We start from the raw sequence: 69,370 nt of genomic DNA, 5'->3' as shown, positions 1-69,370 counted from the left end.
ACAAAACGAACCTGTTCTCTGACTTCATAAAAACCTCACATGTTTGCTCCTCAAGCTATCCAGGTCACAAATGCAGTGAGGCTGAGTGAAGCCTGGAAAATGGACTGTGGGAGGCTCAGCAGATCCTCCTCCATCTACTGGCTGTTCATGCTTAGCTGAGCCTCAACTTCCTCATCTGTAAAATGGGTGGAGAACAGTGCCTGGTGTGGACAAATGTCGGCTTTACTCACTCAGCAGAGGGTGACTGGGTGCTTAGGTGGGCCTCTTACGATGTTTGAAGTGTTAGTTGCTCAGTTGTGTCTGACTCTGTGACCCCATGGACTGTAGTAGCCTGTCAGCTTGCTTTGTCCATGGAATTCTCCAGGCAAGAATACTGGAGTGGGTAGCCACCTGATGCGAAGAACTGACTCACTGGAAAATACCCTGATGCTGGGAAAGATTGAAGGCAGGAGGAGAAGGGGATGATGGAGGATGAGATGGTTTGATGGCATCACTGACTCGATAGACGTGAGTTTGAGCAAGCTCTGGGAGTTGGTAATGGACAGGGAAGCCTGGTGTGCTGCAGTCCATGGGGTTGCAAAGAATTGGACATGACTGAGCGACTGAACTGAACTGAACTGGGTCATTCCCTTCTCCAGGGGATCTTCCCGACCCAAGGATTGAACCCGGGTCTCCTGCATTGTAGGCAGATCCTTTACCATCTGAGCCGCCAGGAAAGCTTTGTTAAAGTCTGTGAAGGCCATTTCACTGGGCCCTTCTCACTGCACCAGCAAGTGGTCCCACCTTCTAAACCATCCTTCACACTGATGACATGCCCAAGGCGCTCAGAATCGACCCCTGCCATTTGCACATCAGGGCTTCCCTGGTGGCTCAGCTGGTAAAGAATCCGCCTGCAGTGCGGGAGACCTGGGTTTGATCCCTGGATTGGGAAGATCCCCTGGAGAAGGGAACAGCTCCCCACTCCAGTATCGTGGCCAGGGGAATTCCATGCACTGTGTAGTCCATGCAGTTGCAAAGAGTCGGACGTGCCTGAGCGACTTTCACTTTCATTTGCACGTCAGGAGGGCCTTTCCCTCCTTAATGCCCCGTCATCCTGGGCAGACAGAACTGCGTACCAACGCTTGCTGATGCATTATCCTCTAGCCCTGTTTGATAGACGAGGGAGTACGGGACCAGAGAGCGGAAGGCACACATCCAAAGTTGCACAGCCCAGAGGCGGAATGATGGAAGGGCTCTGGGGTCAGGCCAGCCTGGCAAGAAATCCTCAGGCCGTTGACCTGCTGTGAGACTTTGAGTCAGTGCCCTCACCTTTCTGAGTCTGCCCCTTGTGAGAGGGGTGAGATTAACAATGTCTGCCTTGCAGGACTGTTGGAGGAAATTGAGTAGTTTTTTTTTTTTTTTTTAAACCTAGTTGTTTAGTCACTGAGTCATGTCTGACTCTTTGCAACCCCATCGATGGTAGCCCACCAGGTTCCTCTGTCCATGGGATTTCCCAGGCAAGAATACTGGAGAGGTTGCGTTTCCTACTCCAGGGGATCTTCCCGACCCAGGGATCAAACCCATGTCTCCTGCCTTGGCAGGTAGATTCTTTACCTCTGAGACACCAGGGAAGCCCCTGCAGCTGAGTATTATTATGTGTGAAAGATTCTGATACCGCGTAGGCTGCCAGCAACAGCAGCCCTCGCCAAGGCTAGAACACTCCACCCTGAACCATTACTTCTCAGATTTGGCTATGGATAAAAAATGTCACCTGTCACAGTCAACAAAGGGTGTTGCAGCCATCAAGCCCTCAGTCACGGCGCCCACCCCAGACTGTGCACCCCAAGGGGTTTCAGGATGGAGAAAAGCAGGATGCTGGCCCCAGAGAGCTGAGATTCAATCAAAGGAGTGATTTCAATAAGCCTAGACTCCTGCATCTGCCCGTACAGAGAAAACTGCTAAATTCATTAACTGGAGATGTCTGGTTTTTCTGTAGCGGTAATCTTTTGATGTCTAAGGTTTTGATGTGTACCTGGTTTTGTTTGTTTGTCTTTTGGGTCTTCTTAAAGCACTCCCTCAGAGCTGTCTGAGAGGCTCAAGTCCTCAAAAAGTCTTGGAGTAGAACATAATTCTCACCTTCTGGGCGGTGTATCTTTTCAGTCGACAGGTTGCACACTGGAATCCCCTGGGGTGGGACGGTTAGCCCCACCCCTGGAGATCCTGCTTTAATTGGAATAAGTGTGGTCTGGACACAGGGATTTTTAAACAATTGAAGTATAGTTGGCTTACAGGATTGTGTTAACTTCTGCTGTATAGCAGTAATTCAATCGTACACACACACACACACACACACATATATACATATATGTACATTGCTCTTTAATGTCCTTTCCCATTATGGTTTATAATAGGATATGGAACATAGTTTTCTGTGTTATACGGTAGGCCCTTGTTGTTTATCCATCCTATATATAATAGCTTACATCTGCTAACCCCAGCCTCCCGCCGCACTCCTCTCCCAAACCCCTCCCCCTTAGCAACCACAAAGCTCTTTTCAAGGCCAGAGGGACTTTTTAAATCTTCCGCCTTGGTTCTCCTCTGCAGCCGAGGTTAAGAACCAGAGAAAGAGTCTACACCCCGTCCTTTGTACTCTAGAAACAGACCCTCTAGGAGAAAAGTGATGTGCCTCCCTCCCTGGAGCCTCTTCCCTACAGCATAGCTGACGATGAGTAAATCCACACCTTCCTTATCTAACTTATACTAAAGTGCTGATGGTTGGTGTGCTTTCTCTTCAGGTCACATTGCCACTTGACCCAGAGGCCAAAGGGTCGTGATGACTGTCTCCATGGATGATGTGGGTTCTCTGGCAGGAACTGGGGAAGATTATTTTTTTGAGACTGCCTCTCGGCACCCATCCCCCTGCCCTGCAGTGTGGGAGACCTAGGCTCAGTCCCTGGGTAGGGTAGGTCCCCAGCAGTAATTCAGTCATGCACACACACGTATATTTAAAAACATGTACATTGCTTTTTAATGTTCTTTCCCATCATGGTTTATCACAGGATGTGGAACACAGCTCTTTGTGCTATACAGTAGAACCTTGTTGTGAATCCAAGGTGACGGCTACCCACTCCATTATTTTGGCCTGGAGAGTTCCATGGGCAGAGGAGCTTGGCAGGCTACAGTCCATGTGGTCGCAAAGAGTCAGACACGACTGAGTGACTTTCTGTTTTGATTTTCACTCACCACCCCCCCCCCCCCCCCTGCCCTGCCTCCTCCTAGAAAGGTGGATTGCTTTCTTGCTGTCTTTCCCCTCCCTGCTTTAGATAGTGTTGTCAAATTTAGCAAAGAAAGATCAGCATGCCTAGTTAAATTTGAATCTCAGTTAAGCAAAGCTTTGTCTCTCTCTTTTTTTTTAGTATAAGTATGTCTCACGCAATATTTGAGACATTCTAAAAAATTATTTTAGAAGGCTGAGCACTGAAGTATTGATGCGTTTGGATTGTGGTGCTGAAGACTCTTGAGAGTCCCTTGGACTGCAAGGCGATCAAACCAGTCCATCCTAAAGGAAATCAACCCTGAATATACATTGGAAGAACTGATGCTGAAGCTGAAGCTCCAATACTTTGGCCAGCTGATGTGAAGAGCCGACTCATTGGAAAAGAGCCTGATGCTGGGAAAGATTGAGGACAGGAGGAGAAGGGGACGACAGAGGATGAGATTGGATGGCATCGCTGACTCAATGGACATGAGTTTGCGTGAACTCCAGATGGTGAAGGACAGAGAAGCCTGGCATGCTTCAGGCCATGGGAATCACAGAGTCAGACCCAACTTAGCGACTAAACAACAATGACAAATTATCGATTGTTCATCTGAAATTCATGTAAAACTGATGTCCAGGATTTCATCTGGCCATCCTAGCTTCAGCTCCTCACCACTGACATGGGGTGAAGTGATGAGGGAGGCCAGGGGCAGAAAGTGGCTCATTTGGACAAGCCTGTCCAGGAATCAGAGCCCAGATGCAGAATCTGGAAGACCCATGGGCAGGGCACCCTCGTAGAATTCCATTCTTTGTCTGGGCCGGCTCCTGTCTGTAACGTGGGAGTCTTGACAGCCCGGCAAGGCCTGTGCACGCTGGGTCTGGGCCCAGCCAGCATCCAGGGTCAGGGTCTCGTCTCTACTCCCAGGCGTTTCCTTCCTCCGTGATGATGAGGCCGTCCTCCGTGGTTCCGGCTTCTCTTCCATCCTCCTGCCGCAGCAGTAGGGGTGACGCACAAGTCTCTCCTATCAATGGCTCCTGCAGGCGTCCCAGGTCTGGTGGACCCTTATCATGTCCCATCTTCTTTCCGCACCAGATCTCTATGGCCAGGAGCCAGGATGCTCTGGCTGGCCAGCGCTGTGTCACTTCCTCCAGCCCCCGGAGGATTCGTCCCCATGAAGCTCTGGGATGGAGGCGGGGTTGGTTGCCTAGAGGGAAACCCAGGGGGACAGAAATTCCCTCTAAATGCCTACAACCACCATCTAGGGCTGAGGGTTCCCTGGAGGCTCAGATGGTAAAGAATCCGCCTGCAATGCAGGAGAACCGGGTTGCATCCCTGTGTCGTGAAGATCCCCTGGAGAAGGGAATGGGCACCCACTCCAGTATTCTCGTCTGGAAGTTTCCATGGACAGAGGAGCCCGGAGGGCTATAGTCCATGGGGTCCCAAAGAGTCGGACATGATTCAACAACACATACTCCACTTAGTGCTTGATTGGCTGGGCATCTCACTTCTGGGTCAGGACGTGCCATTTACGAAGGATCCAGAGCCCTGGGAGATCTAAAGTGTGGGTGAATATGGCACCCCCCGCCCCCCCCCCCACTGCCAGGATGCAGAAACTGCTCACCCGGTCGCAAAGGGCAGGGCAACCTCCCAGCCCTGCTCTTAGACTCCCCTCCGGCGTTATCGGGGCACCAGAAAGCAGGCTCGGCTACAGGAATGAGGCAAGGAGGAGTGTGTTTTGCAATGAGGGGGAAAGACAGAGAAGGACAGAGAGATTCTGGGTGTCACAAGACACACATATGACTCCCGTCACTGTGGGGGTCCCTGCTGGCTGGGGACTGCCTCATCACGGAGAAAGGAGTTTCCAGGCTTTTCATGACGTGAGTGAAGGGGAGGAAGCGTCTTTTTATTTAGGTCTTCTGCTCCCTGACCCACCTTCTAAGTACGGTTGCCCTAAGTATTTCCTCTGCATATGTTGAGTCCCACATCGGAGGCTGTCATTTTTGATTCACCTGTCAAACAGGATTTTAAGAAGCACCTGAGAAGGATGGTCTCATGTCTTAATATTTGCCCTGGTGTGACAGACATCTGGTCAGTCTGATGCTCGCCTTTCCTCTCTGAAGTTCCAGGCCTTCTTCTAATTTCTTTGCATCTTCAGAGAACCTCTTCTAGCTGTTCTTCACTGGTAGGGTTGCTGGCAACAAATCCTTCTGGTTTTGCTTCGTCTGAGAATGTCTATTCTCCTTTCGTTCGGAGCCACCTGGTCTTTGGAATTCTGTTATTGGGGTGGCCTCGCTGAACCAAGATAGAACTCAACCTCTTCCTTCTTCCTCTCCCATCCATCCTCCATCCATCCATCCATCTGTCCAACCAACCATCTATCCTCGACCCATCCATCCATCCATCTAAACCAATCCTTCATCCATCCATCCATCATTGTCTGTCCAACCAACCCTCCATCCATCCATCCATCCATCCATCCAACCATCCATCACCCACCCAGCCATCCCCCCATCCATAGCATCTATATAAGCTTCCTTCCTTCCAGCCTCTCCTTTAACTTCCTTGATAACTTTAAGCTTCCTGCTTGCTTTCTCTTCCTCCCATCTAGGATTTAAGGCAAATGTCACCAACTGCCATCCTTCCTAGAGGCTTTGGTGTGCAGGGGACTTCTCCGGAAGGAAGTACAGAGAGCATAGAACTGTAGGATATAGCCTGTATATATATCTATATTATGGACTGAATTGCATTCCCCCAAATTCATATGTTGACACTGTAACCCCCAACATATTTCTGGGTGTGACTGTATGAGGGGATAAGGCCTTTAAAGAGGCTAAAAGGAGGTCCTTAGGGTGGGTTGCCCATCCAACATGACTGGTGTCCTTATAAGGAGAAGAGACACCAGACATGGACCCAGAGAAAAATCACAAGAGGACACGGGGCCAGGCGGGCTGCCAGCCACGGAGAGAGGCCTCAGGAGGGGCAGAACCTCCACCCTACAGCCTCAGGAACAGAGACAACACGTTTCTGCTGTTTAAGGCCCTCGTCTGTGGTTTCATAAACTTTATTGAAATAGTTGATTTACAACGTCGTATTAGTGTCAGGTGTACAGCAAGGCGATTCAGTTATACGTACATACATATACATGTATGTGTGTATACATATTAGTGGCTATTAAAAGATATTGAATATAGTTTCCTGTGCTAGACAGCAAGTTCTGGTTGTTCACCTACTTTAGATTTAGTGATGTGTATATATCAATCCCAAACTCCTAATTCATTGCTCTCTCTTTTTCCCTTTGGTAACCATAAGTTCATTTTCAAGTGTGAGACTATTTCTGGTTTGTAAAGGCCATTTGCATCATACTTTAGACTCCACATATAAGTGATGTCATGTGGTATCTGTCTTTCTCTTTCTAACTTGCCTCGCTCAGGATGGAAATCTCTAGGTCCATTCACGTTGCTGAAAGGGGCGTCATTTCCTTTTTATGGCTGAATATGATAATGCTCCAGGCTGTACATAAATGCCGTGTCTTCTGTATCCATTCCTCTTCAGTGGGCATTTAAGTTGCTTCCCTGTCTTGTAAATAGTGCTGCTGTGAACACTGGGGTACATATGTCTTTTTGAATTAGAGTTTTCTTCGGATATATGCCCAGGAGTGGGACTCCAGGATAATCTTCTTATGGGACGCTTATTATTTAGTCGCTAAGTCGTGTCTGACTCTTTGTGACCCCATGGACTGCAGCCTACCAGGCTCCTCTGCCCATGAGATTTCCCAGGCAAGAATACTGGAGTGGGTTGCCATTTCCTTCTCCAGGGGATCTTCCCGACCCAGGGATTGAACCCACGTCTCCTGCATTGGAGGTGGATTCTTTACCACTGAACCACCAGGGAAGCCCATGACATACTTAGCAAATTAATAAATATCTCCACTTATTTTTGCCGAGAATGCAGTCCAGATGAGAGAATTTAACCTGCACATAGCGCATCTTTCCTAGAACGTACACCCCTTGAGGCAGGTTTTAATGTTCCCTCCCTGTTGTACCCCCAGCCCCTGGACACCTCCAGGCTCCCTGCACGTGAGCCCACGGAACCTGTACCCCCTCCAGGCCTGGAGGGTGTAGTTCCTCTTCTGGTGGGAGGCTGATGGACAACTAGGGGGAGTTGAGCAGCCTGGCGAAGAGTCCTTCCAGTCACAGCTCGGACATCAGCTGCAGAGCTTGGTTCTTTCTGGGCCTCCACCTTCCCATCTGTAAAATGGGGGCTCGAACCTAGGTCTTTGGATTCAATGTGATTGTCCTTTTAGAAAGGAGTGTATTTAATTACACCGACAAAGATGCATGAGTTATTTTTGTGAAAGAGCAAATTCTATGAGCAGAGAAGAAGTCGGTCCCCGCCTCACCCGCTGTTGCCCACCGTCTCACCATTCTGGACTGCTGAGTGAGTGGTTACCTACGTGGTGGGCACCACTGTCGTCCCAGGCCCATCACCCCTGCTTCATTCCTCTCCTCTCCCTGCCCTACCTCCCACTGCCTGCCCCCCACCTCTCTGCCAGCCTCTCTAACCTCTGCACGGCTCCTCCGCGCTGACCCCTCACCCTTAGGCTCTGCCTGGAGTCATCTCGCCCCCGCACTTCAGTGCAGACCACACTGACTAACCCAGGCCGCCTTTTGTCTACACCGGATTCCATCCCACGCACAGACCACTCTCAGCACCGTGGAGGCCCATGGATGCTGCGATGCTTCACCCTTATCAGCAGAGATGTCCTGGAACACATCTCCATGGGTGCTGGGCAGCTCCATAGAGCTGCCGTAACAAGGGGCCACACACCAGGAGACTGGAACAGCACGGATTTGTCCTTCCCAGTTCTGGGGGCCAGTTCTGATGCTGAAGCTGAAGCTCCAATCCTTTGGCCACCTGATGTGAAGAGCTGACTCACTGGAAAAGACCCTGATGCTGGGAAAGGTTGAAGGCGGGAGGAGAAGGGCACCACAGAGGATGGGGTGGTTGGATGGCATCACCAACTCAATGGACATGAGTTTGAGCAAGCTCTGGGAGTTGGTGATGGACAGGGAAGCCTGGCGTGCTGCAGTCCATGGGGTGGCAGAGACAGACATGACTGGGCGACTGAACAACAGGCTCTGGAGGCCAGCAGTCTGAGATGGAGGTGTGGGCAGAGCTCTGCTCCAGCTTCTGGGGGCTCCAGGAGTCCCTGGGCTTGTAGCCACGTCTGTCTAGCCTCTGCTTCCATCTTCACATGGGGTCATTTTCTCCCCTGTGTGTCTGCTCTCTCTGTCACGATATAACACTGGACCTTGGATTTAGGGCCTTGTGGGTAATAAACAGGGTGATCTCACCATCAGAGCCTTATTCCTGCAAAAACACTTTTCCAACTGAGGTCACATTCACAGGTTCTGGGGTTTGGACTTAATCATATCTTTCGGGGGCCATCCAACCCACGACAGATGGACAGACATTCGTAAAATTGCTATGTTGGAAACTGTTAGTCATTCAGCTGTATCCGACTCTTTGGGACCCATGCACTGTAGCCCGCAAAGCTCCTCCGTCCATAGCATTCTCCAGGCAAGATTACTGGAGTGGGTAGCCATTCGCTTCTCCAAGGGATGTTCCTGACCCAGGGATCGAAGCCAGGTCTCCTGCATTGCAGGCAGATTCTTAACCACGTGAGCCACCAGGGAAGCCCTGTGTTGGAAAGGGCGTGCACATTGAAAACATTGCCAGAGGCTGTCAGACTGCATCCTCAGTTTATCCAGGGGCGCTGTTAACACGCGCTTGGGCACAGAGACAGACTTAGAAGCCCCGACCTCCATTTACTTTGGGGAGACTGAGAACAGGTGGTGATGATGCCTCATTCGGAGTTTCACCCACCACCCACCCCAGCCCGGGCTGGGAGCCCTGCCTTCCCCGTAGGCAAGGGCTGGCGGGGCCTGAGGCAGGCTGGGGGCTATGGGGGTCACCTCCTTCCTTGCCAGCTCTTCTTTCACGGCCCGGGGTCCCGGGTGGAGTGACTGAGGCTGAAGCCTGGACCCCAACGCCAGCCCACAATGAATCTGAGACCTGGGATTGAAGCGGGACTGATTCAAACCACCTGGCTGGACCAGGCTCCAGGACACCCCTGGGGGACTTGGGAGGTGGGGCTCCATAACCCGGCTTCTCCCATCAGAACCGGGTGACCTGTCCCCTGGCCCACGTTTTCTTCTCCCCATGCGTGATCTGAGGGCCCTGAGCCGACAGGGACAGTGGACTGGGGCTCCGTGGTCAGTCCCAAGTAGGGGCCGGGCAGTCAGGGGGCTGAGTCGAGCTGCAACCGAGGTGGCTGCCCCCGGGCCCCCGGCTTGGACATTTGCCTTTTCAAAGCCCAGTAGCTGTCCGGAGCCTCTGTGAGTAATGCTGATAAACTCCGTCTCCACGCCTGCTTTCAAGATGACAGTGATAACCTGAGAAGGGGGTCTGACACACAGTGGGTCCTTATCGTGGTTACGGTTCCGGGCTGGAGGAGTGGAAGCTGGGGAGTAGAAGGTTCCAGCACCCGTAGGCCGGCAACGATTGAGGGGTACATGAGCCCCGGCGCAGGGCGGCGGCAGCTCGGGTGGGGCGGGAGCCCATCCGAAGCGCAATGGTGCCCCCAAGTGGCGGCCCCGGATCCGGAGGCTCGCGTTGCCAGCTCCCGCTCCATCCTCTCCATCCATCCTCGAGCTCAGATTTCATCCTGGGGTTGATCAGCGGCAGCCCACCCGTCCTCTTTCGCAGACAACCCTCTCCCCGGAGGCGGGAGAGTCTCCTATCATGGACTCCGGGAGAGTGTGAAAGGAGAGGAACGCTTCATCCCTTCTGCAACCTGACATTAAAAATGTATTTATAATATTTATGAATTCATCCTATATTTCCCACGTGCCAGGTACTCATCCTTTTATCAGCCCTCTGAGGTGGATATCAATATCCCTCCCATTTTACAGATGGGCAAACTGAGGCATCGGCCGGGGAATTCTACTAATGCCCAGTGGGTGAGACTCCATTTCAGATGCTGCCAAAGCTGGTTTCCTGCAGCAGAGCAGAGGAGGGAAGGGCAGGCTGTTGAGGACCGTTCCCCCCGCCCTGCAACTGTCATTGCCGGAGACTCCACTCTGGGCCTGACTGGGGGCTTCTGGATGCCATCTTCCAGCTGGGGAAGAAAGGGGAAGGGGCAGGGGCTGCCTGGAGGGGGAAGGGCTGTGGCGCCGGGAAAACCCATAGAGGGGTCCCAGGCCAGAGGGGCTACAGAGCTGGGAGGCAGATACTGGAGGCCCAGAGCTGAGGCCCCTCTGAGGAAAGGAAGGGGTATCAGCCACGTGGAGACACTGGAGGGCCCCCGCTCTGGGGTCATGAGTCGTGTGTGCCCTGCGGGACGGATGGGTTGTGCCTTTGCCCATCATCTGACCTCGGCAGGCCCCTTCCGTCTCTGGAACACCATGCCTGGCTGGACCGGTCACTGCCTGGTCTGGGGCTCTGCCTCTCCAGACGCAGTACATTCCTAGAGGGCTGCCTCCCCTCCTGGTGAAAGATCTTTGAGCTCTGGAAAGAAAACCCTTTCTCTGATCACCTTCTCTTTCGGGAAGGCTCTGGGGGCAAACACAGCTATGGTGGCCTCTGGCCCCTCCTCCCTCCAAGGAGCTGGGGGTTTGCTTCTCAGCCACCTGGGTCCCCTCACTTATTCATTCAACAGCCTCTCACTTACTTGTTCAACAACCATCTGTTGGGCATCCACGGTGCTTGAGCCTGCACAAAATGAGCTCTGCAGTTTTGGTGTCTATTAATACTAACACTCAAGGATGTTCATCTCGTCTTTTCCACCTTTGTGCCGTGCTGTGCTCAGACGCTCAGTCGTGCCTGACTCTGCAACCCCATGGATTGTAGCCCACCAGGCTCCTCTGTCCGTGGGATTTCCCAGGCAAGAATACTGGAGTGGGTAGCCATTTCCTGCTCCAGGGGAGTCTTCTGACCCAGGGATTGAACTCGCATCTCTTGTATCTCCTGCACTGACCGGCGCGGTGGGTTCTTTACCACTGCACCATCTGGGAAACTCCTGGGTTTGGAGAAACCGCTGCTGGGCCCGTAATGGATTCTGTTTAAGTGGGAAATAGCCCTTCCCAGGTTAAGCCCCTGAGACAGCAGAGTTTCTCTGTTCCTGCAGCCCAGCCTAGCTCAGCCTAACACAAGGTGAGCAGTCTCCCCTCTGACTTCCCTGCCCCCCTGCCGCAGAGGGCTTATTGCCCTGTCTTTGGGCTACTCTCCCCAAGTCCTCTCTGCTTCTCTATCAGCGCATTACTCCCGGGGACCAGCCTGGGTTTAAGGAAGCAAGGAGTCTGGCCCTTGCTTCCTTCAAGAAAGGAAGTGGTGGTCAACCCTGCTTCTCCTTCCAGAACTTGGAATCGAAGGCTCTGCCTCTGTGGATCCCGGAGCAGAGGCAGAAAGACGAATGGCCGGGAGCTGGGGGGCTGGGCTCACACAGTCTGGTCCTCATCTCAGAGCTTGTCCTGCACAGCGCTGGCCTGTGCCGTTCAACCACCCAGGGGTCCCTGCTGCCTCGGGGGCAGAGACTGACCCCTGCTGGCCAGGGCCCTTCTCTAGGGCAGTGATCCCCAAGCTTTTAGGAAGCAGGGAAGATAATTTTTCCACTGTCTGGGAGGGGGGCGGGGTTTGGGAGGTAATGCTCGCAATGGGGACCAGTGGGGAGCTGCAGGTGAAGCTCGGATGGCTCACTGGCCACCACTCACCGCCTGCTGTGCACTGCCTTCCTAACAGGTCTCCGCGGGGGACCCATGCTTTAACGTGCTGGGGGGACCCCTGGTGGTGGTCACGAGTCACAACTCAGGCTCCCCAGGTCTGCTTTGTGGCTGCGGGGGATTCCTGTGGAGGCAGGTGGAAAATGGCCCTCGCAGGCAGGCTCCAGAGCGCCTCTGGCAGGCAAGGAGCAGAAGAGATTCCACCAGAAAGGCTGGAAGGGACTCGACCCCTGGATTCTCGGTTCCCTGCCCCAGCGGGTCACACTTGGATGAAAGCCTCAAGAATACCTCTTTTTCCAGTTGTGTGTTCACTTATGTTGGTAAAGAAACTGGCTGCGATGCAGGAGAGCCATGTTTGATCCCTGGGTTGGGAAGAGCCCCTGGAGAAGAAGAATACTACCCACTCCAGCATTCTTGCCTGGAGAATTCCGTGGACGGAGGATACAGTCTATGGAGTCTCAAAGAGTCGGACCCGACTGAGTGACTGACACTTTCACTTCATGAAGCATATAGTACAAGACGGAGATTTGTTTCCTGGAAATGAGTTGTCATTTAATGACTTCCGTTTAAGACATTGAAATCCGTTTTTTCCCCCTGATTATGAAAGACTACGTTACTTTGTGATTAAAAAAAAAAAATCAAACTCATAAAAACATAGAAAATAAATATTATTTACGATCTCATCAGTCCTGTCCCCCAGAGAGGAAGCTCTGTAACTCAAGGACTTAGATAGGATTAATCTACACTAGGAAAGGGACCCCAAGTCTGCAAATTAATTTTGAACATATATTAAAAACAGTCAGTATGCTTGCAGATTCCGTCTTCAACCACCACAGGAGCAAATGACACATTTTGTTTTTAACTTGGTTTGTCTCTTTCATTCTAATAAAATGGTCGTGTTTCCAGGTCAGCCACTATAGAGCTCAGATCAGGTTTGGTTTGGTTCATTTTGGAGGTTGCCTACTATTTCACTGTGAATATAAAAATTAAAAAAATATAATTTCCAATAAGACAACACTTTCCAATCAACTTTGATGAAGTTTTTCATTTCACTTATATCCACCTGGTTCTCTTTGAGAGAAGAATATGCAAAACATTTCTATTTTTAAAACTGTGTTTTATTTGTTACTATGGTAGCTCCCTAGCTTCTCTTGTGGCTCAGCTGGAAAAGAATCTGCCTGTAATGTGGGAGACCTGCCTGGGTTCGATCCCTAGGTTAGGAAAAATCCCCTGGAGAAGGGAAAGACTACCCACTCCAGTATTCTGGCCTGGAGAATTCCGTGGACTGTATACTCCGTGGGGTCACAAAGAGTCAGACACAACTGAGCGACTTTCACTTCCCTGGGAGTTGATTATACCAGCTCCTTTATATTTTTATAAATTATTTAATATTAATGTTTTGAAACCATTGGAAGAAGTGCAATTAAGGCAGCTTTCAGAGGAAACTAAAAATGGAAGCTTAGAAAGTTCTATACCCTTGAAAACCTTTTTAGATAGTTTTCATTGCACCCATATAAACCATCCCTTGTCTTTAAAATTAAGTTAGTTATTTTGGGCTGTGTTGGGTCTTCACTGCTGCTCACGGGCTTTCTCTAGTTGGGGTGAACGGGCTTCTCACCGTGGCGGCCTCTCCAGCTGCAGACCACGGGCTCTAGAGCACAGGCTCAGCTGTCGTGGTGCTTGGGTTTAGTTGCCCCGTGGCAGGTGGGATCTTAGTTCCTCAACCAGGGATCGAACCCATGCCCCCTGCATTAACCACTGGACCACCAGGGAATCCCCCAAACCATTTTTTATTCCATTCAGTTAGACGGAGAAATTTCACTTCCTGAGATAAATACAAGCAAATATCACAGCATTTTCTCAGAAACTAGTTTAACAAGGAGAGAGATCAATTCTGATTTTTCCTGCTTGCTTCTTATGGGTTCAGTTGCTAACTTGGGCACCAAATTTGAAATTTAGCTAAAAATTTTGCAATAAATTATATTTGAACTTAAACTTAAAAACTTAGCCTTTTTCTACCTTCAAGGCCCTAGCTTTAAAGTCTGGTCCTTGTTAGAAAAGAAAGCAATTTGTGAAAACAATATTAAAAAGCCAAAATAATGTAATCAAACTCTTAGCCTTCAACGTCAAGACAATCTGTATTCAAAACAATATTTTGGGAACACAATCAGAGAAATAAATGCAGTGGTTGGGGGGAGTCCCTGTAAAGCTTTAATTTTCAGACTAGTAATGTTGATTTTTGTAGCACATGTAATCTTTCAAAGCTGTTGCACACTTCTTTAACGCTTGAAATTAACTCGTGCTCTTCTGTATAAGTCTTTATACTCGTGAGTTTTACCGTATAGCTATGTGAGTGCTCAGCTGTGTCCGACTCTTTGTGGCTCCGTGGACTGTAGCCCCCCAGGTTCCTCTGTCCGCCCACCAGGTTCCTCCGTCCGTGGAATTTTCCAGGCAAGCATACTGGAGTGGGATGCCATTTCCTACTCCAGGGAATCTTCCCAATACAATATAATCAGTCTCTTTCTTTCTCATCACATATCAGTTTCCCTGTGCCAAAAGATAGAGCTTTTACTTTCAGCAGATGATGGTTTATGCTCATGACATGTGTTTTCTCTATGGAATAATAAGAGAACAGCTCCCTTACTTGGGATGTGTTTCAAAACAATGTGAAATGTTTTGGGGCGGGGGGGGGGGGGTTGGATGTAAAGTTGTACATATATGAAGATTATTTTTCTGTGGAAATTTAAAGGGGAAAATGTGACAAAATTAGCAAAAATGAATCGGTGACCAGAGTGGATTTGCTTGCTTGCATATTTTGCCCTTTTTCTTACATCCCAAATGTTTTGTGATTTCATTTGTTTATGAAAATTGGACAAAAAAGCTAACAAAGAGAAGATAACAAAATAATACAAAGTCTACTTCACTTCATCTTCACAAAGATATTTTTGTTGGACTTTTTATTTAAGTCACTCATGTTCACTGTGTGAACATGGAATATTCAGAAAAAAATATAAAAGAGGAAATTTAAAATTACTGTAATTCCAAAATCTAGATATAATCACTGTTAACATTTGGGTATACTTACTTTAGTTTTTTAAAAGCAGAGTTATTTAATGTCATTGGTATCAGAGTATATGTAGACCTTTTTCTTTATTTTTTACCCTTCGTTTCTATTTTTTTATTTGTATTTTTTTATTTAGGTATCATTGATTTGCCACATCACGTTTTAGGTGTACTGGCTTTTTCTTTTCTCTTTTTCTTTAAACATCAGGAGCCTTCTCTGTGACATTACTCTTATTTCAAATACTATTTTTGGCAGGCGCTTAAAAGTCTTCACTGCAAACATCCTACCATATATGTACCTTCCTCCTCACCTTGTCATCATAAGCTGCTTTCTCTTTCTGGCTTTTGTAGCTCATGCTATAATACTGCATTGAACATCATTGTACAAAAAATTTTCACTTTTCTCTGTTTATTTCCTTGAGCTGAAGTCCTAGACAGGAAATTGCTAGGTAGAAGTGTAAAAACATTTAAAATGTCCTTCTTATCTTTTTGAACTGCTACACCAAAAGGTAGCTTTAACTTAGGCATCTGTGGGCATTGAGAGTATTTTCCTTCTAAAAATGATGATTCTTTTTTCCATTTTGAAAAGGTAAAAAATGAGGCTTATTCTTTTGATCCTTTTTTTTTTTTTTTTTTACTACTAGTACGTCTGTCTTTGCTATACTTTTGTTTGCCAGCAAACTGTATTTTTCTTTTCTGTGAATTGTATACTCAAGTCCTTGGACCATGCTTTGCCCTGTTAAGATGCATTAACTTCTTATCCATTTTAATAGATTCTTCATAAACCAGAACAATTGCTCCTTTGGTTATAATATTTATGACCAGTGTTTCCCCAGATTATTCTTCGGTTTTTCATTTGGTTCATTACCACGTTTGCATGTGTGTGCTCAGGCTCTTCAGTCGCGCCCGACTCTGTGCGACCCTGTGGATTATAGGCTCCTCTGTCCATGGGATTCTCCAGGTAAGAACACTAGAGCAGTTGCCATGCCCTTCTCCAGCGGACCTTCCCCACCCAGTGATCAAACCCATGTCTCCTGCCCCTTCGGTATGGCAGGTAGATTCTTTACTCCTGAGCCACCTGGGAAGTCCTATTGCCTAGCTTGGACTTGCATAAATTTGCATTGATTTTCCCTTTGTGATTTCCCCTGTGCCTTTTCACGTAGTAAAAACGAATCTCCATACTTACCTGAATGTTCCACCTACATTTTTAATGTCTTGCTTTTTTCTTAAAATAAAAAAAAAGGCTTTAATTCATTTAGAACTATTTTAATGAATGGTATGAGATATAAAGGCTTTCCGGATGGCATACTGATAAAGACTCCACCTGCCAACACAGAAGACGCAGGAGACACAAGAGATACCAGTTTGATCCGTGGGTTGGGAAGATTCTCTGGAGAAGGAAATGGCAACCCATTCCAACAGTCTTGCTTGGGAAATTCATGGACAGAGGAGCCTAGCGGGCTACAGTCTATGGAGTCACAAAGAATCAGACAGGGCTGAGTGACTGAGTACATGAGAGATACTGAAGAACCTAAGCTACTCCATTTTGTGAAAGAAGACTCCATTTTGTAAAAATTCCCGGAAAAGAGCTTTTTGGAAATTCCTTAACCTCACCTCACCACCCTGGGACCAATCAGAACCCTTGGCCAGCCCGGGGAAACGGGAACCAATCAGAACCCAACACCCAACCCTTCCACAGAAGGTAACCAGTTAGGCGTCTCCCAACCCTAAAACTCCCGGTTTTCAAATTTTTCGCGCGAGAATACCTTGTATAAACAATGAAACCCAGAGCTCAGGGCTCGTCCCTATAGCTGCTGCGTTGGTATCAGTGGGAGCCCCAGCTCGAGCTTGGTAATAAAAACTCTCTTGCTTTTGCATCGGATATCGGCTCCCTGGTGGTCTTTGGGAGATTTTACGACTTGGGCATAACAATACATGGAACTTGACTTTTCCCAGACAACAAGTTTTCCCATTTTAGTGATTGATGAATATCCCTTTCCCCCATTAATTCATGGTGCTTTTTATCCTGTGGGAAGGTTTTACATTTCCCGAGTCCCCTTCCAGGCCATTCCATCCCTATTTCATCCGTCTGGCTATTTCTGAACAAACATGCTACAGTATTATTCTGGATACTCTTGTTCAGTCACTGAGTTGTGCCTGGCTCTTTGCAACCCTATGGACTGTAGCCCTCCAGGCCCCTCTGTCCATGGGACTGATTTCCCAGGCAAGAATACTGGAGTGAGTTGCCATTTCCTTCTCCAGGGGATCTTCCTGACTCAGGGACAGAACCCACGTCTCCTGCATTGGCAGATGGGTTCTTTACCACCGAGCCACACGGGAAGCCATATTTTTATGGAGACTTTCTTTTTACACATCTGGTATAGCAAGTCCTCTATATCATTGTCTCTTTCAAAAGCATCTTAGTTATTCTTACCAACTTATTCATCCTGATGAAATTTATTTATTATTTTAATTTTCTATTGCTTTGGCTGCACTGGGTCTTTATTGTGGCTCAAGGGTTTAGTTGCTCCATAGCATATGGGATTTTGCTTCCCTGACCATGGATGGAACCTGTATCCTCTGCACTGGAAGGTGGATTCTTAACTGCTGGATCACCAGAGGAGTTCCCAGATAGAATTTAGAGTTTGACACATTTCCCCCAGATCCTGTGGAAACTGGGGTTGCATGTCTTCCTGTCTTGGGCGGGGCGGTAGTTATTCTTGTATAGGTTCTGCTCAACCTTATTTCTAAGAAACTATTGTGACCATGGTGAAGTGGATTTCCCTGAGTATCCCTGCTCAGACCACTACTAATCATTGTTCGAATAACGAAAAGCAAGTGATTTTTTTGGCGATTCAACTGCATAGGTACTTACTGAACTGTATTACAAATTCTGAGAGGGTCTTAAGTGCTTATTTTGGAATTTTTAGATGGACCACCGCACCTACATATAATGGCACTTTGTTTTCTTTTTTCCCCAAAGATAGTTAAGACTTCTTGCTCAATTTTATTGCATTGATTAGGTCTACTGGATGTGTTCAAAGCATTCTCGCTTTACTCCTGATTTTAACAGGAAAACTTTTGGTAATTCATATCTATGTTCCACTGTGGCTGACAGTTTGACATACCTTTTAAAAATCGTGTCCAGGAAGTACCTGCCATGGAAATGACAAATGGGAGGACTAACACTAGAAGCTTTTTTTTTTTTTTTTAAGGGGGGATGCCTTCAGCTGGACAGAGGGCTCTGGGGGTTGTTAATTACAAATCCTTTTGTGCTGATTCTTGACTCTCTGCCTGAATTATGAATAGGTCTACTTTTACTTGTGGCTCAGCTGGTAAAGAATCCACCTGCAAAGTGGGAGATGGGGGTTCGATCCCTGAGTTGATCGTCTCCAGTATTCTGGCCTGAAGAACGCCATGGTCTGTGTCGTCAGTGGGGTTGCACAGAGTCGGACGTGACTGAGCCACTTTCACTCACTACTTTTACTGGGGCTTCCCTCCTGGCTCAGATGGTCAAGAACCTGCCGGCAATGCAGGAGATCTGGGTTCGGTCCCTAGATTGGGAAGATTCCCCTGGAGAAGGGAATACCAACCCACTCCAATATGCTTGCCCTGGAGAATCCCATGGACAGAGGAGCCTGGCAGTCTATGGTCCATGGGGTGGCAAAGAATCAAACACGACTGAGCGACCAACACTTCCCCTTTCTGCTTTTGCTTTAAAAACAACCGCAAGAATAAAAACACAAACACTTTTATTGACAGTTTTCAAAGAACTCTAAAGTTTTAAGAACGGATGCCAACAGTTACTCATTGAGTGTTAAGAGGACCTCGGCTGTTCCTGTCACCCACTGCTGTTTCAGATTCCCGGGGCGTCGGGTCAGCCCTGCGTTGTTTCTCGAACAAAAGCCCAAATGCCCTGGAATACTGTTATCGCGGATTCAGTGGCCTTTTAGGTGGGGCGTCTCAAGTCTGACTTGGTCCTGGAAGGTGGCCCCTGGCTGTGGGTCGGGGTCGGCGGGGGACCCGGCCACTCTTGTCTGGGTACTGTCCCCACTCCGCGAATTGCGTTTCCTGGGACATTTTTCCCCCAAACCCCAAGGGCCCAGAGCTCCGGGAGGCGTTTGGTTCTTTGATAAATTTTCCAAGTTTCTTTCCCTGGTCCTTTCTGAGCCGCTGTTGGCAGTTCGGTGGCCTCTGCCTGGTTTTGGGAAAGTGAGATCATGGGTCAGCCCCGCGTGGCCAAGTGGATGCTCCAGGTGGGGACCGACCAACAGGCTGGCGGCCCGAGCCGGGGGGCGGGGCAAGGGGCCTCGGGGAGGGGCCGCGTCCCGGCCTAGCCCCGCCCAGCGCCGCCGCCGCCGCGCAAGCGCCCTGGGCCTGCCCCGGCGAGTGCTGAGCGCCCCGGCGAGTGCTGAGCCCTCCGGCGTGCCGTCGTTACCCGGCCTGCCCCGCGCGGTCGCCGCCGGAAGTGAACTTGGCGTCGCGAGTGGCCGGGGTTTCCGTGAGTTGTGGCCTCGCGTGTCCGCGGCTCCATCGCGGGGCGGCGGAGCCCGACGGGCGGAGGCTGGTCGGTGGCCGCCATGGCCGGGGATCAGGACATGTTCGACGCTGTCGTGATGGCAGATGAGAGGTGGGTGGGTCGGGGCCCCCAGCCCTCGCGTGTCGGCTCTCAGCCTTGGGCTGCGGCCCTGGGGGAGCGCACTGGGGCCCTGGGGGCATCCGGCGCGGGAGGGCCCAGGATGCTGTTACTTCCCCTTCTCGGGCGAGCGCCAGGCGCCCAGCTGCTCCTCAGGACCCGCCTCCCTCCTCTGGGGCTGCCCCCATGCATCTGCTCGGCCTGGTGACTGCCTCCCTCCAGGGACGCCCCGTCCTCGGGTGGCGCGGACCTCTGCCATCTGGGCGCTGCCCACCTCTTTCTCGTTCCTCAGTAATAGGACAGACGGCCGCATTCACGGACAGGCTCATCAAGGTGTCAGGCGTCATCCTTTTCCCTCCTGAGCCCCTGGGCAGCGCCTAGGGGCTGTGGCAAGGCAGGGGTGGCGGCGGGTGGGGGTGGTGAAGCTCTTGGCTGCTTTGATGGCTTTCTTCCAGTGCCCAGCCCGCTTGAGACATCGATAGACGTCCCTGAGAAAGAGGGAGCAGGAAGCGATCAGTCGCTGACAGTTCATTTGGAACTTGCTGTGAGCTGCAGGCTGAACTAAGCCTTGTACCCCCGTTATCTGTTTTATCCCAACTTGTGGACTAGATCCCGTCTTTGAGATGGGGAGGCAAGGTCGCTCCGGGGGCGGGAGCCAGTATAAGTGGGAATGACGCAGTTGGTCTCGCCGGGTGCTCCAGCCAGCCCCTTTCACTTCGGTGGCCCGTGGGTTGTGACAGTTCCGCTGCCGGCCCCTGTAAGTCAGAGCCTTTATTCTACCACAGGCCCTGCCGTCATGGTACACTTTGCAGCCAGTGTTGTTGCCTGGAGAATCCCAGGGACGGGGGAGCCTGGTGGGCTGCCGTCTGTGGGGTCACACAGAGTCGGACACGACTGAAGCGACTTAGCAGCAGCAGCAGCAGATGGCGCTTCTCCTTGCCTGGCTCCTGAGGTGTAATGGAAAAGCCTGGTGCAGACGGCAGAGTTTCGTTTGTCTGTTTTGAAGCTCTTGCCCAAACAGTCTAGCTTACAGACTCACAGAACTGGGGCTGCTGACTAAGTCACTGGGGAAATTTCAAAAAGCGGATTCCTGAACTTTAGTGAGATAAGGGCAAGGCTCCTGAATTTGTATCTTTGGGATTTTCCTGTGTGTTTCCAGTATTCTCCCCGGTTTGGGAATCCCTGATTTAGCCCAGCTTTCTCATTGTAGAAGCGCTGAGTTTGGCTTCAAGAAGTACAGCGACTTGCCACAGCAGAGGCTCGGGGAGGGGTGGAGCTGACGTTGGACCTAAGTTTTATGGTTTAGGTTCTCTTATTTTTCTTTAATGCTGCTAGGTCTCGTCTTGCAGTCTGGGTCTAGGTCTGGGTCACGTGGAGGAATGAGTTTTTCCAGGAAGAATCGTCTTTCTCCTGTTTATTCACTCAGACTTGCTGCTTCTCCGTTGCAGGTTTCACGGGGAAGGGTACCGGGAAGGCTATGAAGAAGGAAGCAGTTTGGGTATGATCGAAGGGAGACGGCACGGCACGCTCCATGGAGCTAAAGTCGGATCTGAAGTGAGTGGGGACCTCCCCCTGCCCCACCACCACCTAGAAAGGAGTCCTGTTCTTTTACTGTTGACAGTTTACCTTGACGGTCAGTATGATCAAGCCACAATTTCAGGCCTCTTAAAGTGGCAGTAGGCTAGATAGACTGTGGATGGAGGCGTATTCCTAGGGCAGAGCCTGCAGAGCCTATGGCTGTGTGGCGATGACGCAGGTGGATGGGCTGGAGGAAAAACAAGCCCCTCGTCACCTCAGTGGATGTCGAGTGTCGTGGTGCCGAGTCCTCTTGCAGAGAGTGAGCACCCCGGTGTCGTGTGAGAGCGTGCCGTGGATATTTACACAGGAATCCCGTAAACTCCCCGGTTTTCCTTTTCTCCTGCCTTTTGTCCTGGATGGGCCCTCACTTACAGGTGATTGGCTGTAAACAGCGAAGTCTGAGACCACTGGAACTGTATTAGGCATCTGTGGCTTCAAAACGAAATCAGTACAAGGCACGTGGCCTTAAAGACAACCAGTGTTACTTATCTCGCAGAGGTCCTGGGGGTCCGTGGTCCAGGAGCAGTTGAGCCGGGTGGTTCTGGCTCAGGGCCTCTTGATGCTGGAGTTAAAAGTCAGCCACTCGAAGGCTTGCCTGGGGCCAGAAGAGGTACTTCTCAGATGGCTTGCTCCCTCCGCATCTTCTGCATGTGGACTTCTCCTTAGAGCCGCCCAAGCGTCCTCCTAACCCTGTGTGGGTGGCCTGGGTGGGCAGGGCAGAGGTGACATTGCCCGTTAACACCTAAATCCGGAGGTCACGTGCCACCTCTTCTGTGTTCTGCTCATCACGGCCACCCGATACAGCTGGGAGACCCCACAGGCACAAGTACCAGTGGAGTGGGAGGCGGGGCCAGTGGGCCGCCTTGGAGGCCAGCTGTCCCGCTGATAACTCGACCTCCGACCTCCATTTCCTGCTCCAGCACAAGAAGACACGCCCTGCGCCCCCTCCCGTCCTCCCCCACTTTAGTTTTGAGAGCTTGATAATTAGATCAAATACAGCGCTCGGTTATTCATTGTGCTCTTAAATGTCTTGTCAATTCACAGATTGGGTGCTACCAAGGCTTCGCGTTTGCTTGGAGAGGTCTCCTGCACAGTTGCGCCACTGAGAGAGACAGGTAAGGCGGAACCTCCTTTCTTCTTTGGCGTCTGGACCAGAGTTGCGGTTCCGTGGTGCACCCTGATCGCGGGGGGTTAGAGTCTCAGTCTCCTCATCTGTAAACCGGAGAAAACAGTCGGGCTGAAATAAGCTTGTGCAGTTGTTACAAGGTTTACAGGAAATAGTGCCTAGCAGGTACGGGCCCGTTTGGGGTGTTGGATGAACACCTACTGTTTTCTCAAGGGTCCTCTGATCTCCCCCGCCTTTTCCCTGGAGGCCTTCAAGCACTCCCTGCCAGTGAAGGCAGGTTGAAAACGATTTTATCTTCTCGTTTCCCCTGAGCTTCTGATAAACAGAGCACAGTAGTCTGGGTGTGATCCAGGTTCAGAAATGGTGACCCCACTGTCACTGGGACTTTTTACGTAGCCAGGAGGTCTAACAAGGTGATCGGGCCCGTGTGTTTTGCCCGTGTCAGGAAGCGCTAAGGAGCCGTTAGCTGTCCTCTGTAGCGTGTAGCCTTCTGAACCTGTCAGAAGTTACAGGTGCCACTTCCTGAAGCCCCAGGACCCTGTCCCCACCTGCGGTCTTCACTCTTCACCCGTCCGTGAAAGGCTGTGCTGCCGCTCAGGGGATCCTACGCGGGGCTTCAGCGGCTGCCCCATGTCCTTCGGATGCCCGGTGGCTTTGCCTGGCCAGGGAGGGGCTCCAGGAATGTGAGTGACAGAGCGCAGAAGCCGCATTCCCCCGTCCACGTGACTTGTCATCTTATTTGGAATGTTTTGAATTTCTAGAATTTGTGCCACCGCCATATTCATGTGTCAGAGCAGGGATGCTCGAGACAGGGTCTGGGTGATTCTGGGGTCGCTGCTTTCTGACCTGTCCCATCACTGATCAAGTGGGATCTGACCAGACTCGTCCACCGCGCAGGGCCACCTTGAGGAGGTTTTCCTCTAAAGACCCAGCGGGCGGCGGCGTGGCCGGTGATCTGGCTGGGACGGTGGGTGGCAGCGCGTGGCAGCACTGGGTGCCGGTCAGGGCTACAGGTGCCTCTGCACTTCTGGCCCGTGAAGGTGGGGGTGGCGCGCCTGGTCTTGGAATTCTCCAGCAGCCTCCCCTTGTCCCTTTGCTGGCGTCTGCAGCGCATGGAGGGTGTGAAGGCTCCTGTACCTGGGGGCTGCCAACTCACACCCCAGGGCAGGGTCCCCCCCCACCCCGCCGCCATCCTAAAGCCGTGCCCCCAGGCTCCATCGGGGGAGGGGCACGTGGGTTGTGTCAGGGCTGGTCGGAGCCCCTCTGCCCCGACCCCACCAGCAGAGCCTGGTGGTCTCTGAACCACAGCCTAAATCCCTTCATCTTAGAGGAGTGACTTTTGGATTTTCTAAGCCTCTACAGTTTAAAAAAAAACGGTAGAAGGCGGACAGAGAACCTCCCACTGCCTTAGGTTCCAAGTAAGGATGTTAGAGGAGAAGTGCCCGCCCTGTGCGGCCTCACTCAGTGAAGCCAGGGGCTTCTCACCCGGAGAGGGCGTGTGGGGGCCCGTCTCAGCCTGCAGGACGGGGTGTCCAGCGGGTGACCATGGCTTTTGGACCCTCCCCAAGATGCCCTGCCCTCCTGCAGGCCGGTGGAGCCCCATTTTCCTGACCTGACAATGAGCGGGCCATACCCCCACCGTGCACCGGCCTTGACCATGCGCCAGGCCGTGCGTCTGGAGCAGCTGCAGTGACCAGCCATCGGGCGGGGCTGCTCGCGGCCTTGGGAGTGGGCGGTGGTCCCCGCGTCCGGCACGCACAGCAGTTCCACGTGTGGGCATCTGCCTTCTGTCTGCTGGAACCTAGCGCCTCGCTGCTTTCCTTCACTCACTTCGCCGGTTTGTGTTTCCCCCGAGAGGCAGCTGTCGTAATTCTTGTAAACTGGTTTCAGAACAGCAAACGTGAGCGGGTCCTGGTCGCTTTGAATGGCTGTCGCTTCATGAGGACAAGTCCTTCGAGATTCCCTGGGAACAGATAGCTAGTATGCTCCTGATGCCCAGTGACCGGAGGTGGGCAGGGTCGCTTGCCCGTGACCCAGAAGGGCGCCTGCCCTCCCCAGTGCGAGTCCTGGCCTCCAGGGTGTGGTGGAGACTGACGGTTACTCAGCGCTGTTCTGTGGCAGGCCCTGGGCTTTCTCTGGATTACTGATCCTCCTGAGCCTGGCAGGTGGCCATCAGGGCCCCATTTTACAGATGAGGACGCCGAGGCCCAGAGCCGTGAAGTCCCTGAGTGCCTCAGGGCAGTCCTGCTCCAGGCTGAGGCCCTCGTCTTCCTGGGGAAGGGGGCTGAACTCAGGCAGCAGACACTGTGGACGGAGCAGGCCTGGTGTTTACCTGCTGTTAAACTCCCTGAGGCCCTGGGTGGGAAGGTTCTGGAGCCGAGAAACCCCCCAGATGGGAGCAGGCGTGGCCATGCCCAGCGCTGTTTCCTTCTGGCTCTGTCTGCTCCGGGCTCAGGCCTGGGGACCAGTGGTCTGGGTGCTCGTCGCGTCGCCTCGGCCGCCGGTCCAGGTTGCAGCCGGCCGGCGAGGTCGGTTCTCACCTGATGTTGGGCACAGGGGGGCAGGCGCCCGTTGCCAGGCGGGGGCAGGTTGTTTAGTGTGATGACTGCGTTAGCCGCCAGCTCCTGAACCCCGGCGAGCTCAGCGCCGCTGCCTTAAGGGCCGCGCCTGGCACCTGTTGCACAGGCCGAGCCTGCCGTGCCGGGGACTGAAGGTCTGTCTTTCTGTGTTTTACAGCAAAAAGATGAAGGTCTTAGAGGCATTGATTGGGATGATTCAGAAGTTCCCTTACGATGACCCTACTTACGATAAACTTCATGAAGACTTAGACAGAATTAGAGGGAAGTTTAAGCAGGTTTGTGTCCCGCGTGTTTCTCTTTGATCAGGGTGCCCGTCTTAGGCGTGGCTGGGCGCCCCGGGGGCTCCCTTTGCTAACAGTTTTGGGGCCACCAGTGGTCCATAAAGCAAGTCCTTGTGACCTCGCTGTGAGGAAACCGAGGCCATCCAGGGAGCAGGCTCGAGGACCTCGTGGAGGGTGGTGGCCTCGAGAGAGGTCTGCGCTCATTTAAAAAGCCACCTTTTCCTCTTGTGTTTCCAGCTTTGTTCATTATTGAACGTTCAGCCCGACTTTAAAATCAGCGCGGAAGGTTCTGGACTTTCATTCTGAGGACAACAGATGAACAAAGACGGGACATCGAGGAGCAGATGTTCACGTGTTAAGTGTTGAAAAACATGATTAAAAGCAAGACAGGGAGGAGGATTCATTGTTTTACAGGGTCGGGTCCAGTTTGGCCGGTGAAAGGGCCCCCTTCCCCGAGGTCCCCCTTCCCCGAGGTCCCCCCGCGTGGCCTGCGTCCTCCCCTGCCGGGGGCCCCTCTGCACAAGCCCGTTCTGGGTCGGGTCCTGTCTGCCCCACAGTCTGGGCACGGCCCTGGCAGAGCCCTCGAGGGCTGCTCGTCTCCGCTCCAGGGTCCAGGCCACTGGCCTATGGGTTCCCGCCACCTGGCAGGCCTGGCTGGATCCAGACCTGGCTCTGGGTGGAAGAAACACCCCTGTTGCTCCCCGGGGCTTTGGTCAGTGCTCAGAGGGGCTGTTTTTTTAAAATGGGGGACAGGGCTGGCACGGCAGGGGTGACGGGTGCGGTGGCACACACTGCCCTTGAGGTGTGCCAACGCTGTGTGACCTGCCCCTGGTGTTTCATTTATTCCCTTCGGGAGCCCACGAGGCGGGCATTACTCATGGTTTATGGAGGCCCCCGGGGCCTGAGAGACCGCCCGGTCCAAGGGCTGCAGGGGGCAGAGCTGGGACTCCAGCCCTGGCACTCGCCCTGTCTCCTGGTGCCCTGGGACGCACGCTCGCACCCACAGGCCCGGGGTCCCCGGCCGCGGTCGGTGCTGTGCTCGTAGCCTCCTGTGCTGTGGACGTGGGCATCTGGCTGAGAGGAGGAGAGGCCGGCCCTGTGCCTGGGGAGCCGGGACGTGCTCTTCCGCGTCCCCGGGTGCGGGGAGGTAACTCGTTTTGAAAATGGTCCCCGGGGGAGATCTGGAGGCTGCCGCGCTGTGTGCAGATGCCTTGGGGTCCCTGTGAGTCTAGTCCAGCTTTTAAAATCCTCCCCGAGCGTCTGGGTGCGCTCTGCTTCCCTGGCAGCCGCTGAGGGTCCCTGCGGGGCCTGGACGTTGGGCCCCCAGGCACCGAGGAGGGAGGGTCGGTGTCTTGAGGCTGGTGGTCGCGCCGCGGCTCTGTCCTGTGCGTCTCACCATGTGTTCCTGGCCTGCAGCCCCTTCTCAGCTCTGGGCAGGCCGGGCCTTGGCTGCGCCGTCGTCACAGAGACCACCAGCTCATCTCCGTCCAGCGGGGTGGAGGGCTCTCTTTGTTGTGTTCCTGGGCGGAATTTTGTGTTTCCTAAGCTAGCTGTTTGGATAATGTATTATTTTTATAATTGGAGAAAAAAAATAAACAGCACATTTTAAAGCCGAAGGCTGTCTGGGACCTTTCTGACGCGACTTCCAGTGAATTTGTTCCTTCCTCCACGGTATTTGGGGTTGAGGAACCAGGGTCCCACCGGGCGCCCCCTCTTGCGGTTGTGTCTGGCTTTAACTAATACACGTGGAGGCGGCTTCCGTGGGAGGGCGGTCCTGCTGCCCCCTGCCCCTGCTCCCAGCCCCTCGCACGTCCCCCTTCCCCCCTTTCCCTCTTGCCCCATCTCGGCCTCTCCCGTGCCCGGTGTCAGCCAGCCCCCCAGCAGCCCCTTCCTCTCCCCCATCCCATGGGGCTCAGCTGCCTTGTTGCTGGACCTCTGGGCCTCTGGACCCTGGGCTTGCCCTGTGCCTGCCCGGCTCCTTCATGGAGGACGAGACCCTGTGGCCGGGAACCCTTGCTCACCAGAGAGGCGTCCTGGCTCATAGTACAGAGTCCCCATTTCATCGCTCACACTCTGACCCCACTGTGCCGCCTCCAGCCACGGGGTCCGGAGAGCTTGCTTTTCTGGCTGATGGAATGGTGGAGGACGCTGGGGGGCTTCGGGGGAAGGAGGAGATGGGATCTCTTTTGGAAGTTGTCCTGTGGGGCTGTGATACCGGAATTTTGACAGGCAGCTACTGATGGAGCCACCCCCGCACCTGCAGGGCTGAGCCAGGGGGACCCCCTGATGTCGTCCCAGAGCAGCTGTGCCAGTCAGCTCCTGAGGGGCCCACTGGCCAACTTTGAGTTACAGGAGCCTGGTGCGTGCCCTGGTTCTGGGCTTCCCAGGTGGCGCTAATGGTATAAAGAACCTGCCTGGCAATACAGGAGACGCAAGAGACATGGGTTTGATCCCTGGGCCGGGAAGGTTCCCCCGGAGTAGGAAATGGCACCCCGCTCCTGTCTTTCTTGCCTAGGTTTCCATGCCTTGCTCACCTCCCACATCCTGTCGCATCTCTTCTTGTCCACCTAACCCTTGGATTTCACCAAGGGTTCACCCCCTCTCTGGGGGGCTCAGGTTTCCCAAGGCCTGCTCAGTCTTCCCCCATCGGAAACCCCCCAACATATTTTTGCTGCGTTATCAGTCAGCCCAGACTGCCACAGCAGATGCCCCACACCGAGGGCCTTAAACAGCAGGTGTTTGCTGTCTCCCAGTTGAGGCTGGAATCCGAGACCCAGGTGTGGGCAGGGCTGGTCCGTCCTGAGGCCCCTCTCCTGCGCGTGATAGATGGCCGTCTCCTCGCCGTGTGCTCATGTGGGCATCCTTCTGTGTCCTTAAGGACTGCAGCCCTGTTGGATCGGGATCTACCTTGATGACGGCTTTAAAGTTCTCATGTCCAGATACAGTCACATTCTGAGGTCCTGGGGATCCATTCTCCACTATGAATTTTGGTAGGGGCATCATTCAGCCCATAAGAGCCACCCTGTCTGGCTGCCTGGACAGACTTGGGAGAGAAGAACACCATTCCACTTAAAAGTTGAAGTAACTCCATCTTGCTTTTCTTGAACATTAAAATTGGGAATAAGCGGACTAATCCACCTTCCAGCTAAACTAACCCTTCGGGGCTACGCTCTCAGGCGCTGTGACGGCTGAAGGGTTTTACACCCACCCAAGGCCGGGTCGCAGCCCGCCACACTTAGTTATTCCACCTTCGCTCAGCCTGCTGTATTTCTGCACCCAGCGGTGAGGAGAGAATGGAGTGATCTGGGGGACAGATGAGAAGCCTTAACTTGCCGAGTGGCTGTCCGGGGCCGCCTTGACCTTCCTCAGGTCCCTGAAGCGTCCACAAAGCCTGTGAGGCGGGGCCATTGTTCCCCCCACCCCTGCTGCAGATGGAGGCATGGGGCACCCAGTTGAGCTGAGTGATGAACCCCGGCTGCAGTAAGTGGCCGACCTCAGGCCTCACTAAGCACAGCGGGGGTTGAGCGGTTTGCATGAATTATTCTTAGCCAGGACAGAGCCTCATTTTTCTGATAACTCACGGCCTGTCTGTGTGACCAGTCTTGCATCTAGCTGATTGGAGTGGAGGTGGATGGATTTATGGGTCGGGACCCGTGCTGGCTGCGGTAGTAGAGGCGGGAGCAGAATGGACCAGCACCTGCTGCCAACCCTGTGAGCAGGGCTCACTGAAGTATGGGTGGGGAGCCTGGAAATGTGCGTAGTGGGTGTGTTCAGCTCTGCCTGGGGAATAAGGGAGTGGGAAGGAGGGCAGGAAGGCTTCCTGGAGGAGGTGACCTTGGCACGACTCATTGGGCGCTTTCATTTGTGTTCAGCACCCCAGAGAATGTCTCTTCCACCCTGCCTGAGAACACCATGTAGTCTGGAGAGATCAAAAGCTGCAAGCTAACAGACAAGGTGGTCCCAACTCCACAGTTATTCCAGTCCTTAGTGAGTGAAGTGAGAAACCAGTCTGCAGCCCAGGAAACGAGTCCCCAAGTGAGTCTGATCAAGCAGAGAAAAGCGAGCGCTGTGTTCAGTTCCCCCAGGACGTAAGCGTCGTGCAGATGCCGGGCCAGGACCCAGGGGCGACGGGGTCCTGTCTGCGCCACCAGGACTAAGGGGCTCAGTGGGGACTTCACGGTTCCAAGAAGGACAGTCGCTTCTTGTCCGCAGCCCTGATGGTGACTACACTCCTCACCTGACGTCCAGGCCCTGGCTGGTCTGCCCCGGGGGGACCCGTGGAGCCAGCACTTCAGCCCCAGCTCCTGGGTGCCTCGTGATCACATCGGCTGCACTGTGGGTCACTGGGGTCGTAGTGAAACCTGAATGTGATCCTGTCTCTGCCGACTAACGAGTGGGACGGAGCAGGGAACCCCTTGCTCCGATAAACAGCCATGAAACTGAAGACTTTGTGGCGAGTGTCTCCACCCTTTCAGCCAGGATTTACTGAACTTCCATTTTTCTCAGTGGACATGCACCCCCGAGATCACGGGGTGCTCCACGAATGTGCTCCCTACCTCTGAGAGCTCAAACATACCTGTTGGATTGAGCTGTGTCCCCTAAAAGACACGAGAACATTCCAGCCTCTGGCACCTGGGAATGCGACCTTCTTTGGAAATAGTTCGAAAACATGCAGACCGTGGAGCAGTTAAGGTCTGAAAATGCCGGGAAGGCCACATCAGATGAACTCCAACAGTAAGGAACAGTCCTGGACTCCTGGAACAAGGGGGCTGGCTCGATGCAGTAGCTTTCCTGGAGGCCTGGTCCCCCTCCTGCTCTCCCGCCCAACCAAGCTTGCGCTCAGGCTCCGCTCCGTGGCCGAAGCTCCCCAGGTGCCCCTCTCGGGGCAGCAGAAGGGCCATTCCAACCCCCGACGTCCTAAGGATCAGGGTGGAAGGCTCTCTCTGCCAGAAGCTCCATAAAAATCTCTCCCGAGTCTTGCTGGCTGTTAAATTTCACATCTACCCTTGAACCTGCCACTCTTCCCAGGGGGCAGATGTGCTGCTGGCTCTGAGCCCCTCAGCACCTGTCCTAGAGCCAGGGAGGGGGTCAGTCCCCCCAAAGCCACAGAGCTGAGAATGGTGCTTCCCACTGAGCAAAATCTGGGGGCTGGCAACACCAGGAGAGAGGCAGGAAGACCAGGAACTGCCAGGGGAGGGAACCACCCTTGGGGACCAGTGGGGCCTCCCTGCTCAGCTGGGAGGGGTGACGACGATGGTCCTGGTGGGACGGGGGCACTTACTGAGTGATGCCCGTGCAGCTGGCGTGTGCTCAGGGACGCGTGGACCTCGAGTCATCGGTCCGCCCATCACCCCTGGAGGCGGGCACTGAACAGAGCCCCTCTCGCTTCCCTGCTGGGCGTCACAGATGTTAGCATGCGTTCCTGGAGCCTCCTTTCTCATAGACAGGGTTGTCGCCAGTTTTCTTTTTTTTAAATTTTGGCTTAGCTGGATCTTCATTGCCTTGTATGGGCCTCTATTAATAGCTGTGTGTCGAGGGCTCAGCAGTTGCAGCATGCGGGTGCAGTTGCTCCAAGGCGTACGGGATCTTGGTTCCCCGATCAGGGATCGAACCCGTATGTCCTGCATTGGAAGGAAGATTCTTAACCACTGGACCCCCAGGGCAGTCCCACGACAATCCCCATGTTCTGGTAAGAAAGTCCAGGCCCAGGAGGAGAAGCTGCACAGCCTGAAAGTTACACAGCTGAGATCCACCTCCTGGATCTTTTCCTCTGAATGTGCTCATGGGGGAGAGGGTGTGTCTTTCAAACAACCACCAATCACATCAAATGCCGTGCTAGCACGGCTGGCCTCCATCCTCCTGGCCTGCTGACCAGGATGCTGCGCTGACCGCAGGGACCGCTGACTAGACGCCTTGGATGTGGGTGGACCTGACCCCAACCCCTGGGCCTCCGGGCACATCAGGGCCCCGAGTGGACGCACTAAGCATAGGGTGCTTGTTCAGTCACTCAGTCACGTCCGACTCTTTGTGACCCCATGGACTGCAGCACGCCAGGCTTCCCTATTCTTCACCACCGCCTGGAGTTTGCCCAAACTCCTGTCCATTGAATCAGTGACGCCATCCAACCATCTCATCCTCTGTCGTCCCCTTCTCCTGCCTTCAGTATTCCCCAGCATCAGGGTCTTTTCCAGTGAGTTGGCTCTTCTCATCAGGTGGCCAAAGTATTGGAGCTTCATCCTCAGCATCAGTCCTTCCCATGAATATTCAGGGTTGATTTCCTTTAGGACTAGCATAGGGTGAAAACACTCAAATGAAGGCTGTGTGCATTTTCTTCAAGTACATTTTTGAAGCCCTTGTGCCCTTCTTAGCGGGGCAGCCAGGCTGACTGATGGGGTTTGGTGCAGTGCAGGCCCCAGAGACACAAGCCACTGGCCTGGCTCCGTTACTTCCCTGCCGTGTTGTCCTGGCTCAGTGACTTCACCTCTCTGGGCCTGTTTCCACACCTGCAGCAGAGGTCGGCTCAGTCCCGCCCTCATCCAGACCGAGGCTGGCTGTGCCCGGGGCTCCATGCAGCAGGTTTGAGGAGCTGCATGGAGAACAGAGCCTGTGAAGCCCCGAGCACCCACTGCCTGGCCTGGCCCTTTGTGGAAAGCCTGCCAACTCTTGACCTGGAAGATGGGGTAACTGTCCCTCCCAGAGTGAACGTGGGCTCCGCGGGGCCCATCCCCGGCATGCCCCCTGCCTGTCAGCAACCCCTGGGGGCTGATTCAAGACTTAGGGAGAAGTGATGTGTTTGGCCCATAGCACAATATCTTGTCCCCAGGGCGTGACTAGTGAACTTGAGCTACTGACCTCCCACGATGGGCCTGGGAGGACCACTGCCTGGCGAGCTCCAGGCTGTGGGCTGACCTTCCAGCTAGACGGGTCTTGCTCTGGAGGACCGCCCTGGGGAGGCCATCTTGGCTGCTGTTAGCTGCAGCTCGTAAGGATGAGCTGAGCTGCCCTGGCCGGTGGCAGCCCTTCTGTGAGGGCTCCCGCGTCCCCCTGTGCACCCTGGGCCGGCAGTGACAATGCCCCCGGATGTGGGCCTCCAGCCCCGTCGCTGAGCTGCCCGCCCACCGGCCGCGGCTATTGTCTCCTGGGCCCCGGTGTGGCTCAGGGCAGGGGCCGGCGGGCAGGGGGACTGTGGGAACGGATTAGAGGCCAGGGGCCGGCTTGCGTCCCCCCTGCACCAACTCCTGATCAAAGGCATTCCTGGGATGACAGAGCTCTGTGCGCTCAGAGGCGGCCCAGCGTGCGGGACACACGCCCCACACAGGCGCCCCCTTCCTCACCCCCCCTGGAGCTGGGGCTGGATTCACGGCAGGACAGCCGACCCCTGCCACCTGCAGGGCCCAGAGATACCGCTGCCTGGCTTCCAGGGGGACAGGCTCGGGGTCGGGGGGAGGTGGGAGCCTGGCCCAAGGCTATGGTCACCCAGGGCCCCGACTGTGACCTCTGCAAACATGCCTGCCCAGGGACTACCCCCCACCCTGGCCTTAGCACACAGGCCATGTCCTGGGGTTTACTGGACCTCTGGCAGGATCAGGAGCTGGCCAGCCCTAGGGGAGCCCCCAGCCCTGGATTCCTCGCAACACAGGGGGCCTGCCCACCACACCCGGGTCCCAAAGGGCCTCTGCAGCTCCATGCAGCCACTGTGTGCAGGCCAGGGGCGCACCCCATCAGCCAGACGGCTGTCCTCCAGGGCTCACAGTCTGGAGCGGGGAAGCACCACTTGTGATGGTTCCTGGACCACCCAGAGCTGCCCGTCTAGGTGGGGTGGGGAATGCGCGAAGAGGGTCTTATGTCAGCCTGGCAGAGGACAGGGGGAGGGGACTCCAGGCACAAAACTGGAGGTGGTCTAGTCCTCCAGCGTGTCCTGCAGTCCTGAAGGCGGGAACTTTGGGGATAGAGGGGGTGACACTGGGGGAGATGGGGGCAAGGCCCTGGAGATGGGCCCAGGCCCCAGGACCTCAGACGGAACCGGAAGGAGCTAGAAGCCCCAGGGAGGTCTGGCAGAGGATGGAGGGGCTGCCGGAGGCAGGGAGACCGGCTGGGAGGCAGGGAGGCCCCAGGTGAGTGGCCATGGGCCCAACTGAGACCAGGGTTCCAGAAGGGGGCGGTGGACTGACACTGGACAGCTTTGTCTCAGAAGCCCCTCACAAGCCTGGGTTTGTTTTCATGACAGGCACGGGGCAGGGCCTTCACTGCCATCCCAGAAGGGGACCCCAAGGGCACGGTGGTGGTTGGAGAGCTCTGGGCCTGCAGCACAACTGAGGGGAGCCCAGCCCTCTCCTCCTGGTGGCTTTGCCGCTGGAAAGACAGGCCCTGGAGGAGCCTTAGCCCAGACCCTCTGTGCGCTGGGGGCCATGCATCTTGTCCACACCGGGTCCCCCGCTTTGGCTCCCCACCCACCCTGCTCCGCACACAAGGGCTGTCTCCCCGTCACGCCCTCTTCCTTCCACCGTCTGACCCGTCAACACACGAACAGATCTTCTACCTGAAACCCTAGACTCCATAAAACAGCCTGTAGCCCCGGCCGCCCCAGCGCCCACCTCCCCCCACACTCCGTCCCCACAGCTTCCTCTGTCGATTCTCACTGGAACTTACTGCAACCACTCTTGCCCTAGGAAGGTGTGTTCAGTCGTGTCCAACTCTCTGTGACCCCATGGACTGCAGCCCGCCAGGCTCCTCTGTCCATGGGATTCTCCAAGACTGGAGTAGTTCGCCATTTCCTTCAGGGGATCTTCCTGACCCAGGGATTGAACCTGCGGCTCCTGTGTCTCCTGCGCTGCAGGCGGGTTCTTTACCCACAGAGCCAACAGGAAAGCCCCCGCTCCCCCCTGAAACTGCCCCTCAAGATACCCTGAGGCCCTGGTGGCATCAGAGCCTCACTTGGGCCCCTCTAGGCCTGCAGTCCGCGGGGACAGACCGTCAACATCTCTGGGCCCCGGTGCTGACAAACACAGGGCACGATCCCCTTTCAGAGCGCAGGGACCTTGCTTTCCTGCCCACATCCAGCTGCAGTGCTTGTGTGAGGAGGCAGCAATTGAAGCCCCTCCACCTCACCCTCTCCCAGAAGCTACAGGTTCCACGGACTCGTTGGTCCCCCCCACCCCTCTCCCTGCAGCCTGGTACACAGCAGGCGCTTCATAAGGGCTGCAGTGAGCTGACCTGGTGCGTAGTGGTGGACTGGCCACGTGACTCAGGCCTGCTCCTGGCTCCCGAGCTCCTAGCTCAGTGAATGCTTGTGGGGGGCTGGGAGAGGGCACCTCGGGGACCCCCAGGCTTTAAGAGGACCCGCAGGGGTGGGACCAAGGTTCACATACTACTTCCTCCTGGCGTTGGGAATGTGGGCAGTTCACAGGCCTCTGAAGCCCAGAGGAGGCCTTGCAGGTGTCCAGCAGGTCCCCCAGGCCACCAGGTCTGAGTGGAGGCCACTGGACTGCAGACTGGACACTCATGTTACTCCCCCGGGCTCAGGGCCCCTTAGGGCCACGATTCACCTACAGCAAACAGCATTTTGCGCCAGAAGAGTTAAGGAATGCCAACTTTACTTGACTATCTGCAAATAACTGGGGAGGGCGAACTGGTCAGATGTGGGCTGGTCCATGGGCAGACAGTACGGTTGCATGACTGGGCCCCGAGCCGCTGTCTGAAGCGGTTAGGGCCGCCTGAAGCACGTCCCCCATCTCCGGGGGCACCACCTGGCCCACCCCACAGCAGACCTCCGGGCTGGATGTCCGGCCTGACCCAGCCCCGGTGTCCGCAGCGGCCCACCCATCAGCCCGCCCCAGGAGACAGACAAGCAGGCACCGCACTGGGGTTTTACCAATTTTATTTCTAGACTTTTCACGTTTGTCTTGTTTCCTGCTGGAAACGTGCCGGTTACATGTCTGTGCTGGGAAACACCGCGGCGTGCGACCATAAACACACACAGACCCCCCCAAGCGCCCGCCCGCTCGCCGGCCCTGGGACAGACTGCCTGTGTCCCCAGACCCGCCCCTGCCTTTGGCCTCAGCGCACACACGTTCCCCCACCGCCGGCCACGGACAGACCGTCCCGCTCGGACCCCGTTTGGTTCAGACAGAGGCGCCACAGCCAGGAGGGTTGAGGTAAGCACAAGCGAGGGTCTGGCTGCAGGGCGGGCGAGGCGGGGCTGCACCTGCCAGGGGCCTGGGGGTCGCGGCTGCCCCGTCTGGGGCTGCGGTGGACGGTGCAAGTCCTTTTGGTTCGGCAGCGTGCTTGGCGGCTCTTGGGCATACAGCCCCGTTAGCTGGCTTATCGTTGAGATCTGAAGTCTCTTTAAATGAGCTTTTTTTTTTTTTTTTGCTATAATGACCAGAACCACAAACAGAACACTAATATAACACATATAACGCACCCCAAACCGAGACACGGTCTGGGAGCAATTGCAATCATGCCAAATGACCAAGTCCTACAGCACAGCACCACGGTGGCACGTGAAGACACACTTGTTACACCAACAGCAACAACAACAATTCAGTTTTCATAGCTATACGAAGAGAACGATACAGCTGTAAAAAACCTACTGAATGGTCAGTCTCAGGTCAGGTGGAGAGTCCAGCATAACAGGCGCAGGGCAGAGGAGACACGCCCAGGGGTCCTTGTGAATGTGGCCGGGGGTCGGGGATCCCCACCGGGCCCCTTTTTTTGGGTTCTTGTCCACGTGTCTGTCTGCCGAAGCAGGAGGCCGTGGGTCAGACAGAGCCTGACCGCCTGGTCTGCAAATGGCTAAGTGAAGCTTGAGGTATTGTGAAACAGGAACCTTTTTGGAATAGAGCAGTAATCACATTAAGTCAAAATTGATCACATTAAAAAAAAAAAAACCTACAAAAAAAAGGCATCCGTAATACATTTTTTTTTTCTATGAGAAAATTCAAACTAGAACATGGCTAGTATATGTCATTGTAAAACAAACAAAAAAATCTGATCCTCCAATAGCAGCAAAACAATGTGAAAGATAAAGAGAAGCAATGTGAATGTTTCCAAACTGTTCTGGGAAGTCATCGGTAGCAGCGAATAAAGAAAACGGAGCCGCAGCCTGTCCCTCGCGTGGTCCCCACCCGCCTCCCCTCCGCACACTTCCACCCTCACCTCCTCGCTCCCTTCAAACACTCCCTACAGAATAATTACAAAAAGGTACATAGCCAAGATGTGCAAATTACCTATCGGTTGCTAAGTTTCTTTTATGAAAGGAGGGGTCGGAGATCATATTAGAACTGAACTTGTTTCCAAGCATCCTACAACTGATGCCTCTCCAATTGGATCACTCTGGGAAACACCAAACAGGCCAGATCAGCTGAATTCACGTCTTTGTGTTTTTCTCTTGGGATTTTTTTCCCCCTCTCCTATAAAAGGATCTAACTTTAATAAACTGTCCTATACTCGCAACATCTAAGGCAGAAAAGTGTGTGTGTGTGTGTGTGTGTGTGTGTAAATCAAGGGGAGATTGCATTACTTTATAAATCATACTGGCCTTACGAACACCCTCTGCAATAAATATTCTTTTTTAGCCTTAACTATAAATTATATATTTTAGTGTTTAAAAACCTTCCGTTGCAAAACATCTAAAGTTAACTCTGAAACTGCTGGTTCTCTAGGTAAACCTTTAAGGCCTCTACTTTCAGACACCAGTTGGCACTGAAGGATTCCTAAACTTCAGCTTCTCTACAGAAAAGGAAAGGAACACCCCATCCTGGCAACATGAAGAATGGATGCACACTTTCTTCTCCTCGACCAGAACCTAGTCCTCCGAAGTATCACCGCCCACTTCCGCTAACACCATAGTGACAAACACCTGCCTTGCGTCCTGTCTGCACCCTAGTACTGGAATATCCCCAAACCATTCCATTAGGAAACTGTTCCCCGCCCTCCACACACCACAGAAGCAGAGATGTCACCTAGAGACTGAAAGTGCTTTGAAATGGAATGGTTTTGGAATATCGAGAAGGAAAAAAACAAAACAAAACAGAACAGCTGTAGATTTCACCTGGATATAAGCAGGCTGCAGGTCTGTTGAGTGAGAAAAAAAAAAACAAAAAACCAGCATCTCATAAACAGGCTAACTACAAAAATATGAAGATTATAAAAATAGAATATATTAGGTCGCTATTGCGGTTTCTCTTTCTGGTAGTGGACGCTAGGAGTTGGCGGTGGCCTTCCGTCACCGTGATGCAGGCCGGCGCCTGGCAAACCCCGCTGGTGGTCAGTCCACAGGGAGAAAGAGGATTAGCCTTTCCAAGATGCCAAACTCTAATGCTACCCTAGCCGAGAGGTTACATTACATCAGCCACTGACAAGGTGAAGGTTACACGCCTACCTACAAAATAAAATAAACAAATGACTTATAAAGTGACTACATGCATAAGCAAGATACAGGATGCCTAAAACTGCTTTAAAGCCGTGTCCTTAAGACAAGCACACGAGTATGCTCCCCTATCTAAAATCCTCTTCTACTTTAAGAATGGGATGTGGACTTTTTTCTATTATTTTTTTTTAAGAAATATTTTTATGCTTTTTTTGTTTGTTTGTTTTAAACACATAAAGAATCAAATCTAATCCTCTCCCACAGACTCGCTCCTTGTGTTAATGTCTATTCTTACAACACAGAGACACAAACACATGGATATCAAAACTAGTTGATTACGGGGCTTAAAATCCTCTATTTTTGTAGCACAACCCTCTTCCCTCTCTTCAGCTCAGGGTTATGTAAATCCTATTTTTTTTTCCTCTCCTTTTTTTTTTTTAAAGACAGCTTTTCGGGTACTTTTTTCTTTTGCTTAAGTCAGAGACGGAAGGGAGAAAGAGCAAAGGAAAACACCAGGACAGTGAGGAGGGGGCCGCTCTCCCCCTGAGGGGGCCAGGCCGGAGCCCCGGGGCGGCCCCTCCCTCGCCGCGGCGCCCTCAAATGTTCACGTCGCGCACGTCGGTGGGCGTGCAGGCCAGGTCCACCTCCTCCTCTTCCTCCTCCTCCTCCGCGGCTTTGGGGTCCAAGTTCTGCTGCTGGGCCTGGCGAAGGCTGGACTCCAGGAGGGCTTCAATCTGCTCCTGGCAGGCGCGGAGGCAGTCCTGGGCAAGGGGGGTGGGCACGGGGCTCTCAGAAGGGGCTCCACTAACCTCAAATGCTGCTTCCCTCAGACTCTAGGCCGCTGCCTGGACCCCAGGATCCACAGTGCCAACCCTGTCTGGCCACCAGCTGCTCCCCTGCCCTGGCCCGAGGAGCCCACAGATCACCCAGGCGGTGGCAAGCCCGCTCAGGACCCAGGGGCTCCGGTGGACACAGCTGACCCTGCCTACCTGCCCGGAGCCCCCAGCAGAGCCCAGCCCCCAGGTTCCCACTGGCCCCACTGAGGCCCCCTCAGCACATTCAGCAGCAGCATCTGAGCCCGGACTGGAGGCCCTCTGAGCCCCCGCTTCTTGGACTTAATCTCTGTCATGTCAGCCCTGTGGTGAACCCAGCCTCCCATGATGAACAGCTGTCAAAAGCGTTAGGCCGTGCCTGACCGAGGATGAACGCCGGGCGGCCCTGGGGGACCTGGGTCCTTTACCACCGTCCTCTCCCACTCGAGCCTGCATCCCGGGAGACGCTCTGGTGGGCATGGCTCCCGCCACAGACCTCCTCCCACAGCGACCATCCGACGTGTTCAAGGGGGAGGAGGAACCATGAAGGCCGTGGGCCTCTGCTGGTCCCACCCGGGGGCAAATCTCCCAGCAGCTCAAAGGCGCCGCTGGCAGTCGGGTGGCCAGGCTCCAGGGCTAGAGAGGCCACACAGGGCTTCTCTTCTAGAACCAGGAAAAGGCTTCAGGGCAGCCTGGAACCCAGACCCATGCCTTTCCCACAGTAGGAGCAAGGCTTGGCATGGGAAGGCACCCCCAGCGTCCACCTAGATGGGGCTGGAAACGGTGAACGTCACCCCAGAGAAGTGAAGCTGGACCAGGAGGGCTTGAGTGAACCCCTGGGGATCTCCCACGGGTACGGGGATCTCCCACGGTGCAGGGATGTCAGGCTGGGGAGGCTTTCCCAGACACCTTTTCAATATTCATCACGGCAAAGGAAGAAGCATGTATGTGCACATGGCCCCACTTTACAGAGGCGGAAACTGAGGCCCAGGTGTGGCGGGAGACCCAGGACTGCCAACACCCCCCTCAGGCTCCGATTCAAACACCTACTACTGCCTCCGGAAAGCCCCCTCACCCCACCATAGCAGGAAGGCCCCCTCTCCCCTCCCGGGGAAAGCTCACTTGCCACTGTAACTCGGGGGGCTGTGTGGTGGAGCTAGAGCAAAGGGGTACAGGAAGGGCCCCCCTCTCTGCCCCAAACCCCACAGCCCCCTCAGCCTCACAGCCGCATCCCGTGGAAGGCAGATGGGGCCACGCCTCCACCACCAAGAACTTTGAACTCAGTGCTGTTTGTCACCTGGTCACCAGACTAACGATTCCCCTACAGCCCCATCCTTCAGCCGGGAAGCTTTTGTCTCAAGTCTAATTAAAATATTCTCTATTCAAATGAGGGGTCACGCAGCCATTTCCTACAACTGTCTGGGGACAGCACCATCAGTGGCGTTTTTAGCTGAGGCTCACCCCGGCAGTGAGGCTGAGATGCCCGCTCCATCCCGGGACTCCCTCTCCAAGATGCCCACACCTCCGGACAGGAAAGCCTCCTCCTCTGGGGGCCACGCAGGCTGCGGCCAAGCACCGCTGGCAGAGGACAGGCGGGCATCCACCCCACACCCCGAGCCAGACCTGGACCGGGGTCAAGGCGGTCACTGTCTCCCCCATGGGACCCTGGCAGGGACGGTGTGACTCCCCCACCACCAAACCTTGCTGGTCTAATTTGGTAAATGCCCCCGACCCTTGTAATTGTCACTTTAATTGTTTAGGATAAGAATGGGGGATAAGACAATGGCATCTTTAAGGAGAAAGAGACAATGGACTCTGGCTTTCACAGAAGCAGCCTCTCAAAAGAGGCCATAAAAACAAGTTGTCTGGAGTGAGACCTCACAGGGGCCCTTGTGAAGCTTCCTTTTATCGGGCATCCACATTGTCGCCCGGACAAAGCTCGACCGGTCCCCACCCCACACCACATTAGGGCATGGACCGTTGACCCTGCCTGCCTTGTGGCCCCTCTTCCTGGATGGCTCCCCCACCCTGGGAGGGGTTTAGGCTCCAGGGACCCCCGGGGACCACCCTCCTACCCACTGATAAGTTCCCGGAGTCTTTTCTCCCCAAAGGAGCCCCGCCCCCTGGGAAAGGGCGTGGAGTGCCCCCAGGCACTCTGCCAGGGCCGCAGCCTGGCCCCGAGCCTCCGGACGCAGACAGCCGCTGGTCTATCCATCCTCCACGTGGCCCCTGCTTCCCAGGCCCTTGATGATTTCTAGTACCCAGAGCCAGGCAGGCCCCCTGCCCACGCGGGAGCGGGACACTCACCGGGTCACATCTGATCACCTTGGAGAGGAACCGCGTCAGGCGGTGATAGGAGAGGAAGCCGTTGGCGCTTCCCAGGTGCAGGCCTTGCGCCGCGGCCACCACGCTCCCGGCAGCCACCATGGAGGGTGGGTTGGAAATGAACTTCACGTCTGTGGCAGGGGGAGACAGAGAGGCAAGGGGGTTGAGTGAGGACGCCCTGGGACCCTGTGCTCACGGGCCTCCACCCCCAGCCTGTCCTGCAGATTTCAAAGGGATGGTCAGGAAGTAGGCGAGGCTCCCCACGCCCCAGCCTTGGTCATCATCCTGGGCAGCAGAGAGAGCAAGTCAGCTCAGGCTCTCCGAACACGGCCTGCGACGCTCATTTACAGACACCAGGGGAGGAGACCAGGAAAACCGCTGGCGGAGGCCTCTTGGCATGGAAGCCTATGAATGGATTGCTTATTCACACAAGCACACAGAAGAGTCGTAAGAAGGCGGGGAACACCCACGAGGAAGGTGGTGTCCCTCTACAACGCTAACCCCAAGCACCCGGGCGGCCATCCTCCACGTGGGAAGACGTGCCCAGATGTTCACTCCACTTACCCCCCCCAGGGACTTGGGAGGGGTGCAGCGTGACTTCATTACTGCATCCGCCAGTCCTCAGCAGCTCTCCCCACGCTGCTGGGCAAGTGTCCACCCCAGGCGGTGGGGTGTGGGGGGGGGAGGTGGCTCCCTGGGTGGTGCCCAGACAAGGTCACCTGTCGGCCACTCCCTGCTGTGCGGACACCTGGCTTCCCTTCGGGGGAACAGTGTCATGGAAGGTGGAAAAGCCACGAGGGACACTGCAATGACCCAGGGCCTGCAGGCTACCTCTGTCGTTTTCAATGAGGAATGATTGGCGGGAGGCCGCTGATTTCAGCATCTGAACGGGGGCAAGGGTGGCCTCTCAGCCTGGAGTCGGGCCATAGGAGGTCAGTCCCCACTGCCTCACCCTGCATCACTGAGCTGAGTGGGAGGGGACAGTGCACAAAGGCAGTGTGACTGCTGCGGGGCTGGGGAGCACACCCCCGCCCCACAGTCTGGCTTGAGACATCATTGTAAGAGCGAACAGCCAGGGCCTCCTTCCAGGGAGCGGGAGCCTGCAGAAGGGCTGGGAGGGGAGGAAGACAGCCAGCCCTGAAGGGGAGACAAATTTGGGGCTGCGCACTCTAACCACTTAAAAGAGAAACACCCCTGCGAGGTGTCTCCCCCCTTCCCTCTAAATGGGAGCAGGTCCACCCAGCCTGGGGGCGTTTCATCAGGGCCCATCATAATCTCAGACATCGCTGTGGCCAGAGCACTGCTTCTGACTAGCCACACCTTGAGAGCCCCGTCCAGCAGGGAAGGGATGACACGCTTGGACAATGTGCACAAAGGTAAGCGTGCATACTTGTGCAGGTGCTTTGGGGGCCTTATCTGCTTAGATGAGGGGTGCACAGATTTCAACTTGGAAGCTCCAACAGCTGTTCCTATTTGCTGCCCAGTCCATGGGGTCGCCGGAAGTCAGACACGACCAAGCGGCCAAGAGTCCAGTGGGCCACAGCCAGCGTGGGCATTGGAGCTGACCCCCTAGGTCCTGTGCTCTCAGCCTGGTACTGTGCCAGTCTCAAAGAGGTGCTCCTCACAAGAAACGCGCTATTGCGTACACCCATGGGCCAGGCAGCACTCCTGGTAAAGAATCTGCCTGCCAGAACAGGTGATACAAGAGACCCAGGCTCGATCCCTGGGCTGGGAAGATTCCCCCGGAAAAGGAAACGGCCACCCACTCCAGTATTCTCGCCTGGAGAAGCCCACGGACAGAGGAGCCCGGTGGGGTATGGTCCGTGGGGTCGCGAAGAGTCGGACACAACTGAGCAACTTGAGCACGTAGCGTGCACACATGGACACACACGTTAGAAGCAGAGCAAAACCCTACCCGGTGTGTGGGTGGCGTGCCCCAGCACCCCTGGGCACCTAGTCAGGAACCTAGGTCTGCCAGGCATGGACCAGGAAGAGCAGACACCCGCCCCCCTCCCTAGCACCTTTCAAAAGGGACCCCTGCCATGTGGAGGGCTGGGGCACGTACTCATGCCTCCACTTCACAAAACCTGTTTGAGGCTGTAACATGCCCTTCTCACCTCAAGAAAACACCCCCACCTCGGCTTGTGACTCAAGCACACAGCTGTGCCACTCAAGTTCAACAGCTCAGGACCCGCTTTGGGGGGTGCTGCTCCCCGGCCCCCCCAGTGCTGCTGCAGATGAAATGCTGAGTCACCCCGGGCCATCCCCCGCCTTTCACCCCATGTGTGTGCAGGTATCTGTAACTCCAGGCCAGGGGCGCTGGCTGGGCTGGTTCTCAGACAACTGCCAGAGCGCGGGCACGGCCTCTGTGCCCAGGTTCTGCGCTGTCTGCACCCCCTCCCAGGCCACACACCCCACTTCCCAGGGGTCCCTGGAGTAGGGGCGGGGGTGTTCCGGGCTGTCCCAGCCATCCTCGGGGGAGCGCGTGCAGGAACCGTTCCTTGCATTATCTGCGGGAAACTTGGTCGTTTCTCTGAACCACTCTCAGCTCCATAAAAGGCTGCCTGCAAATCTCTGGAGGCTTCTCTTCTCGGAGGCATCCCAGCCAGAGAATGCCTCCCTACCCGCTTGCCGGGCTGGCCCCTGGAGGCCGGGGAGACACGTGTGAGAGCCCCCCCCCACACCATCCCTGCCCAAGGGCGGGTGCTGCGGGGCAGGAGAGCCAGGGGAGGGGGCACCCTCACCCCTCAGATCCATCCAAACTGAGATGCTCTTGGCCTCTCGTCTGCCCCCACCCCGTGGCTCACTTGGCAGGACGACTTCTGAGGGGTCCTTCTTAGAGGGGCTCATGCCTTGAGCAGGCAGGAAAATGGGGCAGCACAATCTCTCCACCTCCCCTAACCTGGAAACCTCAGCCACTAGAACCCCTGGACATGGGGAGGGTGACATCAGATGGTGGGTGGGTGACCCCACCCCTTCTGGGGAAGAGGTGAAAGATGTCAAGTCCTCTTTGGTGGAGCGTGGTCCTCAGGTCGCCCAGAGGGAGCCCCCAATAGGTCTGACTGCTGAGGCCTGGTGAGGGGGAGAGACGGCCCGCAGAAGAGCTGGGCAGGATGGGGCATGGGTCCCTGGTCAGGGTCCCCAGGGGTCCTGGGCCCAGAGCATGGGATCAGTGGGAGGAAGGGGTCACAGGGCTCAGGAGGCAGGGCTGGGAGAAGCAGGAGGCGGCCCCTGTGTCTCCCTGGGTTCTGACTGACTGGCCGCCTGGGGGCTGGGGAGAGGGCCCTGCCAGGGAGGGTCCCCCAGGGATGGTCCAGAGCGGTGCCAGGGGAGTTGTGGGGGGGTGTTCCTGCTGCCAACCGCAGCGGCCTGAGCCCAGGCGCTCTGAAATCGCTCCCAGGGAGAGCAGGGAGCGGAGCCGGAGCCCCTGGCGGGGCCTCAGGCAGCCAAGCGCCTCTGCTGGCCGCCCCCGCGCGAGGGCCGCGGCCTGCGGCCCAGAGCACGTGGTCCAGGCGCTGCCGGCCGGCGCTCCCCACCCCTGAGGCGCCCCTGGCAGGTGGCCCAGCCGGGGAGAAGCCAGGAGGGGGCCCCGGCAGCTCAGGCTCCTTGAGGACATGGGAGGAACGGGTGGGGAGGGGGACGGTGGGGGCTGGACGGCCAAGGTAGACCCCTTTCAGCACAGAGTGACCCCTGCCTGCAGCGGGGAGCAGGAGCTACAGCAGCTGGACACAGGCAGGCTGGCCACCCGCCCCCGCGGCCCCCAGGCACTGGGTGGTAACAGACCAGCCTCTGCTGCCCCCGCCCAGGAGGCAACGCCCCCCTCCCTGGAGCCCTTAAAAGCAGCCCAGCCCTCTCTGCTCCCCAGAACGGGGGACAGAGGAGCGCTTCCAAGAACGGGAGGGGCCCGGGGAAGATGTTCCCGCATCTCCCCCGACGCGGAAAACCGAGGCATGGGCCAAGCAGCTCCTCCCGGGCACCAGCGGCGGGGACCAGCACCCTACCTGTGGCACAGAGGGCAACGAAGGTCTGCGCGTGTTTGCGGATGATCTGCTTGTTCTCCTCGGCCACCGGCATTTTGGAGAGGAAGTGCTCGATGAAGTCGTGCGGGGTCATGGCCGCCAGGTTCCACTTGAGTTTGTTCACCAGGACCAGCTCCATGTGCTGCGGACCCGGGGGAAACGCGTGTCGAGAGGCGCAGGCGCGGACCCCAGTGGAGCAGGGGTCGGAGAGAGGGGATGGGGGTCGCTGGAGGGTCCGGGAAGTGAGGGGGAGAGCGCGCGACCCCACATTCCGTGCAGGGACGGTGCTGCTCGCCAAGGGTCCTACCCTAAACTCAGCCCACCCTGGGCCGGCGGAGACCAGGGGCCCGCCCACACCTGGAACGCGGAGCCGGGTCAACCGCGCGGGCGCCGCCCCGCCGCCGCCGCTGGAGGGCGCGCGCCCCCCACTTTTCGCAACGCTGGGGGCGCAGAGGTGGTGGGAGTCAGAGGGAAAGCGAGGGGGGCGGCGGCGCGGCTGCGGGGCGGCGCGGGGCCCCGCCCGTGCGGCCGCCTTCCTTGGGGGCGAGGGTCTCTCGGCGGCCCGCCGGGGACCCCCGCGCCTCCCCCACCCCGGGGTCCCGCGGCTAACTGGGCGTTCAGGGGCCGTGGCGGGGGTCCCAGGGTTACCAGCAGCTCGTCGGGCCGGATGGAGTTGTCAGTGTAGACGCACAGCTTCTCGGCCGTCAGGGGGATGGTCTCCTTCATCTTCGAGGCCACGAACATGCAGGTGGCCCCCAGCAGCTGCAGGCGGCTCTTTTTCACGGGCTCCAGCGACAGGAAGCGGTCCAGGTAGTTCATGGCCAGCGGGAAGACCTCCTCCTCGCACTTCTGCTCCTCGCAGACCTGCCGGGGGGCACCGGGGGCCGTGACCGCCGCCGCCGCCGCCGCCGCCGGGAGCGCCCGGCCCCTCTGCGGAGACCTCGCGCCCCCCGACCCGGCTCGCGCCAGGGCGGCTGGACTGCGAGGTCTCTGAGCGCGCGGAGGGTCGGGGCAAGGGGCAGCAGAAGCCGCCGCCGCCGCGCCCCTCTTCCCCGGGAGTCCCCAATACTCACCCACCCCGAAACTGAAAGGGAAAGTCCCAGCTAGGCTGGCACAGTGGGGGCGGGAGCGGGCACAGCTGGGCGGCGTGTGTCGCGCGCGGGCTGTGGGTCCCAGGGACCCCGGCCCGCGTGGGTGCTTCGGGAGCCGCCAGACCTGGGGTCGGCAAAAAATGGGGCGCAGGGCCGCGGGGAGGGCCGCGGGGCTGGGCGCCGCGCTCGCAGCGCCTGCGAGACACAAAGGTGGCGTCCCAGGCCGCCGCGCCGCATTTCCCCAGACGTCATCTTTTCAAAAAATATTTAAAAATATAAAAAAATTAAGTGGGTACATAAAAATGCCCTGAAAATGACCCTCAGACTGTCCTTTACCCAGGCCGGGAGTCGGGAGCTCGTTGCGGGCTCAGGGGAGAGCCCCAGGAATTCAAACTCGGGGGCCCCCCTTCCCCCTGGGCGCGGGCGCCGTTTCCTTCTCGCAAGGGCACCACGCCGCACTTTCAAAAATTATTTTAAAATACTTGCGGTGCCCCGGGGAGCCCTCTGAAGGCCTGAAAACGTGCCCCTGGCCCCCAGCTCGCTCCAGACAGGTCCCCCAAGCTGAGATCCCGGCAGATGAGGGTCCATTCCTAGCGTCTTGGGGGCCACGCGACCTTGCAGCCCGGCGTGCTCTCTGGCCCAAGCTGGCCTTGCGGGACGCCCCGGGACCCACTGCTTGAACAAAGGGGCCCCCTTTCCCGAGAGGGGTCCCCCCACAACTACCCGAGCTCTGTCCCCGCGCCCCTCCCGCTGGGTCCCGGTGGCGGCGCGGCCCCTCGCGGCGGCCCCAAGCGCCTGGCCGGCCGCTCCCCGCCCCCACCCTGCCCCCAATTATTAATAAACACTTTTGCTTTGCAATAAAAGAACAAAGATGGCGCATAATACTGGCACGAGCGGCCCTTGCATACGTGTCCATGGATATTAATTTAAAAATCAAATCTATGCCCCCTCCCCCTGGAGCTGGCGGCTCAGCAGCCGCGCGGCCGCAAGAGGAGGCGCAGCGGGGCTGCGCGGTGGAGGTCCCGGCGGGGGCCACAAAGGACGCCCAGCCTGCGGGCCCGCACCCTGAAGCCAACTGGGGTGCCCGGGCAGTGGCTTTCCCCTAGGGTACCCCTCCTCGACCGCCGCCGCCCCCACCCACCCACGAAAGGAATTATCTAATGACCCCACCCCCACTCCCTCCTTGTTCAAAAAAATACCCTGAATATCTATATATTTTGGAACTACGATTCCTAGCAACACTCTGGCAAACTTCAAAGTTTGGGTGGGAGAGAAGGGAGGGTGATGAGTGGCAAAGAAAAGTGGGTTTGCGCAACAAGTCGCAGGAAAGTGCTAAGAGAGCCGCCCGGAGCCCCGCACCTCCAGCATCCAGGTGGCCACGATCTTCCGCATGGACGGCAGGATCTCCTTCTGCACACACTTGAAGTAGGACACCGAGGGCGCGCAGGTCTCCTCCGCCTTGAGCATGGCCCGCAGCACTCGGTCGTTGAGGAGGTTGGCATCGGGGTACGCCCGGCGAATGGTTTCCATCTCGCAGCACAGGAGCTGGTGTGCCATGGTTGGGGGCTCGGCTAGGTGGCCGGGGGGCGGCGATGGGTCCGGGGCTGGGTCGGCTCTCGACTCGGGCTCCTGCTGCCCCGCGCTCCCTCGAGCTCGTCTGCCCCTCGCCGGAGCGCGCGGACGCTGCTGCTCGCTGCTACTGCGCCGACAGCCCTCTGGAGGCTCTAGGACTTTGCAACTTCCAACAAAACTCCCCTGTAGTCCGTGTGACGTTACTGTTGTTAAGCAGAGATCAAAGCCGGGCAGAGAATGGGAGCGGGAAGGAGGGGGGCCGGGCGCAGGGGGAGGGGGCGCGGGCGCCGAGCGTCGGGGAGCGGCGAGGGGCAGAGCCCAAAAGCCATCCCGGAGGCGCCGCGCCTGCACCGCGCGGTGTTGCCCCCGAAGCCGGGTTTTCATAGAAATGCAAACCGTCCTAAGGCTGCCTTTCTCCCCGCCGAGGAAGAGGGGTGCAGGAGCGGGGGTTGGGGGGGGGGTCTGTCCTCCCCGAGCGGGTCCCGCAGGATTTGGGGGGTTGGGTGACGGTGGCTCTGCAGAGGGGGACAACTAGGAGGGCGGGCAGGCCACACGCAGCTGGGGGAGACCGTGTGGAGGGGGACGCTGGGGTTCGGTGACACTCTGAGCCGGGAGAATGGGCGCATTTCCGAGAACGCCACGAGGGCACCCACGGGCGGAGGCAGCCAAGGGATCTTAGCGTCTACGTCTTCTTTCATTTTCATTAACACGTGTAAATTTCAGGAACCATTTACCATTCAGGGACTCAGGGCAGAGCCGACAACCCCGGTGGAGGTTTCATTCCCGCACCGAGGGGGGTCTGTGCAAATGCCGGAGGGGTAACCCCCAAAGTTAAAGGGCTTTCAGCCTAACACGCGCTCGCTCAAAAAATAAAATAAAATAAATGCCCGAAAATTCCAGCAGCAGCCCAAGATGGTGGCCAGCATTTCCTTCGCCCTGTCCTCTTCGCCTGGGGGATCTGCGCACTGTCTTCCTACCTTAGCTAGTCCATTCTTGCGGGGGGCCCCCAACACTTCCCCCCCGCCCCCGCCCTGTGCCGGCAATTTAACAGCTAGAAAAACACTCTGAAAGGAAGGCTGCAAAACAGTGGTCTCTGTCCTGTCTCGTTTTTTTAATTAAAAATTAAGCTAAATCGCTGGAAATATTGGTCGCCTCCCCGCCTGGGAGAAGACCACCGGAAACTTCCTAATTGGCTTTGTTGGGGGTGTGGACCTCTCTTCACCTTTAGAATTTGCCCGGGGGCTGCATTCGAGAGCCTGAGGCGGTTGGCGGGGGTCTGGCAACAATCAGAACAATTACAAGTTAAAGAAATAGGTGTATTGATCTGATGATTTTAAACAAAACCTATATATATTCGTGGCTATACGCGAGTCCCCAATATTAATCGCAAACTTATAAGAATATAAAAGAATATAGTTTCAGAGACTGAAAAGATTCAGTCTCTTTGGTGCTTATTTTTAAAATAAAAGGACATCTTACCCAGTCTTAACATTTTTTTAAAGTTTTTACTCTACCTGCCCCAAATTAAGAACACTGTTCATTAACTTCCCTCTGAATATAGTCTAGTGTCATCAAACCATCTGATACCCTAACGTTAAAGGCTCAAAGAAAACGGATTAAAAAGCCCCCCTCCCCTTCGCAAGGGCGCACACAACAGGACAAGACCCCCTCACTTTTCAGAGCTGATTCTTCCCGCGCCCCTCCCCCGCAGAGAATCAGAATTACTAATATTCCGGGTCCAGGAGGGTAATTACCCTGGGCTCACGCCTCGGGAGGAGCGGATGGCCCGACAAGGGAGCGCCCACCGCCGTGTCTCCCTCCCTGGGCACCCAGGCTCGCGTTGGCCCCCGGCACGCGGGAGCCTCGGAGCATCAGCCCGTGCACGAGGGCGGCTGGGTTGCTTTTCATTCATAAAATCCCGACCCGGCGGCCGCCGGGATGATTTATGGGGTTGCGCGCTACCACCGGGTTGCTTCTGTCCCGGAGGGCGGGAGGCGAAGGGGCCCGAGCCCCGCGTGTGCCCGGACCCGGGCCCGAGGCAGAGTCGCCACGGGGAGGGGCAGCTGGTCGTAACGAGGATCGCCCACTCCGGCGGGACGGACTCCAGGTCCAAGAGGGAGCTTCCCCCTAACCCCGGAGAAAGACGGAGGAAACTGGAATTAGCATGAGCCAATGGGGGCGCGGCGCTGTTACTAGGCGGGCCGGGCAGATCTAGACTAGGAACTTCGTTGATTTCCCCGCTCAGGGACGGGCGCAAAAGTGCAAGCCCGGCTGCCGAGCGTGAAGAGCCGTCCAGGAACCCGCGGGGGGGAGGCGCTGGAATTTGGCGCCTGGTGGGGAGAGCCCGCCGCCCAGCCCCCACCCCAGGGAGCCCAGATCCGCGTTCCTTGGAGAACCGCGGTGGGGGTGGGGGTGGCGGCAACAGCTTCGGGCCTTTAATAAAGGCTGCTTATAGGAGAGCAGGGGGCGCGTTTTATTTTATTTTTTTTGAGAAAGAAAAGCAACTTTTAAAAACTTCACTGCTTAAGGTTTAATTTTGCACGGCCTTGATAAAACCCACCACGAAGCAGGAACTACAAGTTCTGGGCTCATTTACAGTGCTCTGTGCTATTTCTTGGTGACCCTTTGAAACAAAGGGCCAGTGGCTCAACGGGAAACCAAGTTGGCTGGGAAGAAAATGCAAAAGTCACTTAGATCACCTTTTCGCTTTCCTCGCCCCCTGTTCCCTCGCCGAAGTGACCGCAAGCCGAGAGGGACGCCGGCCCCGAGAGGGCCAATTCCGCGGCGGGCGCCTTTGCCACCGTCCCTGGCTGTGGGAACCTTCATTCACGGCGGGGGAAGGGAGCGCGTTCATTCAGGAGCCAGCGCGCCGCGGCGCCGACTCCCGGACGCACCGCGGCTGCGCGCCGCCGGGCCGGGGGGCTCTGGGGAGGGGGTGCAGGGCCCAGCGGAGACCTTCCCCCTGCCGTAGAACTCCGGCCCCCGCCCTCCCCAGAGAGGATTGGGCGGCGGGCGGGCGCGTGCAGGTGGGGTCACCTGCAGCCGCATACCTGGCGGCGACTTGAAAGGACTTGGCTCCAGCTCTGCGAGTTTTCCATTGTTAAGCCCTTAAGTCGTTCTGGAAAACGCTTCCGAGTGCGGGCCGCGGGGTTCCGGGGGCTTCACTTCCCCCACAAAGTGCTCGCTTTTGGGGGGGGGGCGTACGGCGGTCCACGTGCTGAGATAGCTCCGCCGGGGATACGCGATGCGGATCACCCGCGCCCCAAAGCTGCCGAACAAGCCGGAGCCAACTCTGGCCCCAAGTCCCACCCGGACACTCACAAGCTGGGAACTGGGGCAGCCTTGCCTCCCACCGCCCCAAGCTATCGGGCAGGTAGCGGGGGACGGGACCACCGTCCCTCAGCCCTTAAGGCCGTGGGCGAGGTGCGCGCGGAAGCTAAAAGCAAACCCCAACAGGCTGGGGGGCGGGGCCCGGTTCCCTCAAAGCCTCTGGGATCCCAAGGGAGAAGGTGCACGCTCGGAGATGAAAGGAGATTCGAACTTCTTGACCTCTGCCCCTCAAAACGCATCGCCTGCTGCTCTGAGTAATACGAACCCCCAAAGTTCACCAGGAATTGTCTGGCCTCTTGGCTCAGGCCTCCTGGCCGGTCTCTAACCAATGGCCGCGGGGCGGGTGCCCCGGCTGATATAGATTGATAACCACCTCCCGCCGAGGAGAATGAATTGGGCGGCGGGTGGGGATAACGACCTAGGAGGCCATACCCCTCCCGCGTCTCCCTCGAACAAGCCTACCCGCGGCTGAACAGGACACCACTCCACGCCCCCTCCTCCGCCCCGCGTCCCCGACGCCCAATCTCCGCCCAGAGAGCAGGGCGCCACTGCAGAGATCTGCGAGGCGTCGGAAAACTTCCGCTGGAAGGAGCCTCTCTAAGACCTCCGTGGGCTCCCGCGACACCCCTTCCGCCTCCTTCAGGACTTGTCACTAGCGCCCCCGTCCTCGCCTTTTCCCGGAGAGTGTCCGCGGGGAGGACCCCCTGTACTCGAGCCTTCCAGCCCGCTTTTTGTGCCGTGGAAATGCCTTGAAAACGTTCCCATCCTTTGAATTGGCCCTGGGGAAGGGCCGGGGGGCTCTTAGTTAAGGGCCATCTAGATATTCGAGGGCTCCCAACACATGCTTCGGGGGTGGGGGCGGGGGCAGAGTTCCAAGTGCGGAGAGAGGGGTTGCGTACTTAGCGCGCTAGGGTCCCTTGGCCTCGCGCCGTCGGGGCCAGTGACGGGACACGGCTTTGGGGAATTCTGGGGTTCGGGGTTCTAGGGGCTCGAAAGGCCCCGCCCCGCCCGCCTGCTTGCGCTAGAATCGCCTGCCCTGGGAGTCCAGGAAAACGAAGTTGGGGACCGGGGTGCGGCCCTGGCGGGGAGACACAGAGAGGAGGGAAGAGCGCGCGCCGCGGGAACCCGGGCCGGGGCTCCAGGGCCGCGCCGGGCATTCCGCACATTCCCGCCCGGCCTCTGCTCCGCCGCCACGTGGTCGCGGCGCGCGCCGTGCTTACCGTAAGGTTCCGAAGAGAGGCGCACACATCAGCTTGGGCGCGCCTGGGGACCTCCCAGGGTGAATCCCGACCTGCCCACTCTGTCCTGGTGAATAGCCAGAGGTTGCTCCTTTTTACGTAACAAGGAGCGTACAGCTGAAGTTGAGACACATCCATTGGTAGGTCCCACTGGTATGTCAGGAGGATGACTGTCCATCTCAGGAACGTCACCGAACCGGACCGATGACCATTCTGCCTTCTTCACAGCGGTGAGAGCTTAGTGGAGGACTTGCAGCCTTCAAGGAGGGCTTTCTTATTTTTCTGACTATTCCAAATCAGTCGGTGGCTTAACCCAATATCCGTGAGACTGGGAAACAGAACCTATGACGTCCTTAGAGCGCAGGGAACGTCCGTAAAGCTGCCTGTACTTAGCTGCTCAGTCGTGTCCAACTCTTTGTGACCCCATGGACGGTAGCCTGTCAGACTCCTGGGTCCGTGGGCAAGAATGCTGGAGTGGGTTGCCATTTCCGCTTCCAGGGGATCTTCCCGACCCAGGGATCAAACCCTCATTTCCCTTACCTCCTGCATTGCAGGCTGATTCTTTACCCGCGGCACCACCAGTGCCTGCGTGCTCAGTCATCTCAGTCGTGCCCGACTCTGTGCGACCCCATGGACTGTAGCCTGCCAGGCTCCTCTGCCCATGGGATTCTCCAGGCAAGAATGCTGGAGTGGGTTGCTACCTATATTATTTAAAAAAAAAAAATCATTAGGGGTCTTTTTCTGAGAACCAGGATAATGATCTACTTTTCAAAAATTCATGCAAAACCAAACCACTTTTTCAGGGTGCCAGGAAGTTTGCAAGCATATCTGTGAGCTTGCAAAAGAGTATCACACACAGACTTGTATCAGCCAGTAGGTGTGCAATCGGGCAAATTTCTCTCCCTCTGTAAAAGGGAGCATGACTGTGTGTCTGGAAGGCTGTGGAGACGAGTAATTATGGTAACGCCTGTGGGGCGTTAGAGTGGGGCCTGGCATATGTCAAGGCCTGTTGGATTTATTCATTCATGTATTTGTTCTTGTGCAGAATGAAGGCCATGTGATGCAGGCTGTATGTGGAATTAATTAAACATTTCAGTTTATATTCAGAAAGAGGATTACAAAATGGCTTTATAGTCTATAAACTCACTTTTATTTGCTGACTTCTGAGCTATCTGTGGACATGAGATTTAAATCCTAGAGCACGCATAAAAAAAGAAAAGTTTAACCATGATAATCTTCCCCTCTTACTTCTCAACATGCAAAAGAAGTAAAAAAGTTAATTTTAAAAATTGTCATTCAGACGCTGTCATGTCCAACTCTCTGTGACCCCATGGACTATATCCCAGCAGGCTCCTCTGTCCATGGGATTCTCCAGGAAGAGTACTGGAGTGGGTTGCTATTTCTTTGTCCAGGGGATCTTCCTGGCCCAGGGATCGAACCCACGTCTCCTTTGTCTCCTGCATTGCAGGCAGATTCTTTACTGCTGAGCCATCAGGGAAACCCCAATGATTAAAAAAGGAAGCATGTTAGATAAGGGTTAAAGTGTCAAGGCAAGGCTGAGGGTCAGAAACAAAAAGGGGGATTTCTGGGTGGTCAAAGAGGGCGGACAGCCTGAGGCCCTACCCAGGTCTTTGGATAGGTGGGGCCCGGAGTCATTAAAAAAAAAGGGTGGGGGTGGGGAGAGGTGATCAGAAGTGAAACTCACCAAAAGTGCAGGTCACTGACCTTGGCGGAAGCAAAGAGGCAGAAGTGTCAAGAAGCCATCGAACTGGAAGCTGCTGACACCGTCAGCCCACGGCCAGGGCACAGGCTGCCCTCAGGGTCCCTGGAGGGGAGGACAGGGGAGGCTGGTTTAAACATTTAGCTGCAGCTTGGGTCTACTGGTGAGAGAGGACTCCTGGACCACCAGTCCGGAGGGCCTCCTGGTGCCCGAAGGGCTCTGGTCAGCCCTTTTCCTTTGCTCCTTCCGTGATTGTTGTTTAGTCTCTCGGCTGTGTCCAACTCTCTGCGACCCCGTGAACAGCAGCACGCCAGGCTCCCCTGTCCTTCACTATCTCCCTGAGTTTGCTCAAACTCATGTCCATTGAGTCAGTGATGCCATCCAACCATCTCATCCTCTGTCACCCCCTTCTCCTCCTGCCTTCAGTCTTTCCCAGCATCAGGGTCTTTTCCAATGAGTTGACCCTTCACATCAGGTGACCAAAGTACTGGGGTTTCAGCTTCAGCATCAGTCCTTCCAATGAATATTCAGGGTTGATTTTTCCTTTAGGATTGACTGGTTGGATCTCCTTGCAGTCCAAGGGACTCTCAAGAGTCTTTTCCAGCACCACAGTTCAAAAGCATCAAATCTTCGGTGCTCAGCCTTCTTTATGGTCCAACTCTCACATCCATACATGCCTTTCGGAAAAACCATAGCTTTGACTATAAGGACCTTTGTTGGCAAAGTGTCTCTGCTTTTTAATGTGCTGCTGTCTGGGTTTGTCATAGCCTTTAGAATGGAGCTTTCCTGGTAGCTCAGATGGCAAAGCATTTGCCTGCAAGGCAGGAGACCTGGGTTCAATCCCTGGGTCAGGAAGATTCCTTTGGAGAAGGAAATGGCAATCCACTCCAGTATTCTTGCCTGGAAAATCCCCTGATAGGTTACAGTCCATGGGGTCCCAAAGAGTGGGACACGACTAAGCAACTTCACTTTCTTGCTTTTCTTTCTTAGTGATTAGAAAGTTTTAATCACCTTTCTAACCCAAAGAGGAAACTGGAAAAAGCAGCTGGGAAGTTTCCGAGCAAAATGCAAGCTTAGTGCCGGCAGCTTGGCCAACAGGCAAATCCATGCTCCTTGAGCTCGGGTGAGGTGAGAGGGCTGGCCGTGCTGCTCCTGCCGCTGTGAGCCTTGACCCATCTTTGGTCCTGGCGAGTCCAGCCGAGCATGGTTCCCTGGCTGCTTAACAGAGGACCACAAACTAGGTGGCTTCAGACAACAGCAACTGATTCTCTCACAGTTCTGAAGGCTAGAGTCCCAAATCAGGATGTTGGCAGGGCCTTGTCCCCTCTGCAGAATCCCGGGGAGACCCGTGCTTGCTTCTTCCAGCTTCTGAGGCTCCCCTGTCTCTTGACTTGTGGCCACATCAATCCAGTGTCCGCCTCTGTCTTCACAGGCCCTTCTCTTTCCTGTGTGTCTTGTCCTGTTCTGTCTCTTGTAAGGACATCTGTCGTTGGACTTAGGGACCACCTGGATAATCCAAGATGATCCTAAACTTGATTACTTCTTCAAAGACCTTATTTCCAAATACAGTCGAATTCACAGCCTCTGGTGGTCAAGAGGTGAACATGACTCTTGGGGGCCACCATTCAGCCCGCTACAGGTGGGAAGAAGAACAAAGATGGGACGGGTCTTAAAGCTTAAATTCTGCCATCAAATCTTTGTGTTTGATAAGGTCTTCGTTTGTGTCAGGGGGCAGGGGGACAGGGCCCAAACATAACTGAGTTATGACGTGTGTCTTCCAGGACTCTCCACTGGGGGCCTGAGAAATAATACATGGAAACATTATTTTGAAATGTGAGTTTGTGGCAAAATAGGCAGATGCCTTCTATAGGCAACCACTATCCCCGTCCTCTTCACTCCTTGGCAGAGGTAGACAGGGAGAAGTCATGAGAAGCATGGTTGGAATTAAAATTTTCTTTTAAAAATATTATTTATTTTTGGCCACATAGGATCTTAGGTGGGCTTCCCTTGTGGCTCAGACAGTAAAGAATCTGCCTGCAATTCGGGAGACCTGGGTTTGATCTTGACTGTGGCCCTGACCAGAGATTGAACCCACGTTGCCTGCACTGGAAGGGAGCGTCTTAACCCCTGGACCACCAGGGAAGTTCCACAGTTAGAATTTTAGGGAGGAGTAAAGAGAAAGGCTTTATCCAAGAATGAGGACGGCTGAGAGAGGAGACAATGTTCTAGGCGTTTGAACAGCATAAAGGAAACCCTGCAAGGAGAAATTGCAGGGTATGCACTTGGCTGAAAAGCAAAGGGTCTCTGAACCCTTTAAAGCAGATTGGGGGTGGGGGGGAACAGAGATAAATCATTGTCATTATCCACAGGAGGCCGACTCTAGAAGCCCCTTAGATGCCACAATCTGCCAGTACCTGTGGCCTTCATTTATAAAGGCATGGTATCTGCATATAACCCACACACAGCTTCCCATTATACTTCATTTTTAAATTTTTTGTTTTTGTTTTTTTGTTGTTGTTGTTATTGCTGTGCCAGGTCTCTGCAGCACGCGGGCTTTCTCTAGTTGCCAAATGCAGGCTCTCTAGTTGAGACTCAGGCTTAGTTGCCCCACAGTAAGTGGGATCTTAGTTCCCCGACCAGGGATCAAACCGGAGTCCCCTGCGTTGGAAGGCGGGTTCTCAGCCCCCGGGCTGCCAGGGAAGCCCCGCTCCCACACGCTTGCAGCCGCCTCATGGTTGTGGGTGACGCCCACAACACTGTCGGTGCTCCGTCGTGGATGCCGCTGTGCAGCAAATTCAAGCTCTGCTTTTGGGAGCTTTCTGGAAGTCTCATTTTCTTGGAGTATTGTTTGACCCGTGGTTGATTGAATCCACGATGGGGAACCCGTGGATGTGAGGGATAGTGTTGACCTCACAGGGTTTTCGCAGAGACTAGATGAGTTCGGGTGGATGAATCCAGATGGTGCGGGGCGGGGAGCCGTTATTAGCTGTGAAAGTGCGGTTGCTCAGCCGTGTCTGACTCTTTGCGACCTCATGGACTGTAGCGCACCAGGTTTCTCTGTCCATGGAATTCCCCAGGCAAGAATACTGGAGTGGGTTGCCCTTCCCTTCTCCAGGAGATCTTTCTGATCCACGGATGGAACCTGGGTCTCCTGCATTGCAGGCAGATTCTTTAGGGAAGCCCTGAGGCTCACAATAAATCTGAAAATTGTAGTCGTGTACAACAGCCCCTTCATTAAGTCACAGCCAACTCATCTCCCCATTTTTTCAATCAAAAGCTTCCGTAACTGCCAATAAGATCAGTCAACGTGCGCGCCTAGAGTCCATGCTCCGCCACAAGAGAAGCTACTGCAATGAGCAGCCCACGCACCGGCAGCTGGAGAGAAGCCGCCGCTCTGCGCAGTGAGTAGCAGTGTTGTTAGGCCAAGTCAATAGCCTTCCAGACTTGAGGGAAATACGCGGGAATTGGGTTTTATTGCCTTGTTCTGGCTGAATGCACTGTTTGCTCTGTGCTTTTGGATGGATTGGAAACAATAGGTCTCAGAACTCCTTGTGGCTTTCCAGGTTGGGATTACGACAGCAAGAGGTGAGCCACTGAGGGTCATGGAGGGTGGAGGGCAGAGGGCAGAGTTGGGGGCCACAAGGGTGACGTCAGAGCAGCTCTCAGGGAAGAGGAATCTGAGCTTTCCTAGAGGGAGACCTGGGAGGCTCTTCTTGGCCCCCTCCCAAGGCTCACCCATCCCTTCTTCCTGCCCTTCCTGGCTGATGAGTCCAAACTCGGAGTCCACAAACCAGCAAGTTCCCGTGCAAGTTTCAAAGTCATAGAAAGAGGCTGTTTGGAAAGAGGAGATGAAAAATAAGGGTGGTGGCAAGGAAGATGTGACTGCGATGCCTGGAGGTGGGTGGGAGGAGGGGGGAATCCAGCGATAAGGAAAGTGGGAGCAGGAAGGAAAGTTAGGAACCACCCCACCCTGCCCCCCACACACAGTCCTCTTCCTCTATACCCACACAGCTGCTTTACAGAGAGCAGCTAATTCATCTTCACATCAGCCACTGAGGACAGTCACTTCATCCCCATTTTACAGATGAGGAAATCGAGGCCCACAGGGTCGTTAGCTATGACAAAGCTGGGTGCTTCTGGCTTTGTCGGACTCTAAAACCCAGAGGAGGGAATGGCAAATTATGAAGCCCCAGAAACTGCAGTGTTCACCATTTTAAAAACAGCTTTATTGACATATAATTTATATACCATAAAGTTCACCCATTTAAAGTGTGTAAGTCAGTGATTTTCAGTATTTTCGCAGAGCTGTGCAACCATTGCCACTCTTTGATTTTAGAACATTTCCATCACTCCTAAAGAAACCATGAACACCTTAATAGACACACCCTTTTCCTCTGCCCCTCCCCCCCTCAAACCCCAGGAAACCAGTAATCTGTTCTCTGTCGCTATGGATTTGCCTAATTTGATTGTTTCCCATAAATGGAGTCCTCTGATATGGGGCTTTTGTGCCTTCTTTCATTTGGCATAATGTTTCCAAGGTTCGTCTATATTTTGTAGCACATTTCAGTACTTAATTCCTTTTTATACTGAGTAATAGTCCACTGTATGGATGTGCCAGATTTTATGGATTCATCTGGGTTACTTCTGTGTTTGGACTGTGAGCATAATGTTGTTCTGAGCATTCATGTTTTCATTTCTCTGTGTATCAGGGGTCATCTTTTCTATACAATCAAGTGAAGGGTCAGTCTAAGGGGGGAGGGTTGTTCTCTGGGACTGGAGAGATCTAGACACATCCAAAGAGGGTTTCTCAGTGGTTTCAAACCTCCTGCCTGGCCCTTCTATACCTGGTCCTCTCTCTTTCATCTTTTCTCTTCCATCTTCTGCTGCTGCTAAGTCGCTTCAGTCGTGTCTGACTCTGTGCGACCCCATAGACGGCAGCCCAGCAGGCTCCCCAGTCCCTGGGATTCTCCAGGCAAGAACACTGGAGTGGGTTGCCATTTCCTTCTCCAATGCATGAAAGTGAAAAGTGAATGTGAAGGTGCTCAGTCGTGTCTGACTGAGCCTACCAGGCTCCTCCACCCATGGGATTTTCCAGGCAAGAGTACTGGAATGGGGTGCCATTGCCTTCTCCATCTTCAGGGAGGTCCTAAGGTCTAGAACCATGAATAAGAATGCATCAGAAATTGTGTGTGTGTGTGTGTGTGAGACATTAAGAAACTTGATAGGATGGGCATGTGTCCTAATTAGCCATGCATAGGTCCATGCACTATGAAGATGGGGTGAGGGTGAGGATTTCCCTGAGACCCTGACAGTCATCTGGGGTGTGTCAGCTCTCTTACCAAATAAACCCACACCTTTAGCATCCCAGGAGTAACCCAGAGGGTCCAGCCTGTGAAAGGAGAGTAAAATCCTAAACACACTTCCAGACTTTCCTAAACACACTTACAGACTTGGGAGGGAGGAAGGGGAAGAATCTGGAAGTATGTCCAAGATTATTCTCTCTAACACAAGCTGGAATCAAGATTGCTGGGAGAAATATCAATAACCTCAGATATGCAGATGACACCACCCTTATGGCAGAAAGTGAAAAGGAACTAAAAAGCCTCTTGATGAAAGTGAAAGAGAAGAGCGAAAAAGTTGGATTAAAGCTCAGCATTCAGAAAATGAAGATCATGGCATCTGGTCCCATCACTTCATGGGAAATAGATGGGGAAACAGTGGAAACAGTGTCAGACTTTATTTTTTTGGGCTCCAAAATCACTGCAGATGGTGACTGCAGCCATGAAATTAAAAGAGGCTTACTCCTTGGAAGAAAAGTTATGACCAACCTAGATAGTATATTCAAAAGCAGAGACATTACTTTGCCGACTAAGGTCCGTCTAGTCAAGGCTGTGGTTTTTCCCGTGGTCATGTATGGATGTGAGCGTTGGACTGTGAAGAAGGCTGAGAGCCGAAGAATTGATGCTTTTGAACTGTGGTGTTGGAGAAGACTCTTGAGAGTCCCTTGGACTGCAAGGAGATCCAACCAGTCCATTCTGAAGGAGATCAACCCTGGGATTTCTTTGGAAGGAATGATGCTAAAGCTGAAACTCCAGTCCACCTCATGCGAAGAGTTGACTCATTGGAAAAGACTCTGATGCTGGGAGGGATTGGGGGCAGGAGAAGAAGGGGACGACAGAGGATGAGATGGCTGGATGGCATCACTGACTCGATGGATGTCAGTCTGAGTGAACTCCGTGAGTTGGTGATGCACAGGGAGGCCTGGCGTGCTGCGATTCATGGGGTCGCAGAGAGTCAGACAAGACTGAGCGACTGAACTGAACTCGGCTTGTAGATCTCAGCTGGCAGAGCCCTCAGGACATGCAACTCATCTGGGAGCAGAGGCTTATCACTGCACCCCTTGCGGGGAAAGATTTGGGGTGTGTCCATGCAGTGGCCCTCTGCTTTGTCCCCTCAGCCGCAGTGGAGATAATACTGTGCTGAATGGGAACCGGTGATGGACAGGATCAGAAGAGGCAGGAAATCCCTCCTGTAGGGCTGGCAGGGCGTCCAGATTCAGGCGCAGCGATGGCTGAGGTCACAGCATCTGCTGACAGGGTCTGGGCCAGCACAGGTCCGGTGCTGGGGATGGTTCAAGCTCCTCCTGAGACAGGATCAGGGCCCAGTCTGGTTGGAATTCATGCTGCCGTACCTCCCCTGTCCCTGCCCATTTTCTCCATCTGATTTTTCTTTTTCACTTAAATCCATCAGCATTGCTTTCAGTTGCTTGCACCCAAACACTTGGATGAGAAGGAAGCTATGATTGAGCACATTTGCAGCTTGCACGAAGACCTATGACTTCACTGCCAAACAAGAAACTTACAAGAGTCATCCTAGAAATGATCTCATGTCCAATCATAGGGGATGGTGGATTATGGAATATCCAGAGCTTGAAATATAGCAAGATACAGATGCGCAGGTACCACACTAGCTCAACCGTAAGACGTACGTAACTGGTTTGAAGGACATATCACAAAAGTGAAGGAGCTGAGCTTTGAGGGGTTGATAAGGTTGATTTTTTCCCCCCTTCCTTCTATGTTCTACCACATCCTTTCCATATACTCTATCCTCTTATGAACAAATATTTATATTAAAACCAGAAAAAAAGAATCGAACCTGAAACAACTCCAAAGGATACCCAGGCATTGTGCAGACCCTCAGGCCCCCTGTCTGTCCTTGGGACCCCTGAGCCAGACTCCCTGTGGCTCATCAGGACGCGGCCTCATGGGGTTCTCCCTGTCACCAACAAGCATCCCAGGTGCCAGGCCAGGAGAAGCCTGAATTCACACGTGGCTCCAGCAGACAGAGGGGTGGGAAGCTGGTGCCTTAGGCAGAGTTTACTGGGCCCCAGGGTAGACGATACTTGTAAACACATAGCCAGTATGATCATTACTGGGCAGTGACCATTTCAGAGCAGAGGAGGCCCAGCCTCTGCCCCCTAAGATGCAGGGTGTTGGCTGAAGGCAGGAGGAAATGCAAAGAGGAGCCTGCAGATAGAGACCAACGTTTAAAATACTCTTCCCTCTGAGGCTGCGCTGGTGCTGAGAGCATGAATGAGAAGCGGTTGGGGTGGCTGTCCTCTCCTTGATGTGGATGTGGGCCGCATCATCTCTAACAATTCAAGTGGTCTTTGGGAGCTGGTGATGACATCACCAACTCAATGGACACGAGTCTGAGCAAGCTCCAGGAGTTGGTGATGGACAGGGAGGCCTGGCGTGCTGCAGTCCATGGGGTCGCAAAGAGTGGAACATGACTGAGCGACTGAACTGAACTTGGGAGGCACATGTGTGCTGATCTCAGTTACCCGATGTTTACTAGGACAAATAGAGATACCTAGAAGGAGGCTGGATTCCTAACAAGGGCATCGTGGAGAGAGAATCATGCAAGGAGAGACTGCCCGGGGAAGGGGCGAGGGGCCGGGTATCACTGCATCCTCTGATATCCATTCCCTACAAAAATGGGGTTTTTCCTCGGCACCTGTTATTCACGGACAGATGACATTTCCCAGTCTCCCTGGCTGCTGGTAGGGCCATGTGACTTGTCCTAGCCAACAAATTATGAGTAAAAGTGATGAGTAAACCTTTTGGGTTGAATCATTAAAAGGCAAAGGCATGTGCAAGGTTGCAGTATACAAGGTTAATATACAAGTCAGTCCTGCTTACCAAGTACCAGCAATGAACAAGTAGAATTTGAGATGAGAAACACAATATTGTTTATATTAGCATGCGTGCATCTGTGCTAAGTCGCTTCAGTCATGTCTGACTCTTTGTGACCCTATGGACCATGCTCTCCAGGCTCTGTCCATGGGACTCTCCAGGCAAGACTACCAGAGTGGGTTGCCATGCCCTCCTCCGGGGGATCTTCCTGACCCGGGGATCAAACCCCCATCTCTTATATCTGCTGCGTTGGTAGATGGGTTCTTTACCACTAGCACCCACATGGGAAGCCCTTACATTAGCATACCCCCTCCCCAATAAAATACTTCGGTAATAAATCTAACAAGATTTGTATGAGCTCTGTCTGAGAACTGCAACACTCTGATGAAAAAAGTCAGAGAACAAAATAAACAAATTCCATGTTCAGGAAAAAACTTCTCAAGATATCAGTTCTTCCTTCCCAACTTGGTCTAGAGAGTCAATGCTATCTAATCAAAATTCCAGCAAGTTCTTTTGTGGATACCAACACACTGATTCTAAAGTTTCTATGGACCGACGAAGCCCAGCACAGTATAAAGAACAAAGTCTGAGGACTGATACTATTGGCCTTAGGAGTTAATATAAAGCTGTGCAGACAAGTAGAGCAGCCGTGAGAGTAAGGTGTGAGTTGTTACTATAATGATCGCCTGGCTTGACGTTAGGACTGTTCCACTGCTCTGGTGTAACTGTTTCTCTTTCCCACTCTCCTTGTGGGCCGCACCTGAGGCCTCTGTGTCCAAGCTCAGGAACCCCCTAGTGGCACCCCCCCAAGGCCCCCTGAAGACTTTCTCCAGTGAGTAGCCTGGTGTTCCAAGACCCTCTTTGCCCATGACCATGCCTCCTCCCTTCCCTCCCACTCCTCCTATAAAACCTCTGCGGGCCCCACTCCTGTTTCTGCCTTTGGCATCCAGCCTCCCTTTGCAATGGTCCGTCGTCCCCAAGTGCACGACAGCTTGGCCTTCTCGCGAGACCCCAGTGCTGTGTGCAATGGCTGCTCTGCGGTCTGCCTCTCACACTGTGGGGCCCACCCACATGGCTGGGCCTAAGTTGTTCCCTTCAGAATTGGTGACCACTTGCCCGCTCCCACCACCATCCTGGCCTTGCCAGGAGCTCAAGGGAAAAAGAAACCCAGGTTGTCCTCCAGGGAAGCTGTCTCCCTCTGAATTTGGATGCAGGGCTGGGATGCAAGGAGGAGGGGTTCTGCCCGCAAAGGTAGCTCTTTGGAAATCACGCAGACACACGGAGCTCATAGCTTTCGAGCGTCTCGTGATCAGATGCCCGGACTAAAGCATTGAGACCACATGAACGGCAAGCCCGCAGGAGGCCTCGAGGGTGGAGGCTGGTCTGGCAGCCCGCTAGGGCTCCAGCTTGGCCTTGTGCTGCTGCTGCTGCTGTTGCATTTGCCGTGGGACTCTGGCTCTCAAGGCACGAAACCGCCTCAAAAGAACTTGAGCTGGAAAATTAGAGGGAGGCTGCAGAAGACCTTTGTAAAATTGGAAAAAAAAAGAGAGTGTGCTCCCCATTGCAGAGTGCCTGGCCTGTCCCCTGGGTCCTGATTAAGGGGGATTGGTGTTTGTGGGGGACTTGAGCAAGAGGCCTCTGATTGGGAGACAATTTTGTGGCTTTGGCCTGTAATTTGGATTCGGGGATCAGACACAGTTAATGTGATAAACTTGCAAACCTCCGCTGGTGACCAGCCACGGAGTACGGCCCCCAGGGGCAGCCATCAAAGCCGGTGGCACACAGGCCCCTTCTCCTGCAGCCGAGACAGGCTGGGAAGGCTGGGCCTTCCTGGGCCGTGGAGACCGGCCCTTTCAATGGCTGCTTTTGGAAACCAGGACATGCAAGTCTCATTTGCCATCTCGTTCTAAATGCACTCAGCTGCCCGGCTTCATTTTTGCTGGACATGGGCCTTTGAGATGCTCCGTGTCCTAGACTGTGAACATTAGGCGGCAGGAAGGGAGACAGAAAAGTCAGCCCGTTCTGGGGTCATGCACACTGAGGGGCTCTGCACTGATGTGTTGGGCCAAGGAATGAGGAGTGAATGGGATGAAGGGGGAGCATCTGTTCTGGCCTTCGAGGGTCATTCCAGGCTGAGGTCTGCCCCAAGAGGTCTTCCTGATGGCCAAGGTCATTTGAATGTTGCTGGGAACACATGGGTTCTCTCTGGCTAGTGACCACTTTGGTACTTTCTCTTGCTTCCTGAATTACTAAGATCAGGCTACTGAGAAAACAGACAAACTCTGTGCACGCGAGCGTGCATGTGTGTGTGTGTGTGTGAAACATTGTGGGAGACATGGGATTCAAGTGGTTGAATGAGGTGAGGGGTGGGGGTGGGGGGAATGCTGTCCACAGCTGTGGGTCCGCAGCCTCTCTGTCCCTGCAGGGCAGCATGGGCTGCGTTCCTCGCCACTGCCCTTGTAAACGTGTTACCTGCGGGTGAATCTTCGATGCTCTGGTTTTCCACTTATATTTCTTTGGTTCAATCCCCCACCCCCACCAGTGACCAAAGCAGTGTGAATTTCCTCTTTCCCTCCACGTGGCTGGGAGAAGACTGGACATTTTCAAACAGGAATGCTTTCTAGGAAACCTGAAGGCAAACACATGGGCAGAATGCAAGACTGAGTAAGATGCGCATGTATCTATCCTTCCGATCCCAACTCGAACTAAGATCTAATCAGGGGTCAGCTGGCTGAGCTGACACCATCAATGGGGAACCGGGCTTCTGTCTCTTCCCCTTTCTGAAGGTTAACCGAGATATGCGTGCATCTAATGCTGAGAATACTTTTCCGGTCTGCCTGCAGTAGGGCATGTGATTTTTGATAATATCTCTGGATAAGATGATAATGGAATCCAGTTAGTTTTCCCGACGAAACAAGGACCCCTGAGCAACGCATCTCAGGAAACGGAGCTCTAGCGACAAGCGCAGGGCTCTCGTCCTATTCAAGTCTTTCTCAGTGATTTCAATTAGGAGTCGAAAAAACCTCCTTATCTACCTGGCAGACAAGAGGGAACTTCACGCCAAAGATCTCTTACCAGGTACAAGTGAATTGGACAACCTTTCCCGTGTTCGGGTAAATTAAGACTGTCTCCAAGATTTCACTGTAAGAAATGACATGTTTAGACAAAATGCTTCTCTTATTTTCTGTCTGATTTCCAGTAGTCTAGTGTGCTGTGGGATGCCAATAAAGTTACCATAAAAAAGATTCTGAGGGCCAATTAATTGGGTATATGTCACACACCCTTCGGAGAAGGCAATGGCACCCCACTCCAGTACTCTTGCCTGGAAAATCCCATGGACAGAGGAGCTTGGTAGGCTGCAGTCCATGGGGTTGCTGAGAGTCGGACACAACTGAGCAATTTCACTTTCACTTTTCACTTTCGTGCATTGGAGAAGGAAATGGCAACCCACTCCAGTGTTCTTGCCTGGAGAATCTCAGGGACGGTGGAGCCTGGTGGGCTGCTGTCTATGGGGTCACACAGAGTCGGACACGACTGAAGCGACTTAGCAGCAGCAGCACACACTCTTGGGGATTCTGGTAAAGGCACTGAGAAGTCCTGCAGAGCAGAAACATGCTAGTTTGGCCGGGTTCCAGAGATTTTCCTGGGAAACCCTGCCTCACAGCATATTTTCCAACGTACTATAAAAGAATATAAATAGCTTGCCTCTTTTTCTCAATCAGACATCCTCGCAGATCCTCTCAGATTCCTTGCCAGACACACCCAGATTACAGCAGGTCCCACCATCTGCTGTGTGCAAAGATACAGTTTTCCCTCAGCTCTTCCAAGAGAATCTTACCGTTTTGTTTTTTTTCGGCTGGATTCACGGGGGTATAATAATACTTTCGTATTGTTTAGAGTTTTATTTCTTTAATTGCTGGTAAAGAAGCTTTGCATTTTCCTGTGTGACAATGTGTCACCATAATATTCTGGTGTATAAATTTTAATTGTTTTTCCTTCTCTGATCACTTAAGTTGAAACTGAATATTGATCTTATATGTTTCATACAGATACCTCTTATAACTTTGTTTATTACACATTTTCCCAATGCTATTGCTCTTTTAAAATTTTATCATGCATATGATTATGAAAGAAGTTAAAAAAAATTTTTTTTTACATAATCAAACCCCTCCATCTTGTCTCCAATGAAATGTTTCCATTTCTTTAGTCAGAATTTCTTTTCCATGGATGGGAAGGAAAGTGTCATTCTACTTTCTTCTAGCTTGTTAAAACCTGAAAAAAAAAAATGAAAAAGGGTTTCCTAATCATACAAGCAATAGATGTTTGCTATGAAAAATAAAAATACGAAAAATGAATAAGGGCCTACAATCTCACCACCCAGCTAGCGCTGGTAATATTCTTTATAGATCTCTTTGGATTTTTCTGTTTGTTCATTGGTGTTTAATTGTTAAGTCATGTCCGACTCTTTGCGACTCCATGGAGTTCTCTGTCCATGGGGTTTTCCAGGCAAGAATACTGGAGTGGGTTGCCAGTTCCTCCTCCAGGGAGATCTTCTGACTCAAGGACTGAACCCCCTGCATCTCTTGCCTTGGCAGGCAGATTTTTTTATCCCTGAGCCACCTGTGAAGCCCTCGTGTTCATGCACGAGTTAAACATTATTAACTCTAATTTTTTAAAGTGGTCACACACATGCACATGCGGACACATATATCTATCCATGCGCGCGCATACATCTATCCATGCGCGCACATATATCTATCCATGTGCACAGGGGCACGTACACTCTTCCTCTGGAATTTTGGAATTTCAAAGTCAATTTATCACATTGCTAAGAGTACCAGTAAAAACCTTTTGTCTTTACCAAACGTGATGATGTTTAGGAAAACGGCTCTGCAGGAAGGAAAGACCTGATTCGTGATGCTTGGTGATCCCCTTGGTGTAAATACTCCCATTGTAGCCAACATGGCTGATGTCAAGCTCTTCGAGACACGGCAAATGTCTTGTGAATTTCCTGAATATTTAACAGTTGGGTTCTGCCCACTGGCCCATCATCTTTATTGTGCTTCTTCTTCCTCAAGAGCCAAATAAAGTTCTGCTTTTTGCCTTCCTTTTTTTTTTTTTTTCCTCTCCTATTAGGGCCTTCTACGTTGTGTATTCTCAAGTAAGTGGGAAGGCAATTATTAAACAATTAAGTTAAAATGATCAAAAATGAATTATTTGATTTTTTGTTGCTCTTGGGATCACTTATTTTACAAGCGTTGTTTCTAATTGCCTGATACCTGCGTAGTACACAATTGGTAAACTGTTTTTGTATGTGGCATATTGTCCAGAGTTAATTTCCTGGTTGCTTTCCTAGGTTTTTACTTATGATATTGTTGTTGTTTAGTTGCTAAGTCGTATCTGACTCTTTGCAACTCTGTGGACTGTAGTCCTCCAGGAGCTTGTGTCCATGGGATTTTCCAGGCAAGAATACTGGAGTGCATTGCTCTTTCCTCCCCTAGGGGACCTTCCCCAGCCCAGGGATTGAACCTAAGTCTCATCTACTGCTTTGGGAGGCAGATTCTTTACCTCTGGGCCACCGGGGAAGCCTTCATACTCATGACCGCAAGAGAAAGGATACTTGTATGTCTCCTTTTTCTACATTTCTATGTTATTTATTTTCCTTATTGAATAGCTTTCTCTGGCATTTCTAGGCTTATTTTAAAATGGGAATAATCACTGGACAGGATACATCACAGGAAGACTGAACTTTAAGGCTCACGACCTATTACTAAAGTGACATTGGCTTTTGGTTCTAAATCCACAATTTCATCATGTTTAAAATAAGACATTTGTTTAATTGTTACAAATTTTTAAAGAATGATTTTTTTCCCAAAGTGGCTCATTGATATCTATTGATATAATTCAATTACCTTTTATTATTTCTTGTGCTGATATGATAAATCATTTTCCTGCTTTATCGCCACCAATATTTTTTGGACAGACCCTTCTTGGTTGCTGTAGACACTTATATTTTTAAGTGCTGAAAGTCTTTGCTCATATTTAGAATTTTAAAATACCCTTTTTGTTTAAGACTAATGTAGATAGCACAGGACGTTCCTGTATATCCCTCATGACGTATCTGTTATTAGTATCTTACATAACCACAGCAGGTGTGTCAAAGCCAGAGACTGACATCAGGACGTTGCTGTAAACTCCAGGCTTCACTGGATTTTTCTAGTTTTCCTTAGTGTTTGCATTCCTAAGTCTATGTTTATGATTGAGGCTAGACTATACTTTTTCTCTGTTCTTTTCAGTTTGATTCAAAACTCTATTTGTATTATACTTACATAATGTACTCTCTCTCTCTCTCTCTCTCTCTCTCCATATAAATATATATATGTATATAGAGAGAGAGTTGATTTACAATGTTGTATTAATTTCTAGGGTAATTGAAACTAGTTTCTAGTTTCAATGTTGAGTTGCACATATATATTTTTTTCATATTCTTTTCCATTATGGTTTATTACAAGGCCTTGAATATAGTTCTCTGTGCTATCCAGTAGGACCTTATTTATTTGACATACAAAAGTTTCTACCTGCTGACCCCAAACTCCTAATTTGTCCCCCACCCATATGTATATTTATGAGAGTCTATTGAATGGAAGAAGAACTATCTCTTCCTTGAAGGATATGAATTTTCCACGATTCCGACAGGTGGACAAACATACAGGGATGGTTCCATATGGTGATAAGCATCTGTGTTCAGGCTGTTCTAGAAGAATCCAAAGGAACGAGAGCTTCCTTTCAGTCCCCTACCTCTCCTTCCAGAGGGCAACCACATCCTTGACACAGGGAGCCTGGGGCTTCTCCGTCCACAGAAGAGGGCTGACTTGCTCTGGTTTGGGGACAGTGTTGAAATGAAAGGGCAGTGGAGGCCAGGGCAGACCTCAGGGCCTGCAGACAGCAGTCGAAAGTGCAGACTGCTGGACCTGGTAGGCAAGATGGGGCTGTATTTCAAGGAGGGCATTCCATATGAACCATGAAAAGGAACGAAACTGGGTCATTAGTAGAGAGGTGGATGGACTAGAGTCTGTCATACAGAGAAGAGTCAGTCAGAACGAGAAAAAGAAATATCCTATATTAATGCATATGGGCTTCCCAGGTGGCATAGTGGGAATGAACCCACCTGCAATGCAGGAGACATTGGTTTGATCCCTGGGTCGGGAAGATCCCCTGGAGAAGGAAATGGCAACCCAGTCCAGTATTTTTGCCTGGGAAATCCCATGGACAGAGGAGCCTGGCCGGCTACAGTCCCTGGGGCCCCAAAGAGCTGGGCCTGACTGAGTGAGCACACAGGCAAGGGATTTAGAAAGAAGGTAGAGATGAACCGTTGTGCAGGGCGGGAATAGAGGCACAGACGCAGGGAAGGGACGG

General features: G+C 53.8%; 2 protein-coding genes and 1 long non-coding RNA gene across 3 annotated transcripts; 2 read left to right on the top strand and 1 right to left on the bottom strand.

The window, feature by feature from the left end:
* The first annotated feature begins 19,543 nt into the window (after positions 1-19,543).
* LTO1 (LTO1 maturation factor of ABCE1) lies at positions 19,544-26,898 on the top strand. The gene is made up of 5 exons (XM_004019731.6): positions 19,544-19,712; positions 21,167-21,272; positions 22,341-22,411; positions 25,159-25,276; positions 25,520-26,898. The coding sequence occupies exons 1-5, from the start codon at positions 19,663-19,665 to the stop codon at positions 25,586-25,588; spliced, it is 414 nt and encodes a 137-aa protein (XP_004019780.3). The 5' UTR covers positions 19,544-19,662; the 3' UTR covers positions 25,589-26,898.
* LOC132658381 (uncharacterized) lies at positions 20,058-20,797 on the top strand. The gene is made up of 2 exons (XR_009597960.1): positions 20,058-20,262; positions 20,504-20,797. It is a non-coding gene; the product is annotated as an uncharacterized LOC132658381 (long non-coding RNA).
* An 8,244-nt stretch (positions 26,899-35,142) lies between the features above and the next one.
* Positions 35,143-47,616, bottom strand: CCND1 (cyclin D1). The gene is made up of 5 exons (XM_027959928.2): positions 47,259-47,616; positions 45,457-45,672; positions 44,791-44,950; positions 40,772-40,920; positions 35,143-38,413 (listed from the first exon to the last, which is right to left on the bottom strand). Exons 1-5 carry the CDS (start codon positions 47,454-47,456, stop codon positions 38,249-38,251), a joined length of 888 nt encoding a protein of 295 aa, XP_027815729.1. The 5' UTR covers positions 47,457-47,616; the 3' UTR covers positions 35,143-38,248.
* Between the last annotated feature and the right edge of the window lie 21,754 nt (positions 47,617-69,370).

Source organism: Ovis aries, chromosome 21 (assembly GCF_016772045.2).
Source record: "Ovis aries strain OAR_USU_Benz2616 breed Rambouillet chromosome 21, ARS-UI_Ramb_v3.0, whole genome shotgun sequence".
Taxonomy (NCBI): Eukaryota; Metazoa; Chordata; class Mammalia; order Artiodactyla; family Bovidae; genus Ovis; species Ovis aries.
This window is presented reverse-complemented; position numbering and strand designations above follow the sequence as displayed.

Coding starts and splice junctions, on each gene's coding strand:
- LTO1 (XM_004019731.6), top strand. CDS start 19,663: ATGGCCGGGGATCAGGACATGTTCGACGCTGTCGTGATGGCAGATGAG. Junction 21,273..22,340: donor GAGCTAAAGTCGGATCTGAA/GTGAGTGGGGAC, acceptor GTCAATTCACAG/ATTGGGTGCTACCAAGGCTT. Junction 22,412..25,158: donor TGCGCCACTGAGAGAGACAG/GTAAGGCGGAAC, acceptor TGTGTTTTACAG/CAAAAAGATGAAGGTCTTAG.
- CCND1 (XM_027959928.2), bottom strand. CDS start 47,456: ATGGCACACCAGCTCCTGTGCTGCGAGATGGAAACCATTCGCCGGGCG. Junction 40,921..44,790: donor CGTTGCCCTCTGTGCCACAG/GTAGGGTGCTGG, acceptor CCCCTGCCACAG/ACGTGAAGTTCATTTCCAAC. Junction 38,414..40,771: donor AGGTGATCAGATGTGACCCG/GTGAGTGTCCCG, acceptor CCCCTTGCCCAG/GACTGCCTCCGCGCCTGCCA.